The following is a 72,089-nucleotide window of genomic DNA, read 5'->3' on the forward strand; positions in this document are numbered from 1 at the left end:
CAGTCATATACCCTGAAAGGGCAGAATGATTTTAGCTATGAGACTGCAGGCTTTGACTCACTGGCTCCAGTGAGAGTTTTGCCTGAGTCAGAATGAGGAACCTCTTCTGGGTTTGGTCCTTTTCTATGTAGTTTTGTTGGAAATGTCTGGCATAGTCCCTCCTGAGCTCGCTGGAATGGACTCGCATTTGTGAAACAGGAAGGCAAAAAATAATCACAAAGGAAGTTTTATGATGTTTATTTTTGAGGCTAAGACACTTCATGCGAGGCTGACCCCGGCCCAGTAAGACACCAGCGTTTCAGGGTGGGGAGTATATTGTCTTGCGATTGCATCTACACAGACAGTCAAGCCAAGTGCGCTAGTCTGAGTGTCTAAACCATTCAGCAGCTGAGGGACGGGCATTGTGCAAGTCTATGAGAGAGCCAGGCAGCCCGTACCAGTGGGCGGAGCCTGCAGGGTGTGGGGTAGCAAAGGGTCCTGCTACAACATCCCAACAGGGTGAGCTGACCCCCGTTTGGGGACTAAATCTAGGCAGGGGAAATTCCCTCCGCTACAGGATTTCCTGGGTGACTTTTTATGGCCTGTGCGTCGTAGGAGGTCAGAGCAGACATGGACAGTGGCCCCTTCTTCTGCCTTAAAATCAATGCGTAATGATCATAATACCTAATTCTCCTATAGGGCTATTCATCAGCGGATCCCAGACCCTTCAATCACACCCCAGAGAAAATGATTCCCAGATAATTAGTGGAGGTAAAAATGAAAACATTTGCAATGACTATCGTTACAACGGTCTCCAGCCCTCACTCTTTGGGACCATGAGTGAGTAGTTTTACAGTGACTAAGGTTCACTTTGGGATGCAGTTTGGATGACGGTGAGGAGATGACCCTGGGATTTCTTGGGAAGGATTTCCTCTAATTTTAGAACCAGCTGGAAAGACCCCAAAGCTGAAGAAACGTGCAGGGAGGCGAATACGCCGTGTATGTCAGCAGGTCAGTCAGGTATCATCTTGAGGAAGTTGAGGTACAGATTTCCTGGTCTCCTCTGCCAGAATGAGTGAGATCAACGTTTCCATGGACACAGAGCTGAAAGAACCATTCCAGTCTATGTTTCTGGGTCTATAACCTCAGTACGAGAGAGAGGCTCCAACGTGGACATCTGAGAGAAAAAACATATATAGCCGTTAGATAGCCCATACTCACCCCTGAGCACTGAGCGTAAGATAGAGCCATCATCAGAACACTTTTGATTTTTATTTAGGGGATTAGGGTTTTTTAGGGACTGAGATGGGGATATTGTTCGTTTGAAGACTGGCTTCTTTTACGGGGAGAATGGTTGTCAATTTGCTGCTAGTATTTGAGTTGATGTTGGACTGTGTGTGATGAATTATTATGGCAAGGGAGCCTAGGGTTGGAACATCCTTCTGTCTTTTCTAAGCCAAAATGGAAATAAATAAAGGGGTCTGGCTGGTGGGTCTTGCCCACATGCTTAGGGTCTATCTGATTGCCATATTGGGGGTCGGGAAGGAATTTTCCTGAGGTCAGATTGGCAGAGACCCTGGAGGGGGGGTCACCTTCCTCTGCAGCATGGGGCACAGGTCACTTGTAGGTTTAAACTTGTGTAAATGGCAGATTATCAGTAACTTGAAGTCTTTAAACCATGATTTGAGGATGTCAGTAACTGAGCCGGAGGTCGGGGTCTATTGCCGGAGCGGGTGGGCCAGGTTCGGTGGCCTGCGATGTGCAGGAGGGCAGACTAGTTGATCATGATGGTCCCTTCAGGCCTTAAAATCTATGAGTCTCATTAATAAAAACTGGATTTACCCCACACGTTCCCTCATGTTCTTTGTTAACATCAACTCCTTTTCTAGAGAAAGAGAGAGAGAGAGCAGTTAGTGAAAACCACTGATTGCTAAAGGAGATCAGTTCACTTCAATACCTTGTACAGAAACTACCAACATGTTTAATCAAAAATCCCTGTAGATCCAATAGGGAAGGGATCTATCTGGTAGGGAATATTTGCCACCAACTACCCGCTGGTGCCAGCATCACTGAGCTATTAGTATTGGCCAAGTGGTGCTCATTCTCCTCCCCCCCCCCCCCCACGATAAAGCTGCCTCGTCTGTCTGAACTCGACGTGCTGGGATGTGTAGTCTGGCTCTTTTTGGAGAGTGCTCCCCGTCCCCTGTGAATTGAAGTGCTGTGAGGGGCCCTGGAAGGGTGTTGAGGGATGTGGGAGGATCGCAGAGGATAGTGAGAGGCTGCGATTCTAAGCAAAACTAGCCCATTATTCTCCTTCTTTGAGGAAAATGCTTCCAGCAAAGGATATTCGCAGCTCGGCCCTGAGGAGGGAGGTGTAGATACTTACGAGATTAGCCTACAGATCTCGCATTCATGCCAATAGGTGACACCATCCGTGCCGCAGACAAAGAGAACCACTTCTGGGCATAGTAACTCGCCATCGAACACAAACGGTTCTTGGTTGTACCGGGTGCAGTCAAGCTGCAGAAGTAATCAAATAAAATGAGTGTGGCCTTTATTGTAGGGAGTAATCATCCTGCCCCTACATTCCTCATCTGGACTCTTCTCTCTATGATAGAGGAGAAGTCACTTGGGGCCGACATCTGCACTCGTTGGCTGCAGTCCGAATGGGGAGGTGGTCAGCAGGAGTCTTCTCCCGTTCTCCGGGGCTGATGGGAAAGGACATTGCAGCAATAGTCAGGCATGGGACGCTCCCTTACAACCATTCCTTGCTGTGGTCAGCATCATGTCTTCAAGACGTCCCCTCCAGATTCCTGACCAGCAATTCAGGTCACCCGAAGGAGAGAGCCAGTGCTGAGAGAAGCCATCCCAGGTGTTTCACTGAGTCCAGTGCATGCTGGGAGCTGTGTCAGCGCTGTGTGAATTCTCACGCTGCCAGATGTGGCTGTTAAGTTCCACAGTTATGTGTCTTGCTATTAGAGCTGGTGGGAAATGCGAAGCGCTTCTGCAAAATACGTCCTTTTTTAGCATTCTTCTTTTGTATGGCAATAGTGGAACAGGGAAAGCAATGGTGTGGCTACAGTTGCCTCTTAAGGTCTCTTGTCCAGTCCAGAGCATGTGAATGGCTGAGACACCTCCAGGATGAGCATGGAGTGGGCAATCGTCCGTGATGTGTCCGGCAGTTAGCACTATGCCACAGTCGCAGTTCAGTGGCTCCCGCACTTTCCATCTATGGAGTGAGTATGGGCATCTTCCATGTCGGGTTCGATACGGTTTAGCGCTGCCCATGTGTGCCATGGGGAGGAGAAGCCCAGGACTTGCACAGATGGGTCGTTACATTGAAAAATTTCAACATTTTTCACCCTAGATCTATTCACTCCATAATACCACCAAGTAACCTGGGCCACAGCAGTCGTCAGGACAGAGATATCCCATACTGAGCATTAGAACTGCATCCTGAAGCGCTCAGAGCCCAACATCATTATGTGGCAATTTCCGGAGGGTTAAGTAGAGATGTGAGGTAGATACAGGGAGAGCCAACTGTGGCTGTGAAAGTACCCTCCGTTTCTGAATTCTAGGGTGTCTACATTTTTGGTATCATTTTCATTCCAACTCCCTATTTTCAGGTGTGTAATACATTTCTAAATAAAATACCTTTGGCAACTGACGTTTTCATGGCCGGTCTCACAGCAGAAAGGAATTGTTTAATTTCTGAAAGTTTCATAGAAACCTGTACAGTTAATTTGAGTTTTCAGAAGGTAAAAATAAGCATTTTTCAATAAGAAAATTTTCAGACACTTTATTTGCGCTTGGAAAACTCAACCCTCCTCATTTTAAAATTTCAAAGTTGCAAGAGACTCGCACCCCTCAGAGAGGACATATACTTTTGAGATGTCTGGAAATAAGGGCAGGTTTGAAATAATAGCGATGATTGTACGGCAGTACATCGCCAGCCTGCAATATTCCAATGTCAATATTGCTGACTGCGTCTAGACAATATGATCACAACGCAGTCAGCAAGTGATTTTAAAAGTGCTACACACCAGTGTACTTTGTAAACAAAATGCATTTCCTTTCCAGTACCTTACCGTGTAGCATTCGCTGCACAGTAGGTCACACTGCGCAGTGTTGCAAAATCAGCTCATGAAATGTGCTCTAGACATATGGACTAGGGGGAGAAGCTACCCTTGTCTTGGGAAACTTAACACAGGGCAGGTCTTCACTACGGGGGGGGGTCGATTTAAGATACGCAAATTCAGCTACGCGAATAGCGTAGCTGAATTCGACGTATCGCAGCCGACTTACCCCCCTGTGAGGACGGCGGCAAAATCGACCTCCGCGGCTCCCAGTCGATGGCGCTTACTCCCACCTCTGCTGGTGGAGTAAGCGCGTCGATTCGGGGATCGATTGTCGCGTCCCGACGAGACGCGATAATTCGATCCCCGAGAGATCGATTTCTACCCGCCGATTCAGGCGGGTAGTGTAGACCTAGCCTAAGACCATAGGGCACGTCAAAGCTGTTTTAATGCTGCACCGGCACACGTTTGCACAATATTTGTTCAGCGCAGTTTAGCTGCCCTGTTGCTCTCTGTATCTCACACAATCTAACCACAGATTATGCCACATCATGCAGCCACATCTGGAGTTGTTTAGTCTGACGGTCTGGAAACCAGGGGCCAGATCCTCAGCCAGTGTAATCAGCATGACTCAGTCTGAATCGCTGGGGTTTACTCGCTATGTGCTGTATTACTGAGGTGGCTCTGGTTTTTGATATGCCTGACTCTTAACCATAAGGGCTTGGGGCAATTTTCCTTTTGCCATTGATTTTATTGATTTTCCCAACACCTAGATCTTGGGAACAATGTGGTTAGGAACCATTTATCCATAATAAAGCATCAGAATAAAGTGACAAGAAATGAACAGAAAGAACTGGACTAACCTGATTCCTGTTTTGGCTAGCAATACCTGGAACCAAAACAGAAGCAGAAATGTAAAAGGGTGCAGAATGACTGAGATAATTACATATCATGTGCTAACTGGTTTGCAGAATAACTGAATGGAGTTTTCTAACCTGGGAAATATTAAGGAATGACAGACAAGCTACTATTGTGATGAGTGTGGCATAAAATGCCCAGACAGACAGAATATTTCCTGTACTAGTGGCCCTGGAGGGAGCTAAATTAGTGAATAGCAAAAGAACTTTTGATGATTTAGCATAGCAGATTTTCATAGATTCTAGGGCTGGAAGGGACCTTGAGAGGTCATCGAGTCCAGTCCCCTGCCCGCATGGCAGGACCAAATATGTCTAGACCATCCCTGATAGACATTTATCTAACCTATTCTTAAATATCTCCAGAGATGGAGATTCCACAACCTCCCTAGGCAATTTATTCCAGTGTTTAACCACCCTGACAGTTAGGAACTTTTTCCTAATGTCCAACCTAAACCTCCCTTGCTGCAGTATGAGCCCATTGCTTCTTGTTCTATCCTTAGAGACTAAGGTGAACAAGTTTTCTCCCTCCTCCTTATGACACCCTTTTAGATACCTGAAAACTGCTATCATGTCCCCGCTCAGTCTTCTCTTTTCCAAACTAAACAAACCCAATTCTTTCAGCCTTCCTTCATAGGTCATGTTCTCAAGACCTTTAATCATTCTTGTTGCTCTTCTCTGGACCCCCTCCAATTTCTCCACATCTTTCTTGAAATGCGGTGCCCAGAACTGGACACAATACTCCAGTTGAGGCCTAACCAGCGCAGAGTAGAGCGGAAGAATGACTTCTCATGTCTTGCTCACAACACACCTGTTAATACATCCCAGAATCATGTTTGCTTTTTTTGCAACAACATCACACTGTTGACTCATATTTAGCTTGTGGTCCACTATAACCCCTAGATCCCTTTCTGCCATACTCCTTCCTAGACATGGGTCTTATTGATCAGCAAACAAAATGCATTTCAAACAAGATGTTTCAAAATAGTATTGGCATGTCTGAAATCTGAGGAGCAGGTCACCCCTTTGTGGAAAAAACCTCCAGAGCCAGATTTTGCTCTCATTGACAGCTGGGTAACTGCACAGACCGCGGGACCAAAGAGCAGAATCCGGCCCCAGGAGTTTCCACTCACAGACTTTCATTCTGAATTGCCCCGTGCTTTGCCCTGCTCAGTGGAAAAGACATGGGGAGCCTGAGGTCTGTGCTGATCTTTGGATACTTGCAGAGTTCCAGCACCTCTGTCCTGCTTCCCCGGCCCTACAACTCCCCTGACAGCATGGCTTCAAGTGTCCTCCTCGCCCTGAAATACCCTGCCAGGGAGGTTTGGATCACGGAGAGGCCCCTTGAGCAGTGTAAGCTAACTGGGATGGCATTCCTTTACTCTGCCTACTCCATCGGGGGGCAGTGACTGTCAGAGCAGACAGACCCAGCACTGCCCCACAAGGCACCTGGGAGCCTACAGAGCCAGCACCATCCCCACTTCCTCCCATGGGGTAGCCCTCAGTCCCCTCCAATCATGGAAAGCTGCTTATGCTGCTGGAATTTCCTTTCAAAGTACAAGTACCAGAGTCTCCCCTCCACTAGGTCAATGGGCACAACTCAGGGACGTTACAATGCAGGGAGTCAACTGTCCAGGGTTGGCAGTAATATCTCTTAGGAAGAAATCGGCTCCCATTAGACTGAGCCGCTTCTCCAATTGTACAACTTCCCCATCCTTATAAAGGGACCAGATTGGTAACTACATTACATAAATAAATGGAGATATCCTATCTCCTAGAACTGGAAGGGACCTTGAAAGGTCATTGAGTCCAGCCCCCTGCCTTCACTAGCAGGACCAAGTACTGATTTTGCCCTAGATCCCTAAGTGGCCCCCTCAAGGATTGAACTCACAACGCTGGGTTTAGCAGGCCAATGTGCAAACCACTGAGCTATCCCTCCCCCCTTTTGCTACTCCAGTTAAGATTGGTAACTACTTGGTTCCCGGACCATGCCTTGCACAGCGCTGCCAAGACGTCAGTGATTGTTAATGAATGATATAATTGAATACCCTGGTGACACTGAGCCTTTCCCTTTATCAGTCGTGATTTCCAGTGTTCAGAGCGTTTTCTACCAGCTACAGTGAAAGCGACACACCTGAGAAGCAGCAGGGAAGTGCCAGAGTGAGGAGGACAAAGACACCTGTGATTTTCATGGTGGAGGCAGCTGGTTAGCCCGGCGTTCAGTCTGTTAGAGCTGCGTGTGCCTTAACAATGCACGCCAATGGAGCTCACGCACACACATATACACTGGCCACCGGGATTGTGAAAACACCCTCTGCTGTTGTTTTTGGAGCCGGGGAGCAGCAGTGGCTGGGGGTGGGGCTGCCCCGAGTGCTAAGGAATGCTTCCTGCTCAGTGACAGATGAGGAAATGTTTATCTGCAAACTAGTCCTGGCTCTTATTTCTATCTGCTAAGAACAATGGGCTAGGTGTGCAAATTGCTCCCTGGGGCTCGTGAGGAAAGGAGATGCGGGGGTTTATTGCCTGGCAGAGAGGGGGGATAGAATGAATATTTCTCTGGGCCCTGTTTTGAAAAGTTGACTAATGAGGAAGGAGGGTCTTGCAGTGAAAGCACAGGACTGGGCCTCAGGAGATGTAAGTTCTGTTTATAGAACATCCTATAAGTTATGGGCACACAGCATACTCTCTCCTTTTCTCCTGCGGGAGAGCAAGGAATGCTGCGCTGGGAGGAAGGCCCATTCCCTCAGACTGGTATTGTGTCTGAGACACCCAGACGCTATTGAAACTTACTAGATTGAAACCACAACTCAAAATCTAATGAGTTTTCCATTATTCTTCACTCTCCAGAGGGTTAAATGAGGCTGTGACGGGTTGGGTCACAGAGACCCCTTGGGACTGTCACCTGATGTGCTGAGACTACCTCTGAGCCCATTTTCCCTGCCAGCTTGGGACTTCAGAACTCTGCCTTGTTAAGCCAGACACGCTAGCCTGCTGCAACACAGACCCAGGTCCGAACCCCGGCCCCCAAAGCTGCAGACTAAACTGAAAACAGTTTAAGAAGTGTTCCTGTCTCCAGCACCCAGATAACCAGTTCCTGTCAGGGTGGTTAAGCACTGGAATAAATTGCCTAGAGAGGTTGTGGAATCTCCATCACTGGAAATTTTAAAGAGAAATTTAAACAATCACCTGTCAGGCAGGGCCGGCTCTAGGCACCAGCGTCCAAAGCATGTGCTTGGGGTGGCACTTTTCAAGGGGCGGCGTTCCGTCCTTTTTTTTTTTTTTGCTTGGGGCGGCAAAAAACCTGGAGCCGGCCCTGCTGTCAGGGATGGTCTAGATCAGTGGTTCCCAAACTTGTTCCACCACTTCTGCAGGGAAAGCCCCTGACGGGCCGGGCCGGTTTGTTTACCTGCCACATCCACAGGTTCGGCCAATCGGGGCTCCCAGTGGCTGCGGTTCACTGCTCCAGGCCAATGGGAGCTGCTGGAAGTGGCAGCCAGTACGTCCCTCGGCCCGCACCGCTTCCAGCAGCCCCATTGGCCTGGGGCAGCAAACCGCGGCCACTGGGAGCCGCAATCCACCGAACCTGCGTTGACGCAGCAGGTAAACAAACTGGCCCGGCCCGCCAGGTGCTTACCCTGCAGAAGCAGCGGAACAAGTTTGGGAACCACTGGTCTAGATAATACTTAGTCCTGCCAGGAGTGCAAAGGACTAGACTAGACGACCTCTGGAGGTCCCTTCCAGTCCGATGACTCTATGATTGTGCCCACAACTAATTATGGGTGTGGAACTGCACCTGCAGTTATTTGTACCCACAAAACTGAGGGTGCAAAAATAATAGCCCAATTTAAGTCTGTGTTGAAATTAAGAACATAAGAATGGCCCTACTGGGTCAGACCAAGGGTCCATCTAGCCCAGTAGCCTGTCTTCCAACAGTGGCCAATGCCAGGTGCCCCAGAGGGAATGAACAGAACAGGGAATCATCAAGTGATCCATCCCCTGTCACCCATTCCCAGCTTCTCGCAAACAGAGGCTAGGGACACCATTCCTGCCCATCCTGGCTAATAGCCATTGATGGACCTATCCTCTATGAATTTATCTAGTTCTTTTTTGAACCTTGTTATGGTCTTGGCCTTCACAACATCCTCTGGCAAGGAGTTCCACAGGTTGATTGTGCATTGTGTGAAGAAATACTTCCTTTTGTTTGTTTTAAACCTACTGCCTATTAATTTCATTTGGTGACTTCTAGTTCTTGTGTTATGAGATGTAGTAAACAATACTTCCTTATCTACTTTCTCTACACCAGTCATGATTTTATAGACCTCAAACATATCTCCCCTTAGCCATCTCTTTTCCAAGCTGAAAAGTCCCAGTCTTATTAATCTCTCCTCATACGGAAGCGATTCCATACCCCTAATAATTTTTGTTGCCCTTTTCTGAACCTTTTCCAATTCCAATATATCTTTTTTGAGATGGGGCGACCACATCTGCACATAGAATTCAAGGTGTGGGCATACCATGGATTTATATAGAGGCAACATGATATTTTCTGTCCTATTATCTATCCCTTTCTTAATTATTCCCAGCATTCTGTTTGCTTTTTTGACTGCCACTGGACATTGAGTGGATGTTTTCAGAGAACTCTCCACAATGACTCCAAGATCTCTTTCTTGAGTGGTAACAGCTAATTTAGACCCCTGTCATTTTATATGTATAGTTTGGATTATGTTTTCCAATGTGCATTACTTTGCATTTATCAACATTAAATTTCATCTGCCATTTTGTTGCCCAGTCACCCAGTTTTGTGAGATCCTTTTGTAGCTCTTCGCAGTCTGCCTGGGACTTAACTATCTTGAGTAATTTTGTATCATCTGCAAATTTTGCCACCTCACTGTTGACCCCTTTTTCCAGATCATTTATGAATATGTTGAATAGGACTGGGCCCAGAACAGACCCCGGGGGGACACCACTATTTACCTCTCTCCATTCTGAAAACTGACCATTTATTGCTCCCCTTTGTTTCCTATCTTTTAACCAGTTACCATGAGAGCACCTTCCCTCCTATCCCGTGGCACCTTACTTTGCATAAGAGCCTTTGGTGAGGGACCTTGTCAAAGGCTTTCTGGATGTCAAGTCTTCCCAGTGCCATCTTTCTGAGACAAAATAGCTTTTCACAGGGAGAGATTTTCCTCCACTTTGAGAACACTGTAATGTTTCTGAAGAGACCCGGGACTCGGCCCAAGTCGTCCAGAGGCAGCGAATGTCAGACACAGGGTTGGGCAATGCTGCAGGACGTACTCACCTGAGAAGCAGCAAAGTGCCAGAGTGAAAAGCACAAGGACACCTTGTCGCATTCATGGTGGAGGTGGTTGTTTGGTCTGTGGTGAGTCTGGTAGTGCTCAGCTCGGGAGTTGATCTTTTTGTGTTTCCCCACAGGTGCAACTCACACACATATATATACACACATGCAGGTGTGCAGCTCATCCAACCATATTATTGTGACGCTCTGTACCTCGGGGGAACACCCTACACCCACATGTTCATCTTTATAAAATGATTGTGTGTATCCAATGCAAAGTTTGTCATGTTGGGTGTCTTCGGAGCGTGGTTGTTATAGTGATGTTATAGTAACTGTTACAGTAATGTTATAGGTTATAATTTCATGTATATAGTTATGAGGCTGAAAACAGGGAAGATGTCAGGTGTCTGCATGAGCTCCCTACAACATTGTGATCCTGTTACCTTTGTAGATTGAGTTTAAATTCCATGTAAAATCATGAGACAATGTATTTGATGTGGCTACATTTTCCTGCTATCACCTATGACACTGATGGAAGGAAGATGCTGCCTCTCTGGGAGTTACTTCCTAGAGAAAGTAGAACGTCAAACAAACAATCCGTTTCTAGCACAGACATCACACTTTCTGTTCTCGCTGGCATCGTCACTCAACAAACCAGAAAGAAACTTGGTATGAGACACGGTGATAAAACAGGACAAAGAAATACTGATGAGTTTTGTTTAATTGAACAAGAAACTTAGGAGGAATCAAGAGCCCCCAGGGTGCTGGCTGCACTGAGGATGGGTCTTTATGAAGGATCTGCCAATGGGAAGTGAAGCAAAGGCGGGCTCTCTCTCAGGGCTCAGCACCCCTGAGGATTCAACATTCTCCAAAATGGTCCAAGGTGACAGCTCCCTTGGTTACCCTGGAGGGGGAGAGAGAAAGAAATGGATCAGAGACGGAGCATGCAGGATACTAATATATGTCTCTTCATTTGAGTAGCACAGGAAGTCTCTGATAAGGTCTTAGCACAGCATGGAAGACCATTCAAAGTAACAGAATCTCAACAATTACTTCCATCCATGATTAGCATTAAAAGAAAAGTGAAAGATTTCACTCCTTCATCAGGAACAAGAAGTGTTTGTGAAATATTTGTCATGACATACTGAAACTCTAGGCCAAATAGGTAAAGCTCATTGCAGGTGTGCAGTTTGTGACATCTGGAGATCCGCTTCCATCAAAATCAACACAACCACATACATAAGGAAACAGGCAAATGCAAAGTATGGGAACTTATTCATGCCTCTTACAGATAGATTGATTCATCACGATAATGATTTAGAAGAAGAGATTTAGTTCTGTACGTACGCGACTGCGTTGCAGAAGTGACATTTGTTGCTGTAGGTTGTGCCGTCAGAGCCACAATGGGCAATGTACTCCAGCGTGCAGAAGGGGCTGGGTTCAACATAATCACTGCAGTCAACCTGCACACAGAAGAGGAACAGCGTGTTTGTAAAGCGCGTAGCAACAGATGGGACTTTGGGTGCTACTGCAATATGAATCTATTCCTGCACTAAAAAAATTCACTTTGCCTTAGAAGAACCTGATAATAACGGACTTATCCGCTCGCCTCTCACTGCCGGGAGGAGTTACTATAAAAATAAAGGTTGTTTTCCTACCTTGCCCTAGGTAATATCAGCTGACCACATGTATGAGGAGAGCAGCAGGCATTTAGAATGCCCTCTCCACAGGGTACCCTGCTTGTGATCAGAACATATGGGATTTTCCAACTTGCCCAGTGTACTGTCTTGGAAAATCCCAGTATCCACAGAGGTCACTGCACTGATATATAGTGGGGTCCTGTGTCTCCCCTTCCCATGGTCCTAAATGAGGCTGCTCGGAGCTTAGCCTGATACTGTGAGAAGAGATGCTATGGGGACGTTCACATTTCTGCAGCCCTGGGGGGGCATTGCTGCTGCTAAACTCAGGTCCCAGTCCTCTCCTCTGTCCCCTCCTTTCCCCTGACCTCACAGTGCGGTTTATGGATAATGGCCATTTCGTGTCGTTAGCTGAAATTCATCCCTGGGAAGAAGACCCGCACGAGGTCAATGCGGATAGTGCCTGAACCATCTCTCACTGAAGTCAAGGGGAGCCTTTCCAATGCCATCCACGGAAGTAGGAATTGGCCTTTCTTTTGCATCCGGTTTCACTTACCTCTGCAGTTTCCTGTTTGCATTTCCCATCATGTTTCTTGGTAATACTGGTTCCACGTTCACTGGAAGAGGGAGAGACTGAAGTTAGGAGCTTAGGCTTACACGGTAGCTCACATATACTGTCTGGAATTCAGAAGGCATCTGACTGAGATCGTTTATCACCTGTGACAAGGCAGGATAAGCATCTCTTATCAGTATATTCCTATCTGTTACTAGACATGTGACTTCTCCTTTCAGTGTCTCATTTGAATAACATGCCAGCCCATTCTTTACTCTGCTCAATCACCACTCAGCCCCCCCCTTTCCCCCCCATTGAACTCTGGGGGTGGTAGTCTGTCTCCTCCATCATAGCTCAACTGCGCACATGCAAGGGGCGGGGGAGAAAACTCAGAATAGACTGGAGAGGCAAAGGAGAGGACCCGGGGCTAAGAGATCTGCAGAAATAGGTCTATGAAGAAATTCTGGTTTTTATTAAGGCTACTACCCGGAGCTCCGCCCACGGTGAGTTACTCAGAAGGAATGTTCTCTGCACAGTACTTACAAGTTATGGGCACACAGCCCACATTCGCTGGGGTAAGTGACGCCATCTGTGCCGCAGACCTCATCCAGGATAAGTGGGCAGGCTGTCAGAACGTTGCCATCCTTAGTAGCGACCCGGCGGTACTTACTACAATCCACCTGTAACAGCAATGTCAAGCAATCGCAGCGGTGCCCATGAGTCACCTCCCCGCTCTGAGCCGCCAGCTGTTGTAGCTTCTACTGAGTGACAAACTAGGGCTATACTTAAAGCTGCTGCTTCTTCCATTGAACGTGGTGTGAGTGGTTCTCTCCCCTTCTCTCATGCTGGAGAGTAAGGAATGCCCAGTTGGGAGAAAGGATCACTCACTCAGTCTCACACCCAGGCCCTGTTGAACCTAAATAGGAATCAGAAGTGCAGCTTTAAACCGAAGCCTCCAAAATCTAATGAGTTTCCATTTATGATCCATTTTCCAGAGGGTTAAATGCCCATGTAAAACAGGGACAGAGCAATATGCTACCCGACCTTGTTTCATTCTGTAAAATATAAAAAACCCTCAGGCAAGAGCCTCAGCTAGTGTAAATTGATGGAGCTCTGTGCACTTCACTGGGAGTCAGTTTATACCAATTAGCCCTGTGTTGTTATATTTTCCTAGTTTCTCCAACAAGGTGTCTGCCTGTTGCTCTGTGTATCTCACACCATCTAAGCACAGATTGTACCAGGGAAAAAAATTCCATCCATCTGACTGTATAGAAATGGTGTATCTGAATCCCAGGGTTTTACTCCTTCAAATATAAAGCCCTGGGGTTGTTTTGTTTCTTGATGGCCAAACTATTGCCATGTTTAGAGCTGGTCAGACATATACAAAATAAATCAGTCCAATCATTTTTTATTATTAGTGGTCATGTTCATCAAATGATTTCTGTATTTGTTCATCCCCCTGCATGTAGGATGCCCTGACAGTGATCAGAACACAGGGGCTTTTTCACCTGCCCAGTTTATTTTCTTGGAAATCCCAGTATCCAAAGAGAGGAATGCACTGATCTATACAGGGGACTTGTGTCTCCCCTTCCTGTAGTCCTAAAACTGGCCGCTCAGTGCTTTGCCTGGTACTGCGAGAAGTGACTGCTATGGGAATGGGATATCTGTTCATGTTTCCAGAGCACAGGGTCATTTCTGCTACTTGTTTCAAAGCCCATTCCTCTTGTATCCCTCTTTCTTTCTTCTGACAGTGTGGTGATGTATATAGACAATGGCCATTTCGTGTAGTTAGGGTGAATTCACCCCCTTGCAGAAGATCCCTACAAGCTCTAGGCACCACTTGAATCCATGCATATCATGTCTGAACCATCTCTCACTGAGGTTAGGAGGTGTCTTTCCACTGACGTTACTGGGAGTCGGGTTTGTCCCTTGTTCTGCATCAGGTTACACTTACCGGCACAACTTCCCGTTTGCATCTTCCATCGTGTTCTTTGCTGACATTGGTCCCTTGTTCTCTGGAAGAGAAAGAGACTGGAATTAGGGAGCTCAGTGGTAGAACGAACCAATCTCCCATATATTGTGGGGGGCACAGGAGGCATCTGATTGAATTAGTTTATCTACTTCTACAAGGCAGTCCCAGCAACACTGAATCCAGTATAATCCTGTTCCTTACCGGACAGGTGACGTCTCTTTATAGTGTATCATTTGGAGTAACATTCTGGACGGTTCTTTTCTTTGTTCAATCATCACTTAGCCCCCTGCTGCATTCTGGGGGTTGTAGTTTGGCTGTTCCACGTTTCCCCAGTGAGCCAATGCAGGGTCAGGGGAGAAAACTCAGGGCAGACTAAAGGGCAAAGAAGTAGGGCCAAGGGCTACGAGACCTCCAGAAACAGGCTCGGCCCTTTGTTAATTACTCAGAAGAAATGCTCTCTGTACAGTACTTACAGGTTATGGGCACACATCTCGCATTCATTGGCATAAGTGACACCATCTGTGCCACACACTGTTTGCAGGATCCTGGGGCAGACTACCAGTACTTTGCCGTTGTCAGTAGTAGTCCTGCGGTATGAAGTACACTCACGCTGTAAAAGTAACACAGCAATAGACTTTGTTGCATCCTTTAATCTATGAAATGGTGCCCATGAGTAACCCCCGGCTCTGTGTCTCCAGCCTTTCTGGTGTTTATCACAGGAGAAATTAGGGTTATGTTTTAAACTTATTCGTCCACAGAAAAAAGGGCCACTCAGTGCTACTGTAGTTTTCTCTCATTCTCTCACGCTGGAGGGGAAGGAATGCCCAATTGGGAGGAAGGATCCTTCACTCAGACCTGTATTCTGTGGGACACACCCATGCCCTATTGAAACTAAGTAGGTATTACAAGTGGTCAGGAGCACCGCCAGCTTTTCCGCCACCCTAGGCGGCAGAAGGTCCCGCCCCAAAATGCCGCCCCCCCCACAGAGGCGGCGGAAGGTCCCGCCGCGGAAATAGCGCTGCGGTCGCCGCCCCCCAAATCGCAGCGCCCGAGGCGACCGCCTAGGTCGCCTAATGGGTTGCACCGGCCCTGCAAGTGGTGCATTTAGTCAAAGCCTCAGAACTCAAAATCTAATGAGATTTCAGTTATGATCCAGTTTCCAGAGAATGAAATGATAAGAATTTGTTTCAGCTCATGAGAGAAATATGCTACCAGATTTCTTGCATCTGTATGATATAAGAAAACCTGGGGCAGATTCTCAGCTGCTGTAAATTGACCTAGCTCTGTTGACGACCGCGAAAGCTGATTTACAAGGGATGAGTATATGGCTCTTTGGTGGTAATTTTCATACTTTCTCCAGTGTGGTGTCGGCATGTTGCTCTATGTATCTCAGATGGTCTAAGCACAGATAGTAACAAAAAACAGAAAAGAAAGAATTTCCTTCATTCTGACTATGGAAACGGAGTGTCCGAATCCCAGAGTTTTACTCTTTCAAATAGCTAGAACTGCTCGTTTTTGCTTCTTGATGGCCAAACAATTCCCTCTGGTTTAGAGCTGGTCAAATAGGTAAAGAAATAATGATTTGGTCTGATTATTGCTCAAAAACAACAGTGAATGTTTTGAATCCCGCTGCATGTCGACTGCCCTGCCTGGTATCACAACACAAGGGTTTTTACTACCTGCCCAGCTCATTAGCTCAGAAAATCTCAGTATCCAACAAGGTGAATATAAACCAGGGGTCTTGTGTGCCCTCTTCTCATAGTCCCAAAACAGGCTGTCAACACGTCGCCTGATACTGTGAGAAGAGATTGTTGTGTGAACAGGGTTTGTTTTCACAGTTCCGCAGCACTAGGGCCTTTATGCTCCTTGATATGCAAACTAGATACCATCAATTTAGGCTTGAATAGAGACTGGGAATGGCTGAACCATTACACACATTGAATCTATTTCCCCATGTTAAGTATCCTCACACCTTCTTGTCAAACTGTCTGAAATGGGCCATCTTGATTATCACTACAAAAGTTTTTTTTTCCCTGCTGATAATTGCTCATCTTAATTAATTAGCCTCTTAGCCTCCCACCTTTTCATGTTCTCTGTATGTGTATATATATCTCCTTACTATATGTTCCATTCTATGCATCCGATGAAGTGGGCTGAAGCCCACAAAAGCTTATGCTCAAATAAATTTGTTAGTCTCTAAGGTGCCACAAGTACTCCTGTTCTTTTTATGCTCCTTGTCTCAGATCCTGTTCCCTTCTGTCTCCCTTTTTATATTGCAGGATATGGATAATGGCCATTTGGCGTTAGGATGAAATTGATCCCTAGATACTAGGGCAGCACGTGGTCTGTGCATCCCCTAAGTCCATGCACATAGTACGTGACCCTTCTCTCACTGAAGTAAATAGGTCGGAGTTGCTCCATTTATATGAATAGAAGGAGGTTCGGCCACTCATTGTGCAACAGGTTTCACTCACCACAGCTATTTTCTCTTTGCACTCGCCGTCGTGCTTTTTGCTAACACTGGTCCGGTGTTTCCTGGAAGAGGGAGAGACTGGCCTGAGGGAGCTCAGTGAAGGACTCTTCCCGTCACACTCAGGGCGCTGGTAAAATGAACCAAACTTCCATAGATTGGATGGGATCCAGGAAGTGTCTGATGGAGTTAGATTATCACCGGCTACAGGCAGTATCTGCATCTCTGACTAGTGTAATGCTATTGGTTAGCAGACACATGATGCCTCCTATTGGTGTATCATTTGGAATAATATTCTGGCCCATTCTTTCCTGAATGGCCAAGCCCCCGTCAGCCCGCTACTGAATTCTGGGGGTTGTGGTCTGGCTCTTCCATGATAGCCCCACTGAGCACAGACAGGGACAAGGGGAGGAAACTCAGATTACACTGGCTGGGCAGAGAGGAGGGTCCCAGTATAAGGGAATTATAGTACTACATCTATGGAGAAATGAGGATATTTATAAAGGCCACGATCAAGAGCTCTGCCCATTGTTAATTACTCAGAAAGAATGGGTGATGTACAGTACTCACAGGTTGTGGGCACACAGCATACAGTCATTGGGGTAAGTGACGCCATCGGTGCCACAGACCTCAGCCAGGATCCTGGGGCAGGGTATCAGGACTTTGCCGCGGTGGTACTCACTACAATTAAGCTGTAAAAGTAACACAGCAATAGTACTGGTGTGGCCTGTGTTATACGAAATAGTGCCCATGAGTAATCTCCCCACTCTGGGCCTCCAGGCCTCATAGCTTCTACCATAATACAAACTAGGGTTAAGTTGTGACGAAGTGGGACTGTTCTTAATGTTTCCTCTGAATACTGTGTGGGTGCCTCAGTTTCCCCTATGCATTTCATAGGTATCTAGTTGGGGGGATCAGGGTGTATAATTGTTGAAGAGCCCAAGAAGGTCCCTGTGATGCTGTCTGCACAGAGAATGGCTGGCGCCCTGTCTCCTGGCAACTAATGGCCTGGGCCCCTCCCCTGCAAAGGTGCCAACTGAAGGTGTTGGAGAACAAAGAGATCAGGTGACCTCCTGGCCTGGGAAAGAGACAAAGGCCAGAGAGGAGGAGGGGCTGAAGAGAGTCAGTTTGGAGCTGGCTGGGGACAAGGAGTGAAGTGCAGACGTGGGTGTCTGGCTCACTGCCCCCCAAAATGGACCCGGCTGAGGGATCCCGTTCTCTGTTCCTACAAGCTCTGTTTTAGACCGTGTTCCTGTCATCTAATAAACCTCTGTTTTACTGGCTGGCTCAGAGCCACGTCTGACTGCGAAGTGGGGGTGCAGGACCCTCTGGCTTTCCCAGGACCCCGCCTGGGCGGACTTGCTGTGGGAAGCGCACGGAGGGGCATATGCTGAATGCTCCAAGGCCAGACCCAGGAAGGTGAAGCCATGTGAGCTTCTTGCCCTGAAGACAGTCTGCTCACAGAGAGGAGACTTCACCAGAGTCCTGACTGGCTTTGTGGGGAGCAGTTCCAGAGCATCGCCCGGGGACTCCGTGACATAAATGTTAAATGTATTCTTCTATTGAAAATAGGGTGAGTCGGTTCTAGGTGTTTTCTCTCATTCTCTCATGCTGGAGAGGAAGGATCATTCCCTCAGACTCATATTCCGTGGGCGGCACCCACGCTCTATTGAACGTAACTAGGTATTAGAAGTGGATCCTTAAACCAATGTTCCAACACTCAAAATCTAAGGAGTTGTCATTTATGATCCAGTCTCCAGAGGGTTAAATGAGGCTAAGAATTTGTATCAATGCAAGCCAAACATGCAGAGACAAATAGGCTTCCAGATCTTGCTGTTCCAATCTGCACCATATGGAAACCCTCAGGCCAGTTCCGCCGCATGTGTAAATCGAAGTAGCTCTAGGGATGTCTTTGGAAATCGATTCACCCCAGCTGTCCCCTCTGTGTTATTTGTTCATGGTTTCTCCAACAAAGAGTCTGGCTGTTGCTCTGTGAACCACACACGGTCTAAGCACAGACTGTGTCAGATAACAGAAAAAATGAAATTCCATCCCTCTGACTGTAGGAAATTGGAAGAGCTGAATCCCAGGATTTTACTCTTTCAAATAAATGGCACGGGGGTCATTTTACTTCTTGATGGCCCAAACTAATCCCTTTGGTTTCGAGCTGGACAAATACATACAAGATAAGTGAACCCAATGATTTGGAATGATTATTGCTGCTATTCATCAAATTATTTTTATGGTTATGGACAACAGCCAGGGTGTTTGGAATCCCACTGCACACGGTGCCCTGCCTGGGAGCAGAAATCGGGGTGTTTTCCAACCTTCCCAGTGTATGATCTTGGAAAATCCCAGTATCCAAAGAGGTCAATGCACTGATATATACAGGGGTCTTGTGTCTCCCCTTCCCATGTTCCTAAATCAGGCTGCTCAGTGCTTAGCCTGCTATTGTGAGAAGAGACTTCTATGGGAACAGGTGTTATGTGCCCAATTCTGCAGCACTAGGATATTTCTGCTACTTGTCTCATATGTTGCTCCTCTTCAATCTCCTTTTGTTCTGAGGTCATATTGTAGTATATGGATAATGGCCATTTTGTGTATTTAGGATGAAATTCATCCCTGTGTATAAGGCAAGACACACCCCATGAGTCCATTCATATAATGCCTGAACCATCTCTCATTGAAGTCAACAGGATTCTGTCCATTGACATCAATGGGAGTAGGATCGGGCTGTTATTTTGCTTCAGGTTACACTTACCGGGACGATTTCATGTTTGCATTCTCCATCATGCTTTTTGTTAATGTTTTCCCCGCGTTCTCTGGAAGAGGGAGAAACTGGAGTTAGGGAGCTCAGTGAGTAACTGTCCCTGTTACACTCAAGAGTCAGTCAAATGGCGCAATCTCACATATATTGTACGGGATACAGGCAGGGTCTTACTGAGTTAATTTATCACCTTCTATGAGGTAGTATGAGCATCAACAACTAGTATCTTCCCAGACATGTGACTTCTCCTTATAGTGTAGGATACGGTCTTCCCTAAAAGGGTTAATTGTGACCAGATGCTTCACATAATCAATATGAACAAAAAGGGGAAAAGAACACAAGCCAGAATAGGGACAGCCCAGAATATTTAGATAAGTTAAATTTATTCATGTTGGCAGAGCCTGATGAAATTCACCCTTGTGTCCTTAAGGAACTAACTGAAGCAATCTCTGAACCCTTACTGATTACCTTCAAGAACTCATGGTGGAGGGCCAAGGTCCCAGAGGACTGAGAAGAGCAAACAGAATTCCTGTCTTTACAAATGGAAAGAAAGAGGACCTGGGGAATTATAGACCAGTTAGTCTAGCTTTGTAGTCTGCCTCTTCCATGATATCCCGGTGGGATATATGGTGGAAGTGGGGGTTAGTGGGAGTAGGGGGGAGCAGAGGAGAAAAATCAGAGTACACTGGAGGGGCAAAGAATGGGGCCAGGGCTAAAAGGCCTACAGAAATAGGCCTATGAAGAAATGATGGTGTCTATAAAGGCTGTTCTCAGGAGCTCTGCCCAGGAAGTACTCAGAAGGAATGTTCGGTGTATAGTACTCACAGGTTGTGGGCACACAGCATACATTCATTGGAGTAAGTGACGCCATCGGTGCCACAGACCTCAGCCAGGATCCTTGGGCAGCCTATCAGAACTTTGCCGTCCTCAGCTTTAGTCCTGAGGTACTGACTGCAATCGAGCTGTAAAAGCAACACAGAAATAGCGCCGGTGCCGCCGCTGTTGTATGAAATAGTGCTTCAGAGTGAGTCCCCCACCCATGGGCTTCACCCTCTGTCCCTTCAGCCATCAGCTGCACAAGGGCTCTATTTTAAACGTATTCTTCTCTCGGCGATGGGGGGAGTCCTTCTGCAGGAGTTTGCTTGTGTTCTCTCGTGCTGGGGGGAAGGAAGGCACGGATGGGAGGAAAAATCAGTTCCTCAGACTTGCAGGGCCGTGCAGAGGTTTTTGTAGGCCTGGGACAAAATGTGAAACCGAGGCCCACACCCTTCCAAAAAATGACCACGGGGGGAAGGGCCTGGAGAGCGAGCCCACCCACGCTCACTCTGCAGGAGTGTCGCCAGTCCTGGGGCTCTGGGCCTGGCTCAAGAGGTCTCAGCCCTGCTTTGGTCTGGCCCAGTCATCACTCCAGCATGATAGGGGGCAGCCGGGCCAAACCTGAGCAGCACTGTAACCCCTTGAGCCATGTGGCAAAGCCACACAGTCTGGGACCTTCTCAAATGGGGGACTCAAGGCACAGTGCCCCTTTGGCCTCCCCCTCTCAGCGGTCCTGCAGACGTGTATTCTTTGTGAGGCATCCATGCCCTGTTGAAACTAACTAGGTATTGCACGTGGAACCTTAAACCAATGCCTCCAAATCAAAATCTTTTCATTTCTGATCCAGTCTCCAGAGAGTTACATGATGCTAAGAATTTGTTTCAGCCCATGCCAAACATGTAGAAATAAATATTCTACCAGATCTTCTTGTTTTATTCTATAAAATATATTAAAAAAAACCCTCAGGCTAGATCCTCAGCGACTCTAATTAGACGGATTTCTATTCACTTCAGTTGAATGGGTGCTGTGCCTGGGATCAGAACATGGGGTGGTTGCAACCTGCCCAGTGTATTATCTAGGAAAATCTCAGTATCCAAAGAGATGAATGCACTGAAATATACAGGGGTCTCGTGCCTATCCTTCCCATAGTCCTGAAACTGGCCGCTCAGCGCTTTGCCTGATACTCGGAGAAGAGGCTGCTATGGGAAAGGAATTTATGTTGACGTTCCCAGAGAACGGGGGCATTTTTGCTCCTTGTCTCAAACCCTACTCCTTTTCTAGCCCTCTTTCTTTCTTCTGACGCTGTAGCATAGAATACGGATAATGGCCATTTCGTGTAGTTGGAGTGAAATTCAGTCCTTTGCAGAAGGCCAGTACAAAGTCTATGCTCCATTTAGGTCCAGGCATGTGGTGTCTGACCCATCTCTCACTGACAGCAAGAGGAGTCTTTCTGTTGGCATCAGTGGGATTAGAATTTGGCCCTTATTGTGCATCAGGTTTCACTTACCAGCACAATTTCCTGTTCACATTTTCCATTGTGTTTTTTGATAATGTTTTTCTGATGTTCACTGGAAGAGGGAGAGACGGGAGTTAGGGAGTTTGGTGAGTTACTCTCCCTTTAACCCTGAAGATGCTGGTAAAATTAACCAAACTCACACGTACAGTGTGGGATTGGGATACAGGAGGTGTCTGATTGAGTCAGCTGATCACATTTTAGGAGGCAGTCTCATCATCACTGATTAGCATAATCCTATTGGTTATCAGACAAGGGATGTCTCCGTATGGTGTATCATCTGGAATAACACTCTGGTCCATTCTTTCCTCTGTTCAGTCACCACTGAGCCCCCTGCTACAATTGGGTACTGTAGCCTGGCTCTTCTAGGCTATCTCAGCTAAGCACATATAGGGGCCTGGAGAGGAAAATCAGGGTAGACTATAGGGACAAAGAGGAGGGCAAGGGGTTTAGTGACCTACAGAAATAGGCCTATGAGGAAATAATGGTATTTTAAAGGCAGTTATCAGTGGCTCTGCCTATAGTTAAATGCTCAGAAGGAATGTTGTCTGACCAGTACTCACAGGTTATGGGCACACAGCGTACATTCATTGGGGTAAGTGACGCCATCTGTGCCACAGACCTCAGCCAGGATCCTAGGGCAGCGCATCTGGACTTTGCCATCCTCATCAATAAAGCTGGGCTGCTGACTGCAATCGAACTGTAACAAGCAACCCAGTCATAGTACCAGCACAGCATTTGTTATCCAAAACAGTGCTTCTGGCCAGCCACCCCGTACCGCGCTTCCAGCTTTTGTACAAAGGCTCTGTTTTAACCGTATCCTTCCATTGGAAATGGGGTGAGGCAGTTCTAACGGAGCTTTCTCTCATGCTGGAGAGGCAGAAATGCACACATGGGAGGAAGGATCACTCGCTCACACTTCTGTTCTGTGTGAGGTACCCAAGCCCTGTTGAGTCTAACGTGGTACTAGAGGTGGATACTTAAATCAAAGCCTCAAAATCAAAATCTAGTAAGTTATTTATTATGAGTCACAATTAAATGAGGCTCCAGACAGTTAAATGAGGCTGAGAATTTGTTGCAGCCCATGCAAAACATATAGAAACAGGCTTCCGGATCTTGTTGTTTCATTCTGTGTGTAAAATATAAAAAATCTGACCCTCTAGTCTCAGCTGCTGTAATTACTTGTACTTCTACTATATCGATGGAAGTCAATTTACTCTAGCTGAAGATACGCCCCCTCAGTTATTTTTGCATAGTTTCTCCAATGTTGTGCCTTCTGTATCTCACACAGGCTAAGCACAGATTGTATCAGGTAAATGGAAGACTGAATTTTATCAGGCTGACTGGATAGAAATGAAGCATCTGAATCCCAGGGTTTTACCTTCTCCAATATATGGCTCTGTGGTAGTTTTGCTTCTTGATAGCCCAAACTATTCCCATTGGTTTAGAGCTAGTCAAATATGCAAAAAACTAAATTAACCAAATAACATGTCTGCTTATGGCTCATATTCATGAAATTATTTCCGAGTTTGGGGAGAGAAGTAAGGGTATTTTGAATGCCCCGCCTGTGCTCAGAAAATGGGGTGTTTTCCAGCCTTCCCAATGTATGATCTTGGAAAATCCCAGTATCCAAAGAAGTCAATGCACTGATATATACAGGAGTCTGGTGTCTCCCCTTCCTATAGCCCTAAATCAGGTGGCTCAGTGCTTCTCCTGATACTGTGAGAAGAGACAGCTATGGGAACAGGAATTATGTGCACAATTCTGCAACACTGGGATATTTCTGCTTCTTGTCTCATGCCCTATTCCTCTTCCCTCGCCCTTTCTTATGATGTTAGAGTGTAATAGATGGAAAATGGCCATTTTGTGTATTTAGGTTGAAGATCACCCCTATGAAAAAGGACAGAACATGGTCTAGGTACCATTTAAGTCCATCTATTTAGTGCCCAAACCATCTCTCATTGACTGAGGGCAAAAGGAGTCTTTCCGTTGACATTACTGGGAGTAGGATCTGGCCCCTACTGTACATCAGGTTACACTTACCGGCACAATGTTCTGTTGACATTTTCCATCATGCTTTTTGCTAAGGTTGGTCCCATGCTCACTGGAAGAGGGAGATTAGGGTTAAGGAGCTCCATAAGTAACTCTCCACATTACAGTCAAGGTGCTGGTAAAACAAACCAGATTCACATGTATTGTGTGGGATAGAGGAGGTGTCTATTTGAACTAATTTATCACCTTCTACAGGGCAGTATCAGCATCACTGGCGAGCGTAGTTCTAGAGACAAGGTGGGTGAGGCAATATCGTTTAGTGGAACAACTTCCGTTGGTGAGAGAGACAAGCTTTCGCACTACACTGAGCTGCTCTCCAGGTCTGCAGAAGAAGAAGTTCTCTGTATAAGCTCAAAAGCTTGTCTCACTCACTCACCAGAGAAGTTGGTCCAATAGAAGATATGACCTCACCCACCTTGTCTCTCTAATGTCCTGGGACCGACACGGTTACAACACCACCACACCGTATCATTCTTTTAGTTACCAGACATGTGACATCTCCTTATAGTGTATCATTTAGCGTAACACCACGGCCCATTCTTTCCTCTGCTCCATCACCACACAGCTTCCTTGGGATGCTGTAGTCTGGCTCTTCCATGATCCCCCAGCTGAGCACATATAGGGGGAAGGAGAGGAAACTCAGGGTAGTCTAGCAGGGCAAAAAAATAGGGACAGGGCCTAAGAGACTTACAGGAACAGGCCTGAAGAAATAATGGTATTTCTAAAGGCTGTCATCAGACCCTCTGTCCAGTGTTAGTTACTCGGAAGAACGTTCTCTGTGCAGTACTTACGAATTGTGTGCGCACAGTCCACATTCGCTGGGGTAAGTGACACCATCTGTGCCACAGACTTCCTCCAGGATGAATGGGCAGGCTGTCAGTACTTTGCCATCCTCCGCAGTACCCCGGGGGTACTTACTACAATCTACCTGTAACAGCAATGTCAAGCAATAGAAGTGGCACAGCCGTTTCAGTATGAAATAGTGCCCTTGAATAATTTCCCTGCTCTGTGCCTCCAGCCTTATTAGCTTCTGCCATAAGGCAAAGTAGGGTTATATTTTAACCTTATTCTTCCATTGAAACTGGGATGAGTCTGTTCTGCGGTAGCTTTCGATCACGCTGGAGAAAGGAATGCACAGCTGGATGAAGAATCATTCACTCAGACCTGTATTCTGTGGGAAGCAACCATGCCCTACTGAAACTAAGGCGTTATTACAAACGAAGCCTTAAACTGAAGCTTCAAAATCTAATGACTTTTTGAAATACGCTCTCCAGAGGGTTAAATGAGGCTAGAAATTTGTTTCAGTGCCTGCAACATGTGCAGAGAGAGATGCTACCAGATCTTATTGTTCCAATGTGTGCAATATAAACAAACCACCTTAGGCCAGCTCCCCTGCAGATGTAAATCGATGTCGCTGTAACAACATCAATAGACATCAGTGTACTGAAGATCTGGTCCCTCGTTGTGTTTTTTTCATCGTTTCTCCAATGCTGCGGCTATGTGTTGTTCTAAGTACCTCACAAGGTCTAAGCAGAGGTTGTAGCAGGTAAAATAATAAAAATAAGAATAAAATTCCATCAGTCTGACTGTTTGGAAACAGAATCTCTGACTCTCAAGGTTTTACTCCTCCAGATATAAAGCATTGGGATAACTATGCAGCTTGATGAACCACCCAATTATTCTCACTCTTACGGCGCTGGTCAAGTACCTAGAACACTTCTCTCACTAACTTACATGTCTATTGCTTAGATTCATCACATTTAACATATCGTTCAGTTCTAGAATTGTCTGGGGATGACAAAAATATTTGTTGAAATTATCTGATAAAAAGACAATAATCCCCCAGTAATGTCTTTGGTGACCATTATACAATCAGCTGCAGGTAGCAGTGGTTTTCGTTCACTCGGCCACAGTGTGGTCACCAGCCATTTATCTTGGGTCAGAGATCGGGAGACGGTGACAGAGAATAAATAGAAAGATCTGCCACTCACCTCACTGCCCAGGGCAACAGCTGAAAGAAAACCACAGATAGAAACATGAAACAAAGCCAAATCATTGACAGGAACAGATTTTAAGTGTGCGAATCTCTTTTGTGGAATAATTCCATGCAGTTTCTAACCGGGTGACTGTCTGTGAACAGATTCTTAAACTAAACAAACCATGTGTGAAGTTTGGGTACCATGCTGGTAACTGAGGATAAGGAATCTTGTTTTTAATGTAACCCTGTTTTGTTGGAATTTTCTTTTCTTTTTTACATGCTGTGTTTTGTGATCCAAACGGAGAGCTACAGGATATCACAGCAAATGTACTTCAGTATACATAGTAGATGTCTTAACAGCTGATTGTGCCCTCGTATCAGGCCCTTATACATTGAATGTCCTTCATTGTGCCCACAACTAATTACGGGTGTGGAACTGAACCTGCAGTTACTTCTACCCACAAAACGGAGGGTGCAGAAATAGCCCATTTAAGGCTGTACTGACATTAGGCCCTGGAGGTCAAGTCTTTTCAGTGCCATCTTTTGAAGAGAAAATAGCTCTTCTAAGAATGAGACTGTGTTCCACTTTGAAGACACCTTAATATTTTTGAAGCTGGCCAGGTCTCTGACTGCGACATAGGGCTTGATGCAGTACGGCAAAGAATTACTCACCTGAAAAGCACCATGTTGCTAGAGTAAGGAGCACAAAAACACCTGTCATGTTCCTGGTGGAGGGGAGGTGGTGGTTTAATCTGTGTCAAATCTGTGAGTGCTCAGCTGAGGCGATGATCTCTTAGTGCTCCCCACGGATGGTGATCATGTACCATGTGTACGTTTATATCTACATATATATACACTCGTGCAGGAGACCAGCCTATCCAACTTGATTACGAAACAACCCTCCAGTTCTGTCACTAGTACAGTAGGCCTGCCAATATTTACTCAGGTCTTGACTTTCAGCTAATGATTCACTTTTACTAGCTAATTGATTTTGGCTGGTCCTTTGGTTAGTTGCTTGAGACAGGTTTTCCTGTATCAGAAAAAAAAATCCTAGAGAAAGAAAATAGAATGTAAGAGGTGTCCGTGAGTAGCCTTGAACATTAAGAGAAAGCTGTGATTATTCCACAGAGAAGAATGAAGTCTCTGTTTGTGGTGCAAACTGACCCGATGGGCTGTTGGTTTGGAGGTAAAGCATGGGGGAGGGGGAGAGGTTGCGCCAATTTGTTTTCACCTCTTTTCTGAGATAAGACCCCAGCTCTGCATGTTAGATATCATCAAAGTCCAGACCGGAAGAAGAGCTCGAAAGCGTGTCTCTCTCACCAGCACAAGTGGGTCCAGTAAGATATTACCTGCCTCACCTTGTACTCAGCTGCTCAGCACTTGGCTTTGGAGAACCAATGTGCAAACTGAGACTCTAATGGCATGGAGTGCAGATGGAGTCACAGAGTTTAGGCTGGAAGGGACCACCAGATCGCTTGTCTGACTCCTGTCCAGCACAGGCCACCCAGCCCCCACACACTAAACCCAACAGCCGACATGAGCCCAGAGCGTTACGGCCAACAGGAGACTCGACTGCCGCAGAGAACAGGAGGGACTGAGGTGCCCCAGTGCCCGAGGCCCCGCGATGGCCAGGCAATGATGAAGGGAGAAATAGCAGTGGCGGGTGGCAGCGGAGGGGCTCAGGTTGGCCCCACGCAGGTGGACAGCTTGGGCTGGCCCTGTGTAGGCGGGTGGCAGGGGTGGCTCAGGCTGGCCCCGTGTGGGCAGGCAGCAGGGAGTCTCGGGAACTCCCATTGGGCAGCTGTTCCAGAACCTCACTCCTCTGATGATTACAAACCTTCTTCTAATTTACAACCTGAATTTGTTCATGGCCAGTTCATATCCATTTATTCTGGTGCCAACATTGTCCTTTAGCTTACACAGCTCTTCACCCTCCCTGGTGTTTACACTCCTGATGTATTTATAGGGAGCAATCAGATCCCCTCTCAGCCTTCTTTTTGCTAGACCAAAACAAGCCAAACTCTTCCAGTCTCCTCTCAGAAGACAGGCCCTCAATTTCCCTGATCATCCTAGTAGCTCTTCTCTGCACCTGTTCCTGTTTAAATTCATCTTTCTTGAACATGGGTGATCAGAACTGTACACAGTGTTACAGATGAGGTCTCACCTATGTCTTGTACAATGGCATTAATACTTCACTGTCTCTTTTGGAAATGTCTTGCCTGATACATACTGGGATCACATTTTCCTTTTTCCCAGCCACATTACATTGGTGGTGTATAGTCATCCTGTGATTGGCCGGTACACCCAGGTCTTTCTCCTCCTCTGTTGTTTCCAACTGATAAATCCCCAGCTTGAAACAGAAATTCTTACCCTTAGATCCTAAGTGTATGATCTTGCACTTTGTACTATTGAATTCCATCCCATTTCTGTTACTCCAGCCTTCAAAGTCATCCAGATCTTCCTGTGTAATGTTCTGATCCTTCTCTGTATTGACGATGCCTGACAACTTTGTATCATCAGACAGTTTCATTAGCACACACCTACTGTTTGTGCCAAGGTATTAATAAAAATATTGAATAAGATTGGTCCCAAACTGATCCTTGAGGAACTCCACTAGTAACCTCCATCCAGTCTGATAATTCACCTTTCAGCACAACCCGTTGTCTTCTCCCCTTTAGCCAGTTCCTTATCCACTTTATATTGCTTGTACTGATCTCCATTTTCCTTAACTGAACTAATAATTTCCCGTGTTGTACCGTGTAAAATGGTTTACTGAAGTCCAAGTACATTAGAAATACTGCATTTCCCTTATCTAAAAAAATCAGTTACGTTCTCAAAGGAGGAAATCAGGTTAGTCTGGCATGATCTTTGGTAAACCCATGTTGTATTACATCCCTTTTACCATCTGCCTCTACACGTTTAATTATTCTTTCCTCTACAATTTGCTCTTTAACTTTGCATACGACTGAGGTCAGACTAACTGGTCTGTAATTGCCTGGATCATTTTTTCCTCTTTCTTAAATATAGGAACAATGTTAGCGATTCTCCCGTCATATGGTATTAGCCCTGAATAGGTAGATTTATTACAAATCTTTGCTACTGGGCTAGCAATCTCATGTGCCAGTTCTTTCAGCATTCTGGGATGGACGTTATCTGGTTTCTGAGATTTGAGCGCATTAAGCTCTTTACGTTTTTCTTCTACCTCAAATGTGATAATTTCCATTTCTAGACACTCATTTCCATCAGCCGTCCTGCCTTCGTGCACAGGTTCCATATTATCATCCTCATTGAAAACCAAGGCAAAATATTCATTTCGTTTTGGGGCCAGGCCCAGATTATCTTCAATCTCCTTCCTGTCCACACTGCAGAGCAGTCCAACCTCATCCTTCATTATTCTCTTTTTATTTATATAACTAAAAAACCCCTTATTATTTATTGTAATTTCCCTGGCAAGAGCTAATCCAGCCTGACTTTCAGCACTTTCTCCCTTTATTCCTACGTTTGCTAACCTCCACGATGTCGCTTTCTTGGCTGATCAGCCCCTTTTTCCATTCCCTGTACGCTCTCTGCTTACCCCTAATAACCTTTTCGAGGCAGTGATTCATCCAGCTGGGTCTGGAGCCTTTCCCTGCACGTTTTTTCCCCTCACCTGGGTTGCAAATTTCAAATTGTTTTTGGACTGTGGATCTGCTGGAAGAAAGGGGCTCTTGAAAACTTTATTGCTGAGGTCTGTAGAAACCAACTAGAGACGCTGGGCTCAAGTAAAAGTCAGCCAAAGTCTACAGAAATGTCCCGTGCTCCGTATCAGTCAGGAGAGATTATTTACAGACCAAGGCGGAGTTAAAATATAGCAAGTCAGCATATTCTGCCAAGAGAGCTCGAGAGTAAATTGCAATGAAGTTGTATAAACAAAGGGAATATTTGCATTAGGAGGCAGCTGTACGGGAAAGCCCAGCAGGCACCTGGCTGGTACAGATAACCCAGAACATGGCTCACCAGCCATAGACGGGAGTTATCAAGATTGTATTCCTTGATCCCTACCATGCCTAGAGGCCTGGCCCATGTAACACGCCCCGTGCTAAAGGAGCCTGAGAAATTGGAACAGTCACCGTGCTAAACTACCCCGAGTGACTTGGGTCACTCTCTGGTAAACCTCACTGTGGAGGGCAGAAGGGAAGGGAATAGCTGTGGTCTCGGAGAAATCCCTTCATCCCTAAACAGGTCAGTTGCACCCTAGACTTTGTTGAGAAGAGGTAGTGCTTCTCTTCCGGTGGATTGATGGATGGGCTCCCTCCTCCATCCTCCCCGCAGGCCATACCCCCACACAATGACTACCGCCGGGCCGAGAGCTTCAAGGTGTCACAGGATGGCTGGCTCTTTCAGGGGAGCTAGGCTCAGCGACCTCCCAGCTGAGACTGAGCAGCGAGGGATCAGGGGTGATAAAACCAGCAAATGGCCCGGATGGGGTGGGGAGGGATACAGGAAGCAGGCTGGCTCCTGTGGCAGGCGAACTCCCAGGCAAGTGTCTGGAGCAGGCCTGGGAGAAGAGCTGCCAGGAAGGCCCCGGGTCAGCGGGTGTATGGGGATCAGTGATCCCTCCGTGCTTAAGGTGCCCGCAAGGGCTGCACGTCACTCTGTGTCCACTTCCTGCTGACGGGGATAACACCACCGTGAGCCGCAGAGCCCCGCCCAGATGCTGTGCCGGGGAAGTTCAGCCCTTAAAGGCACAGCCCCATATACCACCACGGGCAAAGAGCCCAATTCGTGGCTGACTCTTAGGCAAGTGGCCTGGACAGAGGAAACCTTCAGGGAATGGTTGGCCCCTGCAGAAGACCCTGGCTTATGGGGCAGGGACAATTGTGCTGAATTTGTATTATTTGAAGGAAATAAAGCTGAAGCCCTGAGAAATGGGGACTGTACCAGACTCTGGGCATGGTACCAATCCCTCGTGGGCTGGGAGACAGGCCAGCAGCCAATAGGAGATCGGTGGCATGTGATGCAGTAACTCCAGTATCATTATAGGTGAAAGGAAAGGACTCAGCAGAACTGTGATATTGTAGGGTTAGAGTCCAGCTCCTCTTATTTCTTTTTCTCATCTGTGGTTCCTGCACGTCCCCAGTCCCTGTGGGATCTGAGCATCTCCCAGATGCATGAAGTATGCACCTAGCAATATGTGTTTGTCTCGCTTTCTCTCCAGATAGCAGGGACTTGACTTAGTTTTTCTTTTAATGTGCTGTGACTGGAGGAGGGTTGGTGGAAGTAGAAGTGGGTTATTCCCTTTACTCTAAAGGCCAAAGGGCTTGAGGGTCGGCATTTTTTATTGGGCACAATCAACACTGTACTGATTTCGGAAGAAAACGGAATCCCTGCCCGAAGGAACTTGCAGCCTAGAGCAAGGGAGAAGGTTTGCCAGAGATACTGCGGCTGATGTTAATCATTCAGTATTTCTTGGTTTGTTATCGCTGCTGTGTGGGTGTTTTGTTTGCTCAAGTATCTTCTATGGAAAATAGATGGTACAATAAGTTACAAAAATAATGCAACTCATTCACCTTGCATAGACTAAGGTCATTTCACCTTTCAAGCGGCTGCATATGTTCTTTGCATGTCTCTCTACCTGCAATCCCCCAGGAACCACATGGAAATAAGACATGGAATCCCTTGAATTTATTTCATCGAGCAGAATTATAATAACTACAACCACCCCATGCATGGCACTGGTATTACATGCTGTGGTCTCTGGAACCAAGGTGCCATCATTCTTCTCAATGAACTGCAAAGAGCCCAATGAGCCCCCGGAGAGTGTTCTCTCTTCCTTGGAGCTATACTCCAAGACAAGGAATTCTGCTGAATTTACTGTATTGTCAAAGCAAAGAGTCACCAAAGCAATGAAGGGCCTTTGGAGCACAAGAAAAGAGGAGAATGTGTACCTACGTGAGGATCTACACAGGAACTTCTAACAGGAAATTGCTAGTGGAAAATGAGCGCAAAGACTGGTTTTCCACACTCACTATGATAATGAGCAATTTCCTCTTGTATTGGCTTAAATACATAAATGAATCTGCTCCAGCCATACCTGCCTCCTTTTGTGTATGCATCCCAGGTGAAAGCACGAAGTAGGATCGACGCAGAGTCCTTCTGCTGGCCCTCTGAGCTGGGTGGCTTTCACCCTGCATGACCATCGGGGACAATCAAGATAGTGAATTTTTAAGTCAGAAGTGGGAGTCTTTGCTCCTTTCACAAGTAGCAGGATGCAGTGCTAGCAATTACTGTGCCAGGGACCGTGGGGATAGTACAGAATTACAGTGCAGTAAATGACACGCACTTGGCCCCTACCCAGTCTCCACTCCAACCCAATGGCCCAACCCAGACTCCACTGGCATTTAGTGCAGATGTGCTAGAAGAAAGGGGCTCCTGAAACTTGATTGCTAAGGTCTGTAAAAGGCAATGGACCAACCTAGAGGAATTGGGGTCAGACAAAATTGTGAAATTCAGTCAAGGTCTACGGCAACGTCACGTGAACCTTGTCAGAGGGGAGAGGTTATTTACCAAGGCACGGTCAAACTGCATCAAATGGTGTTCTGCCAGGTGTTCTGGAGATGAATTGCAATGAAGTTCTATAAACAAAGGGGGATATTAGCTTTAGGACACTGCTACCAGGGAAAGCACAGTAGGTGCGCGCCCCCTACAAACTGTCCAGGGGGCACACAGGATGGAGTTCCCAAGGTGACTGCCAGTGGGCCTGGGGCCTTTAAGACACACCAACTTAAACGAGCACAGGAGACTGAGTCACTCTCTGACACACGGTCATATCCTAACATGATCAGGAAGGGCTATACTGCAGTGCCAGCTGCCCCCTCCTAGAGACCGATGATCCTAGAATCATAGAATTACCTAGGTAGGAATATGGCAGGAAACAGACTAAGGCAGAACATCGACTGAGGGCAGACCCTGGCCTCTAGTGTGCAAACTTCCTGGATGCAAGCCCAGGCCCCATGTAGGGTATGTACTGTAACGTGTTACATTTTCAAACAAGTTCCTTGGTGCTGTCTCCCTCTCCTGCTTGGGAGGAGCTCCCGGTAACTATCTGCCAAGCAACCTCACTATCCACCTTCAAATCCCTTATGCAAATCTTGGCATTGGGTAGGCTGCTAGTACACAGAGACCACCGCCAATGACGCTGACCAGAACTGATTAATTGTTTCCTTGTGCTTCCCCATCAGTCAGTCTCTAGCCCCCGGGTGTTCCAGACATTCCAGGGACTGGCATTTTGTTCTCGGTTTGTACAGCGCCATGCCCAACAGGGTCCTGCTCCACGAATGGGGCTCACGGGTGCTACTGCAATACAACTAATTCTAATAATACGGCTCTGTTTTCAAAGAATTCATTTGGAGACCAGGGTCTAATCCTACATCCTCAGTGACGTCTCTGCAACCTCGCTGAAGGCTGATATTTCTAAGGGCAGACAGTCTCTAGTGTGCGCGGATAAAACAGACTGTGTTTCCCTCTGACAGCATCACTTGCACCGTGGCTTAGCTAAGGTTATATCAATTCACTACATGATTTTACAAAAATCAGACAGGAGGAAAACACCTACAGTGTCAGACCTCATTTCCCATCCCCGACCAATGCAGGATTTATCCCTATGGTGCATGAGCCTGTACTTTGTCCAGTTCAAGCTTCATTGACTCAAGCAATGGGTCTGTGACCTCCTCCCATTATTCCATGCACCCAGACTTGGCCCAACAGACAGCCTGAGTGTCCACTGGCCAGGAGTTGGAGAGCTTCTATTAATTTGCATTAAACAGATGGAATGAATTGTAGCCACCTCATCTTTAAATATGGAGGGCGCAGCCTACTGAGACTACATGTCCCCGCATGAAGAGATCCAGCTGGAGTTGAGTGGCTTGACGGCTTGTATCAAGTGATAATATTGCATGCTGGGACTTATAGTCTCTGTGGGCTGCGTCTCTGTGTTAAAGGTGAGGGCAACCAGAGGATGAACCACTGAATTCTATAAGCAGCACTTATTTTTCAGAGGTTATTCCCCCAGCCACAGAACTACGTCCTGGGCTGAAACTTGGCTATGTGCCGTGCACTACTTTCCATCCCTACTCACACTGTGTACGCTATCGGTGTTTGCAGCGTCGGTCTAACCATGCTGGTCCCAGGATATGAAAGGGACAAGGTCGGGTATAAAAGAAATTACCTCCCCTACCGTATCTCTTACACCATGGAGGTCATTGCTTTGACTGTTGAACATGTCTAGAGAACCCCTGTGGGCATGTTGGGGCTACAGGAGGACTCCCTATGGCTGGCTTATGTTAGACCCCTGCATACCATTGAAATGGGAGCTTGGCGCATAGCTCCTTTGCGAGTCACAGCCCATAGAGGCAAGCCACAGAGGGAGCCCCCGGCATGCCCCACCGCACTGAACTTGGACGTTTGCTTTCACAATGACAAGAGCTTGTGCGGCAGGAGATGCACAAAGGCCCGTCTCTCAAATGAGGAGAGTGCAGACCCACACCCTGGCATTGTGCTGTGACCCCTCCTCTTGGACTTTGCTGTGACAGCCGGATCGCGCCGTTTGGGGCTCCAGGCCCCAGGAACAATTTTGCATCAAGTTTTAATAGCGCTGAGGGCCTGATCCTGCTAGGGACTGAGCATTCCCTGTGCAGTACAGAGCACCCTTCAGCTTGGCAAGGAATTATGATTATTTGTTGTACCATAGCTCCTAGCAGCCCATGACATATGCCAGGACCCCATTGTGCTAGGCACATTACACCCTACACAGCTGACACCCCTGGAAAACCATCCATTTAAAGGCACCCCAGCTCTTTTATCCTGTTTTTCTCTCACACACCCACTTTATACTCAGAGCCATATGCATGAAAGCAGGACCAGCATGAAAATGTCCCGTCACTCTACAACCCAACAGCCCATGGAAAATGCAGCTCGCTGGACAATCACAGTAAGAAACAGCTTTCCCGATACTCGCTGGCATGGTCTGTGCACTCCCACGGGAGCACCAGCGCAGCCAGAGCCTCCACATGTCCTACTGCTGGCCTCCTGCCCCATGTGCTGAACAGCAAGGTGCAAGCTAGAGCATGCGAAAGGGACAAACTATAGCCCAGTCAGGTGGGGGAGGAAAGGGAAAGAATGTGAAAGAGAACAAGGAGGAGAGACTGAGAGAAGAAGGAACAGGATGGAGAAAGGAAAGCAGGGGAGGGTGAAATGATAGAGAACCTCCCTTCTGAAGGAGAGGAATTGTGTGCATTTATCTGTTGCCAAAGATAAGAGAGCAAGGGCTGAGCTCTACTCGAGTTGATTGAGAAACGCCAGTTCTTTAAAAAAACATATTTCCTGCACATTTTTCTCAGTTTTTCGATGTAAAACCAAAGCTGAAACCCACTTCTGGTCAAATATTTTAGTTTTTAGTAAAAATGTTCAGTTCCAGATTTTTGATCATTGCTGAAAAACTAGAAAGTTACAATGAAACTGATGTCTTTGGAAATGTTTCATTTTGCTCAAAAAGCCATTTTTCATTGAACCAAAAAAAAAAAATAAAAAAATCCAGCCGGCTCTAATCCCTATTTTCTGGTCCCTTCCCTGGTCTTTATTCTGCAAGTTTCCCCTTCCTCTCAGCTTTGCTTTCTGTCTTTTTCTGCTTTGAGGGGCTGGAGGAGCTGGGACCCTTCACTCCCAAACCGATGCATGTTGGACTTTTCCAGCAGCCCTCTCATTGCAAAGAAAGTGGGGGGAATTATGCAGTGGAAAAATATCTTTCAATAATCTGAGCAGTTCAGTACATTCCTACCTGACCTAGAATTAACCTTCATTCAGATAACGAAACTCTCCAGTAGTTTCTTCTCTTAGGGCTAGGAACTGGGTGCCTTGGTCTTGTACAGCTCTTGCAAATGGAGCACTAAGGGAGTCAATTCCCAGCCTGGCAGCTGGAGACTTCAATGCGAATCCTGATTTCGGGCCAATGTGACAGGATCTTGGTCTCAGTGTGGTCCCCCAGAAGGCCTGCGGGAATGCAATGCAATGTCAGTGTTGTGTTCAGCCAGGGCTGAGGCTAGAGTAGCTGGGAGCCCCTCAGGACAGCCTTGAGGTACATGGGCAGAGTGTGGAGGGAGGAGGAATGGGTTCCCTAGGGAGGTGATGGAATCTCCTTCCCTAGAGGTTTTTAAGGTCAGGCTTGAGGAAGCCCTGGCTGGGATGATTTAGTTGGGAATTGGTCCTGCTTTGAGCAGGGGGTTGGACTAGATGACCTCCTGAGGTCCCTTCCAACCCTGAGATTCTATGATTCTATGAGGGCCTCAGACTGGGGAGTCATTTACATATATTATTCCCTGTCCTGGCTGCTCCAACAAGGTTGGAGCCAGTTAAAAATGTCTCACCTTCTATCTAAAAACTGGCCAGCGGCTGGACTCCACCAACCCCACAGACCTCATCTCTTCCTGTTGTCCCATCTCCTCCCTTCATTCTAGCACCAGGCCTCTCACTGTCCTGTCACATCTTACCACTGCTGATACGGGAGCTCTCTTCCCCAACAGCTTCTGCCCTATGAAGAAGCCTGCTTGTCTCTGTCCAGGTCTCTTCCAATGTCATTTCAACGCTCCCCTTCCCTTGCCTGCACCTCTTCATTTCTCTATTATTGGTCTTAGGACGTAGTGCTTGAAGTCCTTCCCCATGTGCATTTACATCACTTCTGCCCTTTACACCTTGCACTGTCTGCTGTCCAGTAGTATCTGCCATTGTGAGTACTGCTGGGGGAGAGTTTGCCAGGACGATGCAAAAAGGAAGCTGTATTTTCATATTCCAATCAGCTCTTAGATGATGAATCCCTAGTGAGATGGACTCTGATTCAGCACGCATTGACCACAGCCAGAAACGTCGGATGGTTGCAATGGCCCTACCTAGTGCAACACATTTCAGCCTGGCTGCCCCAGAAGACGAGATCCAAAGGCACCCTGGGCCACCCTGCAGCGAAGCCAGCAGCTGTCCGCTTGCTAGTGTTCTTCATGCTTCTGAATTCCATCCAAAATCAGGGCCTCTCAACCCCATGTCTGGATGAGAATAGAAGCTCCCACAATGGCCAGAGGACAGACTGCAGGGAAGAGTGGGGGAGCAGTCTGGTTGCTACGGCAACAATAAAAGAATCATTCTCATCCTAAGATTAACACACGCTGCGTTTTATAGTGGCCAGTCCCCGGCAGACCTCAAAGTGCTTTACAGACACGCCAGGGAAGCCTCACAACAGCCCTGTGAGGTAGGGAAGTATTTTATTAATCTCCTTTTTGCAGACGTGGGAAACAGAGTCACAGAGGGGCGAAGTCACTTACCAAAGGCCGCGCAACGAGTCAGTGCAGAGCCCCGAGCCCCTGACTCCCAGGCCCATGCTGTAACCACTAGACCATGCTTCCTCCCTTTTGGTGTGGCATCATCACAGGTTACTTACAGTAACTGGGAGTCCCATGTGTGTATTTATTCTCACCCGGACTCTTCATGTGACCCACCAGAGTAATATCTAGGGGCAAAGCTAGGTCCAGCTACCCATCCAGAGAGAGGGCTATCCACTACCCTAATCTGCTACTTCTGTGGAGGGTACAGATCAAGTGCTGATTAAACAAGTCCCTCAAAGGAGGCCTGGTGGAGAAAAGTAACAGGTTTCTGCTGAGTTTACTTTATTGAAGCAGCACAGTGAGATATAGTGATGTGAGGAGAGCGGAGAATGGGACTCCCTGGAGGGACCACAGAATCAGAGGAGCTAGGGAAAAGACTGACTGGGCCATCTAATGCCATCTCCCTACACCTGAGCCAGTGCCGGACTGTCCCCTAGAGAGTGTAGGAGGAGGACGAAGGCAGGTTTTGCAGCACTGAGGATTAGAGCAACTTCCTTGATGCTTAACATCAATTCTTCCATGACTTGCCCTGGAGAGAGAGGGAGACAGAGCGCTTAGTGTCATCGTCCTGGAGGGCAAAACCTCTCTAAAGAAACCAAACAGTGCCCAACTCGCTGCCCTCCTGGGGGAATCTAGCCCCACAGGCATGGCCCTGTATTGCGAGGGGCCAGGGAGCAACACACTGCAAAGCAGGCAGCCTGCGCCTCCCTTCCCCAGGGCAGCTCGGCTTGAGAAGGCTTGCACTGCGGCTGCAGGCGCTGGGATGGTTCGTCGGGGGGTTCTCCCCAGGACCCATGCACACCTGGGCGCTCCCACAGGCCCAGCCGCAAGCCGCCCTGGTTACCTGTACTGGGGAGGGATTCCCTCCATCCCCATTTAAATCCCATCACCGCCCCCAAAGAAACGGCATCGCAGGGCCCCTCTCTTTGGGTGCAGAGGGGTGGGTAAGGCTCCCTGCAGAGCCTACCAGCCAAGCTCCAGAGACCATGCAGGATTTGGGCTGCAAACCCTTGTTCTGGGGCTGTGCTCTGACCATAATGAACAAAGCAAAGATCTGGGCTTTCTGCAGAATCCCCGGGTGAAATTCAGTGTGGTTTGTGTTCTGCAGGAGGCCAGCCTAGATCATTGCCAAGGTCCCTTCTGGCTTAGAAATGTACGAGTCTATGAATCTGGACATATCTATCTAGGTGCTTTTATGGCCCCTCGTCACAGCAGCAGGAGCTGAGCATCTTTGTCTGTACCTTTGTCACGCTTCTGCTTTGATACTTGCTGGTGGTCTGAACTCCTTTACTTCTGGGAAGAGAGAGACAGAGCAAGAGGTGACCCTATCTGACTGCGTGAGCCTTGTTATGTTAAATAGGCATGTGGTCTTATGCTTTATGCATTCATTTGTTGTGTGTTAACAATGTGCACTCGGTGTTGTACATTGAAACAACATTGTGGGTCACAAAAACAGGGTCAAGAAAACTGGGAACCTGCCAGCTAGAGGAAGTACCCACAACTTCAGCCTGAAGCTAACAACAATCGTTACTCACTTACGACTGGAGCACCTATTTTTTTCACTTCTTCTGTCTTCTCTTTTTTCCTACATTATCAGTCTGTCTTTGGTTGGGAAAATTGACTTGACAAAGCTAACAGCTTTGTAAGAGAGCTGAGAATGTCTGGGTGCAACCCTGTAAACATTTCCAGCATGTAAAAAAAGGGTTAAGAAAGAAAAACTGGGTTTGCGAGTTTTTTTTCTGATGGGTTGTATAAAATAGAGAATGTGAAGCACCATGAGTGTGGTTTTTAAGTAGTGAATGCCTTACGACAAGAGAAAGAATCCTGGAGTTTTCAGTACTAGGAGAGAGATGCGCTGTAACAATTTATTAATCCACGTGGGATTACAGCACCATTGACTCCAAAAGCAAACTACTCATTGGTTGGCGTCAGGTCCAAACCAAGAACCCAGAGAGGCGCTCGTCTGGGACAAGGCAGAGCACAAAACCCAGCGTGAAGCATGTGAGAGCTAGGCACAAAGCATTCTCCATTTGGGGTATCTGGCTGTGCAACAATCTTCAGAAGAGATCAGGTGAATCCAGGGTCTGGCCATTTAGAAATGTTGCAAAGCCTTGCTCTGTCAGAAAGCCTTTCCACCAGAAGTGACGCTCGCAATCTCTGAACCCCCTTTTATTCCCAAATCCCTGCCGACCCCCTTCTCCCCAAAACACCCTACTCCAAGCAGAGTTTTGACATCGAAAAGGGAGATATTCCAGAGACTCCTTGAAGTCCACTAGGGTCTTCTCCATCGCTATTGATTTTACGTGGAAAGCACCCAGATACTATGGTGATGAGTGGTAGTATAAAACCCTAAAACAGTCTGAACCTCAGCCTAAATGTAATCCAGATCTAAACCCCGTTTCCTTGCTCTGTCTCTAATTCTTTCCTGTCTCTCTCCCCGTAGTTTTAGGGCCTTAGCAGCAGATAGACACCACAGTTGCCAACTTTCACGTGGTAAATTAGCTCCCCGACTTTCATAATAAGCCAAAAATCAAGCTAATCCCATTTCAAAACAAGGCCAAAACAAGCCAATCCCTAAGAATCCCAACACTCTATGTGACTAGTTCCCCCGGCGTGCAGTCTGGGACTGTGGTGGGCCCGCTGTGCACCCCTGACTCTCCCCCCCTTACCCCTGTTGCCCCTTGCCCCTGCTTGCCGGTAGCCAATAAAAAAAACAAGCTACAAGCTACAAGCCAAAAACTAGCCAACAAGCAACTCACAAGCCAATTAAGCCAAAAACAAGCCCAATTTCTGTGTTTTTTTCGCAGGTTTGGCATGTCTGGTAGACACGTGTCTTATCATTGTTATGTTACCAATGTGAATTATTTGCACAGCGGTAGTGCCAACGGGCCCTAGTCATGCACTGGGTCGGTATCATGCCAGGCGCTGTACAAACACAGAACAAAACGATGGCACTTGACCCAGAGAACCTGCACTGTTTTTGCATCTGGCCTCACTTGAATTAATAAGTAAAAGAGCTGGACAAACCTGAGCGCACGCTCCTATATGCTTTATACCAATCTCAGATCTCGTTTTCCTGGGGAAATAAAAGTCAGAGGAAGAGATTAGACAAGATGAATGCTCACTTTCCTCTAGGGAGTCACAGCTCTCCAGAAGTCACCACCACATTAGCTAATTTCAGACTCCAACAGATGGGATTTATTACAATTTCCTTGGGACAATGGCTGAGCTCTCCCCAACTTGAGGAGGATTCATTCTCTCTATCTGTACATCTCTGTATTTCCATTGGGCCCATCACCGTGGCTTCTGACACCCTCTCTGATACTGGAAGGTACCATTAGCAACTTTCCCCTACATTTTCATAGCAAATGTTAAATCCCTATTTTCGCTTCCAAAGAAGGAAGGGTTCCTTACGCTGCAAGCTATGATCAATTGCAGTAGTTGTCATGCACCGCTGAGACCCTGACCCAAATGGCTCCCAATTAGGAAATAAGAGAGGCCATAAGAGGGTTTCCAGGAAGTTGAGGTTATATAAAAGCGCTGGTCATGTGCCACAGAGCACAGCGAGCAGCACCAAGGTGAGCAACCAAGCACTCAATGTGCCAACTTTCCTGTGCTTGCAAGAGCTAATGTACTTTTCCCATGGGTTCATTTGAACTCTCCTAGGTATGTTTGTAACAAGACAAGGTCATAGGAGGCTGATCTGATTTTCAATACATGGGAGATTGCTCTGTTTGGGGACATTTGTTTGCTGTGACAAGTCAGTTCAAATAAACCAAGCCAGCCACAATGCACTATGATTCACCTAAGGGCTCTGCTCTCTTCCCTTCAGCTGCTCCTGGTCAATCTAATCTCACTTCTGGCCTCTCCTGCCCTGGAGACTCTACGCATACAACTGAGAGGAGATTTTAAAATGTCCCCCTTTTCCGTATACAGGTGTTGCGCCCCTCGGCATCACGTGCTCCTGGCTCTGCTGAGTCCACAGCTCTTTGCTGCTGAGGAAAGCTCGTCGGAACGTTCCACTTTCAAGGAATTAAAAAGAAAGGGAAGCCAGTCATGTGATTAAAACACAAGACTGGTGCCTGGATCCTCAAAGGCATTTAGGTGCCTAACTCCCATTAACATGTGGACGTGGGAGTCTGTTCCCTGCTCAGCTGCAGGCCCCCGGAATGACCATGGCCACGTTGCTGCTCTCTCTATGCAAACAGAGGAATAACTGTGCTCCCATATTTCACAGGGGCGTGTTGTGCAGTGTAACTCATTCACGTTTGGGGATCCTGCCACTGGAGGCGTGAGGGCAAAGGAGAACCAGGGTATTTGTATTTTCAGTAAATCTGGCACAGTTCCCTAGGAGAGACTGAGCAGCTGGGACAGTGCCTAGGTAGGGCCTGCAGCATGACCCACCCAAGCATTCAGAGAGTGCCGTTCCCGTTGGAAATGTCCCAGAATTTCTCATTTGGGGAACTGTTTCAATAGCTGCTCCGAGCCAGAGCAGAAACTAAAACATCAGCATGTCCCATGGGATGAAAAACCCACTTTCCATAGGGTTCAAGACCCTACAAGTGCCAAGGTCACCAGTGGGGAAAGCGCTCAAGCCAACCAACGTCCACTCTGGGCAGCTGCCACTAGATAGCATCAATCCCACACGCTTAGCTGGTGCTTTACCGAATACAGAAATAACGATTTTGGCAGAGAAGGAAAACTGAGATCACCTGCACTGAATCGTTCTACGAAACAAGTCAGGAAAATTAACTCTTCTCCTGCCACCATGCAGCTTGGGGGATTACCTGATTCATTAGAGCTCCCTTTCTAGAGCAGCTCTGAAGAACATTTGATGAGTCACTTATTCAACAATTTTCACACGAATTACCCAAGGAATCGTTTTTTCATTATTTACCCAGCTGGCTTCCTCTCAACTCAAATGACTTTACTAAAGTCACAAGGGAGGTACAGGTCATCCAGCTGTCCAGGAGTCAGGGGAGCAGAATTCTATTCCTGGCTCTGCCACTGATCCCCTGCGTGACCTTGGGGAAGTCATTTAGCCTCACCGTTCCTCATTTTCCCAATCTGTGAAATGGGGAGAATATCACTTTGAGATCCACCTATGAGAAGAGCTCTATATAAGAGCTAGCTATCTATATTATAATAAAAAGGCAGGGAGAGCAGCCTTGCCCAGAGGAGTAGATGCTTCAAAGAGGGTATTAGTGTACTCACAGGATTCGGTCGCACAGCATACACTCGCTGCTGTGTGTCACACCATCTGTTCCACACACCATCTGGGAGCTCCGGGTACACAGTACTCTCCCTTTGGTTTGAGGGTACTGACTGCAGTTGGCCTGTTGATATGACACAACAGAATACTGGGGTGAGCGGTCACCCTGGGAGAACACCCCTGCCCTGCTATCTTTGTGGGTTTGAGAATGGAAGGAAAGTCAGCGGGTGCCAGGTTTGGGAGATGTCCACGTAAATATTCAGCTTGAAGAAGAATATGTCTGGTTTTCTCTCTTGGGGTGGAAGACTGGGCTTGTCTACACTTACCGGTGGATCGATGCGCAGCGATCGGTGCATCGGCGGAGACCCGCTAAATTGACCGCAGATCGCTCTCCCATCGACTCCTGTACCCCACTGGATCGAGAAGAGTAAGGGGAGTCGACAGGAGAGCGACACCGCATAGTGTGAACCCCACGGTAAGTAGCTCTAAGCTACGTTGACTTGAGTTACGCTATTCACGTAACTCAAATTGCATAGCTTAGATCACATTTCCCCTGTAGTGTAGACCAGGCCTTAGACAGTATAAGAAGGAGGGGTCTGCAGTCCAGTTCTAAACGTGAGTCACAACTGGGCCCTTTGTGGATAAAACGGCCTGACGGGAATCCAGCTAGTCAAAGCCACTCTGGGCCTGTTGGACGAAGAGTCAGCAGTCGCAGGACAAGTTCTGAGCTACCCAGGATGGGGCAGAGATGGAGATTATGTTTGCGGTCTCAGCTCTGCAGGGATGGCTAGGCGGGGCAGCGGTGACTACCCATTACCGTCCACATGCTGTTGTTTTATGCTACCACTCCTTTCAGGGGCAGGGACTACCCTTCATCTTCATGTCTGTACAGCACCTCGTACAGCGGGGCCCTGATCCCTGCTGGGGCCGTGAGGCCCCACCGCAACCCGAATAATACTATCTTCTGTCCGGGACAACGAGAAGCATTGAGCAGTCCCTGGCGTTGTGTATGAAATGCAGCCTCACCTTTGCTGGAGCAGCGTTGGCACATTCCCCCTCAGACCTTACTGTAATGCCGTTTCCAGTTCTCCTGCAGAAGGGAGAAAGGGTACAGAATGACATGCAGGTACAGTGCCACCGCCCTCTCCCGGGAGCATAGCCGGGGTGAGTCCTTGGCACATTCACCGCACTGGGCTGGGGCTTCCAAGTCTACCAGGACTTTTAAAATCACATTTTACTGGGGCAGGAGGGGCCATGGATGCTTGTTGCATCTTAATTGACTGTCATCGTTTTAATCTTCCGCTCTTGCCTCTTCTGCTCTGTTTGTTTCATGGCAAGGCACCAAGGACCACGCACTGCCAGCCATGAGAGAAGTAGGACTACTCCATTACACTTGTAAAAGGAGAAAGGCAAGGTATTGGAAGCCGCTGCTCATACTCACGTCATCTCCACACACAAGACGCATCTGTTGCTGTATGTTTTTCCGTCAGTGCCACAAATGGGTTCCCAGGAATTTCTGCAGAGAATTGCTTCACCCTTTATTCCATGCAGAATTCGCCTGCAGTCCACCTAAAAAGAGGGTGAAATAATATCTGATGTTTCTTTGCATCCTTATCCAGTTAGACGGTTTTTTGCAATTTAACAGAACTTGAGACCTATCCTCCCAGAAGGATTAAAATCATAGCATCTTCATTTACAACTACACTCCTCAGTAGCAGAGAACCACTAGGGTACAATGTTGCATACAACAAACACACACGCCACAGCTCCTCTGATCTTTATTGAGGCCACGTTTCAGTGTGTTAGGTCCCTCTCAGGGTCCGATTCACATAAGAAGATAACAGCCTACTTCTGCTACCTGCTAACAGAGTTATTCCTTTATTAGAGTAGCAAAAGCCATACAATTAGTGCTGATTGTATCAGGTTTCATCTTTGCTGACATCCCATGTCGGGGGATTGTTGCATATACATTTACTGTAGAAGAAACGGCTGGGTGTTTTCTATACTGACATCTTATGATGTTTGGTGGCTGCCTACCTACAAGGGATCAGGACTTTGATATCTGTCTCATCCGACAGACAGCACCCACCAGATGGCAAAAAGGAAAACTGATGAGAGCTTGTCAAATAACACTAAAAACGATCGAAAAATAGGTATTGTGAGTTCACATTGTTGTTATTCGTGGGGCCATATTGGCCTTTGTGTGTGAGTATTCAAACCAATGCTGGTTAATTTGTAAAAACATCCAGGAATCCTGAAAGTTTCAGGGACTGTAGCCTGAATATTGACTGGTCAGGAATTCAGACCAGGAGGCTGAGAGTCATTCTTATTTAAAAAATTTCAGACATCCATTCAGAGAGCAGGAACAAGATCATGTGACCAGGCAACCAAACAAAATAAAGAATGTCAAGTGGACCAACTTGGCTTGCAAACAAGGCTGAAATTTGTTCCTATCAGCTGCTTGCAACTCAAATATACATTGGTTCAGGTTCATTTTGTGAATGATTTATGAGCATTAAGATGGGCCAAGCTCATCACATAGTTGATTGAAAGAGCTCAAACTGGCACAACGTAAGCGGATCCAAGCCCCAGGCAGCAGTGTTGCAGGCACACGCCCACACGGCCTTTGACCCTTACCAAGCTGAGGTATGTGAACATGCACTAATAATTGTGAGCGATTAACAGGAGCAGTTACATGTGTCCCTCTTCTTTCCTTGCATCCATAAAGACAGGAGCATTTAGATAAAGTCAACCCTGCCATCAGGTTACCATGTACATGCATCATGGTGAGGGGAAACACTCATGGCAAACAAAAAAACCAAAGCCATTTCTCTAAACTCTTTCATCTCAAAGGATCCCAAAAGGTTTCCGATTCTTAGGCCCAATCCTGAAAACACTTGCACACCTGCAAACCCTTAAGTAGACATGTATCAGAGGGGTAGCCGTGTTAGTCTGAATCTGTAAAAAGCAACAGAGGGTCCTGTGGCACCTTTAAGACTAACAGAAGTATTGGGAGCATAAGCTTTCGTGGGTAAGAACCTCACTTCTTCAGACGCAAGTAATGGAAATCTCCAGAGGTAGGTATAAATCAGTATGGAGATAACGAGGTTAGTTCAATCAGGGAGGGTGAGGTGCTCTGCTAGCAGTAGAGGTGTGAACACCAAGGGAGGAGAAACTGCTGCCCCCTAATGGAATTTGCTCCTTTTGCTCATGAGGCAGGGCCCATGCTTTTGGATCCGGAGTTCCTGGGTTCTAACCCTGCTGATGACCCACGAAAAACTAGGTGGTTGCTTTTACTCTCCAAACCAATTCCAGTTATTCAATAAAGTCCTGTTTTATGACAAGCCGCTCCATGTCCTTCACACTTCCATTCTGGAATTCTGTTAGAAAATATAACCAAGCTGTCGCTAACATGGTTTGTTCATTATAACCCAGAGCTTGTCATAGAACATAGGAGCATAGGAACTGCCAGATTTGAACAGACGCCGGGTCCATATACTCCAGTATTCTGTCTCTGACAGTGGCTAGCACCAGATGCTTCAGAGGAAGATCTATGAATCCAACAGCAGGCAGATAGGGGCAGTCTGTCCCCCGCATTAGCCCTCATCCTAGTCCCTCATAGCTAAAGATTAGTGTAACCATGAAGTTTTACATCTCTTCCAAAATTTTTGTTAGCATTAGTGATAACGCTGGATATTCTTGTAATCCACATAAAGGTCCAATCTCTTTGAATCTTGCTAGATGCTTGGCCTCAATGATTTCCTGTGGCAATGAATTCCACTGTCTAATTATGCATTGTGTGAAAAAGTGTTTCCTTTTTGAATTTGCCACCTTTTCATTTCAATGAATGTGTCTTTGTTCTTGTGTGGAGGACAGGGAAAACAGAAGCTCTAATCTACCTTCTCTAAACCATTCATTAGTTTAGAGACTTTTCTCATGTCCCCTGTTCTCCATCTCCTTTTTAAGGTAACAATCCCAATCTTTTCAATCTTTCTTCATGAGTGTTTAGCCAGGCTCCTCATCAGCCTGACAGCCCTGCTCTGAACCAGGGCTGATGGCTCGCTACTCCAGTGCTAGCTAGACACTTAGAGATTGCTCCTTTGTTCCTGGATTTTGCTAGAGAGTGAAGTTAGATTTACCGGAATGATAATGCCGTTGCCAACACCTTGGTTCTCTCTTTCGTTGCTGCCAGACTGTGTTCCACAGTCTCCACCGTACTGAGCTGTGCCTTGCTGCATGCTGGAAGGAAGGGAGAGGTAGAGCATGAGCTTCTTGTAGTGTAGCCCTGGCACGTAAAGCCTCTAACAAGGGTGAACGCACAGACGTCAGCTTCCTGCCTGTTCTTATTATATGAGATTTCTCTAATACACTTTCAGGGTCCAATTTCCAGGTCACCTACCTGCTTGGCACTAAAACGAAGCTTTCTATGGAGCTGTTCCCATCCATTCTCATTGTGTTTTCCTCCCTCTGTCTGGTCTTTTTAAGGGGTAGGGGACTGGGCAAATGACTTTGGTCCCTCATTGGAAAAGAAAGCCTAATATGGATTATCTCCATTAAGGTTACGTTGAAACAGGAGAATGGCTGCCATCAGGCAGAGGCAACTCATGGGTGGGGTGGGGGACGACATGCTGGGTCACATGCTTCCCCACCCCCCAGATTTGCTGCTTGGCTTGTACTGAGCATGATCACAGAGACTGAGCATGGTCAGTAACACTGTGGAAGCTGGCTGCCCTCCCTCTGCCCCTCCCCACCCCTACTATCAGCAGGCATGGGTCATTTCTTCCATCAGGGGAATCTTTGATCCAAAGACAATCACAGACCGAGTGGAAGTCAGTGGATGTGCCCAGTATTCTTTCAGACTCGATGGAAGGAGCAATTAAACTTGTTTACGGAGTAGAGATAGGTACAAACAATGAAAGGACTGCCCAAGGCACATGGCAGGTTAGAGCTAAATCAGGGCCGGCTCCAGGCACCAGCCCACCAAGCATGTGCTTGGGGCGGCGCCTGGAGGGGGGCGGCGCGGCGGGGCGCTCCGGCCCGAGGGGGGGGGCGCTCTGGCCCGAGAGCGGGGCCGCGACTGGGCTCGCCGCCCTCCCCGCGGCGCTCCGGCCGCCGGGGAGAGTGGGGCCCCGGTCGGGCTCGCTGCCCTCCCCCTGGCGCTCTGGCTGGTCGGGGAGAGCGGAGAGCTCCGGCCAGGCTCGCCGCCCTGCTCCCAGCGCTCTGGCCGCCGGGGGCTCTCCGCCCTCCCCTCGACGCTCTGGCCACCGGGGAGAGCGGAGAGCCCCAGCTGGGCTCTCCGCCCTGCTCCCGGCGCTCCGGCCGGTCGGGGATTGCGGGCCCGCGGCCGGGCTCGGCACCCTCCCCTGCCGCAATGGGGGGGGGGGGGCGGCCGGTGGCTTTTTTGCCTAGGGCGGCAAAAAAGCCAGAGCCGGCCCTGAGCTAAATCATGTGTGTGGAGGGGTTTCCCTGATTACAAATACGGTGGCTAGCAGATTGGTTGCAGGCTTTGTGTGCTGAAGGCAGAAAGCCAGGAGGAGGAGGAGGAGGGAGTTGTGAACATGACCCTGAAAAGAGAAGGCAGAAAGACAAAGCTTCTTGGGCACAGAGCCCCTTGAACTGGCAGACTAGGGGATTTTGGAGCGAGGAAACAGCCTGCTATAGTATGTCCTGTGGTCAGGGCAACAGGACAGTGGGGACATGTCTGCAAGAAACAAGACTGCACCACGAGTAAACCTGACTCTTATCATCAATGTCTCTTCCTGGTGGAAACAGCCCTGCAAGGCCTCGCATATTGGCTAAGTGCTCAGGCCAAAGGGGCAACAATACTCTAGTCTCTGATGTCACTCACTGCAATGAGCACACCTGTCTGAACGCCTAGCACCCACCCAGGTAGGAACGCAGGGACCCTGTGCTCTACATGCTGCTGTTTGATGGAGCGATCACAGAACAGCATGAGCCTGGCTCTCGGAAGGAAGAGACCACTGCAGGGGACAGCTAGCATCAGTGAAATTGGAGCCCAGTTCTGTCTGCCTTACCCAGTGAGCGGTGGCAACACGGCTCCTTGGCGTAGGGTGGGCATGGTGGTGGAGAGACACAGTGCATTTAAAAGTTGCTACAATATTCGACGGAGTGCAAACCACTGTAGCTTAGGTTAGTGTTATTCCATTATTATCTGGGGATCGTTACTGTTGGCTAACATCAAAAACATTTCTCTGGGAGGACAGACAGATCAGATATGGGGGGGGGGGGGGTCAGAAGCTGGAAGTATTTCTCTCCACTAAGAGTTAGTGCCATAACTTGTAACTTAGCCTGATTTCAGGCTGTTACCGTAGGTGGGGGCTAGACTGGGACAGCAGCTCGAACCATTGCTTGGGTCATTCAGAAGTAGCTATGTGTTTCCATACTCACCCTCCACACCCGCCGTTTAGTCCGCTATTGCCCTGAGCAGCCTGGCCATTGGCAGAGCAGGGAGAGGTCCCACCAGACTGGCTGCAGCTGTTCTGTGAAAGGGACAGAAGCACATTGGATGTGGGGTTTCCTCTGGGCTCTTCTATAATCTATGAGATCTTTCTGCCACTCCAACCACCCTCGCATCAGCAGTGAAACTCCTGGCTGGGACTAGGAGCAGCACATCTGATATTCTGTTCCGGTCAGGCTCTGATACGCACCAGAACCTGTGGCGTGACCAGAGGTAAGACTTCTGTGAGCCCTAATCCACCATTGCCTTGCTCCTTGTGTCATTGTTCCCACCAGTGCAGAGTGTGTGTGGGGAGTGTGCGGGTGAGAAACACTATCCAATCTGAATGCACCCACTTTGCACTGGTGTCAATGGTGCAGGTTACTGGTGAAGTGGGCCTTACATTCAGTGCTTCCCAGTGTGACCTGCTACGTTAGCATTATCAGGAGTGGGACCCAGAGCAGCTTGCACATGGGGTTGGTTTAGAGCAGCGGTGAAGTTCCCTCTATCTGTAAACTCCTTAAGCAGGCAACTCCGTGCACAGCCAGCCTGAGCACAACGATAACAATGCACAAAGCAAATATCCCCCAGCCGTAGCGCACGGTCACGGTGCAGTAATAAGCAACACAACAAAAGCCAAATGTAACCAGCCCAAACCCCCGGTGTGAAAGCCCAGAACAGGAGAGGGGATTGGGGCGGAACAAACAGGGACTGCTCACTGCTCTCGGGAGCACAGCAAACGGGCCTGCATTGTGGCAACTCCTGGAATGAATAGGGACCAGGAGTGACAACGCTGCTGTGAACTTGCTGAAGGTGAGAGCTTTACGGGAATGGGCTCAAAGATAAATACACCTGCAGGACGAGCGGAAAGAGGAGGACACCAGATACACATATAATGCAGATGTAAGATCACTAGAGAAAAGTCTTCCCATGGAAAAGCGTTGCTACAATCAATGCAGGGACACAAAAATCCATGGGAAAGATCCAAAACCAATTGCAGGCCCCAAACATCAGAGCGCCAGGAAAATTCCTGTCCCCTGGGAACACAGGACCCTTAAAGCAGTGGGACTATCATGGGGAGGTAGAGTCTACATGCCCTGGAGCAGTCCTGGGTGTCACCATGGAGGCAGGCCCACTGGATTTACCTCCACCCAGAACTACCGGCTACAATTCCTCCAGGAGGCAGAATGAAGGCCAACAGTGAGACTTGTGCAACCTTCAGGCTGCACAAAACTTTTGTTGTAAAAACGCAGCAGATGGCTCACCAGCCTGGCCTGAAAAGCAGTTTGTTTCTGTTCGCTGCATTCTAAAAACCACATAACCGGAATATAAGGGAGGTGGGGAGGAAAACTGGCTGAATCCACAGACAACACTAAATTATTACAAGGATATCTCAAAAAAGAAATCCAAGCTGAAGGGCCATTTTCATGACCCAGAGTGTGTCAGCACAAGACTGCACTGAACGAGGAGTTTCTCTCATCCTGAACACAGCAACAGCCTTGTTTGTTTCCAGGCTGGGTCCCCCTCTGCTCAAACCACAGAAACCACTTTCCTTGGTGAGACAGGGCACTGTGCCGCACCCTGTGTAGCCAGCAGGAGTTGTGCCATTGACTTCAATGGAGGCGGAATCAGGCTCAGAGTGAGTAACCGCCTTCTTTCATCTGATTAAAACTCTTTTCTCCTTGCCCTTCCCCACCACCTCTGTGCAGCCTTCAACGGTGCAGGTCACTCCATCATCAGGAACCACCTCCATAGCTACGCAGGCCTGTCCGATCCCCTCCCTCCCGGCTTTGCTCCGACGGTGCCTATCATGCCATTCACAAGATAGAAACTACGACCGGCATCAGGAAGCTACATGAACGTTGCTCTCCCAAATATTGTGAAGGGCATTATGTCTTATGTCCTCCTGCTGAACTCCCAGCCTGGTGAGAACTACAGTCCTTGGCTATGACCTGCACTTTGATCTCCTACCAAAGCAGCAAGAAAATAAATAATAAAATTAAATACCAGGCCACTAGGCATTCGAAGGAGAATCTGGGTTTCCTTCCACACAGTAGTGAAGTACACAGGGACTGCGCCACTGTCCAGAGATCATCAATATATGTCTGTTATCTTAGTGTAAAGGGAAAACGCTCCTGGGCAGGTAGCAATCTGCACAAAGCTGAGCCTCACCTGATACGTGCTCTTCCCATCAAGGCTGTTCCCAGTTGGTTGTTGGGTATTTCTACCAAACTGGATGCCTCTTTGAACTTCTTGTTTGCTGGAAGAAAGGGACAGGGAGAGAAGGTGAGCCCAGGACTGGCTGACGCCCACTTGCAGCTGAATCCTGTTTGTTCCAAAGCTCAACTGAAGCCTGAACAAAAATTCACTAGAAAACCAGGGCAGAAAACAGCAGAACAGAGTGAAATACGCAACCAAACAAGTCAACTGAAAAACAGGAGCGGGGAGGGAGGGCGGGAAGGGGGGTAAAATTTGAATGGAAACTAGATAGCCTATATGCTGTGTACTGCCCGCTTTGGGGGGAGGAGGTGTTCTAACCTTCATACATGACACAGGCTGCATGAACAACGTGAGTGGATGATTGAATTAAATGACCCTACAAAAAAACCACGGATTCCAGTTATGGCATTACAGGGATATGGTTCATACCAAGTCAAAGGAGCTTTGAGACCCCTCTGCCACATCAAAGCAGGCTGAGAATTTCCCAAATCTGCAACTTCCCTCACCCAGGAGGTTTGCCCACCCTCAGTGAGCATGGCAGGTGTGTGCTGGGGAAACACCTCTGTTGAGCTACATGTAGAAACACTGCTTCGGGGCATAACAGAATTCAGATAGAGCGCCTAATACAATTTTGAGCCCCTCTCCATATTCCCTGTACACCCATCAAAATGTCCATGCTACCACACACCACCGTCTCCTAATTAAACCCACAAGTTCCTGGTGGCTCTGTGCTACTCTCTGAATTTCTCTTCCCTGTTCCCACTGCATGCTACATCCCAACTGAGATGGTGCCTTCATATCAGTGCTGCAATTGCAGATGCACCAAGGAAGCTGAGTCGGGGACATCTGGACGGCACAGGAGATGAGTGGAAGACTTCACAGGAGCTGCCAATAGCAGAGAGAACTTCCCCTCTAGCAGGGGTGGTGACTTTCGATCTTTACCCACATCTCCTGGGCTTTTGCTTCTGCTCTGCTGCTTCTCACCTGGCCCCGGGGCCTTCACACCAAACAGAAGGAGGAAGAGGGGCAGGTGCTGGAGACTTACACAGTAGCACCTCATGTGGGGCCACTTGGATTCAGGGATCTCAAAAGCACAGCATGGGTGGGGACTCTATACCGGTGAGTTGCTCCGACTTGGAGCACGTGGTTCCACCTTTTGCTTGAGTTACTTGGAGGAAAGTTTCTGTACTCACAACTTCTCTGCACACATAAGACACTTGTTGCTGTGCTGCCGGCCAGAAGAGTCACGCACAGGGTCATTCTCTTTTGTGCAAGGGAGGTCTCCGTTAGCGTCGACTTGTGATCGATATTCACTGCAGTCATCCTGCAGAAGGGAGTAGAACATTTCATGCAAGGTGTCTCCCGTGTTCTACTGGCTGAGTTTTTGGAAACATTGGCTTTCTCGCCAGGAAAGTATTACAGCACAACAAATGCAAGTATTCTAGCACTTTTCCCAAAACTCTTAACATACAGAGGGAGCAGTGATAATAATTTAACTTACAAACAGCTCCAAAGCAGCCCTGATTCTGCACATATCATTAAAATGGATTAAGAAGCAGTTAAATCTAAAAGCACAATGCAACACACCAAACAAAACATGTAAAAGCCCAACAGCAGAAGTGGAAGGTGGCTTGGAGGAGGGTGGGTAAATCTGGTCACTGGTCTGAAACACTATTTTGTTGACATATCCAATGAATCCTAGTAGATTAGCGAGGCATGATTTTTCCTCTACAGAAGCCACGCTGATTGGTCCCTGTCAGATCACACTGATGTGTTGTATAATTCTATTTTTAATCATCATTTCAGTCATTGTAGCTGGTACTGAACTAAGATTCACTGGTCTGTAATTCCCAGGATCTCCTCCCCTGCCTTTTAAAAAGATGTGTAACATTTGCTACGCTCCAACCATCTGATATATTTTTAACAGTTCAGTCATTTCATTCTTAGGTTCCTTCACAACTCTTGGATGTATTCCCATTGCTCCTGGTGACTTGCTGCTCTTTATCAATTTGTTCCTGCACCTTTATTCTATCAGCTATCATTTATAAACTTGGTTTCAAACAGGGGTGTGGGCAAGACCCTCTGTCCTAACCATAAAACCCAAAATTTTTGAATAGGTTCTAAATTAGGAAAATAGTTCTCCCGACCTTCACAAGTGAACACACTGATAAAGAGCTGAAACTGCAGGTAACAAAAACATCATTACAGGCTCACATGACTATGGGGCAGTCATTTAACCTCCTGTATCCTGTGACTTTATGAATGAAAGCACAAAGCCACTCTCTCTCTCTCTCCAGCAACTTCTGCAGAACAATCTGCTCGAACACTTTCAGTCTGGATTTTGCTCTCCTCCGGTTTATTAATGATCTCCATATATAATTCACAACACTCCAGTAGGGTTACACTACAGACTGTTCACAACTTTCCAGGATCTATCAGGTACTTATCTAGCCCCCTTTATCATAACCTCTGAGTGCCTCATGATTGTTAATGTATTTATCCCCCCAACACTGCTGTGAAGTAGGGAACAGACAGGGAACTCAGGCACAGAGAGACTAAGTGACTTGCCCAAGATCACACAGGAAGCCTGTGGCAGAGCAGGGATTTGACCCTGGGTCTGCTGAGCCTCAGGCAAGCACCACTGAACCATCCTTCCTCTCTCTGGATCGCACTTGACTAAGCTCGGGGGAGTTTAGATTAGATTTCTCATGGAACAGCTTTCCCCATCTCCCTTGTGGATTTTTAAAGTAGCCTGGACTCTCTAGGGTTAAAAGTTTTCACCATTTATTCAGAGAAAGAGTGAAGTGGGGACGGTACCCATCTGATCTGACCCCCTCTGACCCAAACCACTCCACTTATGGACATAAAAAAAGGAAAGGGGGAAAAGGACCAAAAGACGCACTGCCTAGCAAACCAGCCACGTGAGAAAAGGGCTGGCCGTGGAAGTCATCGAGATAAACGAGACACAATAAGGGCTGACTCGCTCCCACGCCCTGCCCTAGTCAGAGCTTCCACGCAGCGTTATTGCTATTAATTGTTTCTCAAGTGCCGGCAGCATGCTTGGAGCTTTACGAACAAGGCACCATCCCTGCACTGAGAGCTTACGCTCTAGATCAGACGCAGGCTGTACATTGCAGGCTGGCATGTATCTGAGAGGGACCATGAGCAGAATTACGTATCGCTTTGAATTCTGGTTTGCCAAACGCTGCTCTGACCTGGTGTTCTGCCTGCATGGTAACAACAACAGACTTTGGCCCTCATCCTGTGGGCAAATGGGCTGTTATGGCCCTTTACTCGCAGATTAACTGAGCTTGGGTTTCCCATCATAGCAGTTAAGGTAACCAACACAAGGCCACTGGGCCAGAGACATTAATCTAACCTCTTCCTTTGGGTGCACACAGAAACCCTTCATGCTTTGGTAGCAATCAGGATAACCTTTAGCCTCACCGTTATTGTTGGGCTTCTGTTCACATTTCCTCCTTGACCCGTTAGTCCATTATTTACTTGACTTGCCCTGAAAGAAGGGGAGGCAGTGAGTGACAAGGAGTTGCACAAACCTCAGCTGGAAAACCAAAATAGCTAACGACTACGGGCCTCATCCCGCAAACCTGTCCTAACTCCCGCAATGCCAGGCAACGGGACACAACTCAGGCTCTGAGTTAGCGACACCTGCACAAATTGCTTGGCCTCTCCCCATTTGCGGCTGCTCATCATTCTCTCTCTTTTCCCCCCAGACATTTCTGCCATGCGTGTTCCATATCAAATTTCCCTTAAATGGCACATTTGCAAAACCAGAAGCTAAGAACATGCACTGATTTTTTTCTGGACATGTCCACTGTTATTTCCTGCCATTGCATTGTTGGCTTCAAAGGGTAACGGGATTCCTGGTGGGGAAGTGAAGGTTTTGGGGAGTCAGAAACTAACCTCTCTGAACTGGGGGTCAGAGCTTGCAGTATATCCCTCAGCCAAGGGGTTATGCCATACAGATGGAATTAAGTCCCACGAGAGTAGGACTGAATCTGGAGGAGGAGAGGAGACATGGAAAACAACCAGTCTAGCAGCATGAGCTGTTGCTTTAGCTACTCTGATGCAATTGTTTATTTCTCATACTCACATCATCTTTCTACACATGACGCATTTGTTGGTGTGTGTTTCGCCATCGGGGCCACGGACGGGGTTGTTATCTCTATTGCAATAAAAATGCCCACTGCGTAAGAGCGGCCAAAATTCCATGCACTCATCCTGCAAAAGCTAAAAGAGAGCATTCCATGGAGAGCTTCCTCCCTTACTGTGTGTGTGTGCGGGGGGAGTTTAAGAACTGTTATCAGAGCTTGACATTTTTCTGAACGGAGTGGTTAAAATTTCAGGACCTTTGCCCTTTCGAGGCAATAACCCATTCTTGTTGTGTCTTAGCATCCAGTCCTCATTGTCCATTATCCTGTCTTTAGCGCTTTCCACAACTTATTTAATATGGAGAACCACACAGCGGGGTCCAAAGAACTGGGTTTACTAACTACATGCAACATGCATAGCCTAACTACATACATACACTGCTGCTCCAGCAGGGCTGTGCTGGCTTCTGAAACATAGTGAGGGCCACTAGAAGGCTGTCTCACCAACTATTTAAAGGCATACGACCCAGTTCCTATATGCTACAACCTTGGAGAGGAGAGTGTACGTGGTTATAACCCAAACGACTCACCCTCCTGGAAATTCTCATGCCTGGCAGTGGAATGAGCTAAAAGCAGCCAGTGAAGAGGAGGGAACGCAACCCTAAAAGGGGCCGCTCAGTGCAGATATGGTGATTCTAGCCGAGCAGAGCAACCAGCATGTGATTCAGTTACGAGAGATGAACTTCAACAAAGCATTAAGCTCTCAGCAAGCCGAATATTACGCTCTCTACCAGAACATCAGCCAACGCCCTCCCAGGCGGACGGCTGGAAATGTAAACGGCGCAGAATTAATGTTCCAGCTAGTTATTGGTTTGGATTGCTCCTTATGGAAGTGGGCTTTTACTGGGGATAAGCAAACGGGTCTGCATAAAATAAGAACTGAGCTGACTCAGCTCAAATATTGAATCAAATCATTTTTTGGAGATTCAAAAAAGTGGGTTTCAATTGCCTGGGTTTGAATTGTCACCAGCGCGGGGTGCCCGTTGGATGAGAAACAAACGCTGTAAAATACCGAGAGAAAAGCATCTCTCACACTATCTCTCACCTGCATCTCATGAGATCTCTGGGCCAAATATATTCAGATAAGCATCCCAAAGCCTGGCTGCGAGCTACACCCATTATCAATGATGGAAGTTACGTCTCTGAGAGATTGACAGTCTCAGTTCTACACCCGGGGGGGAGGGGGGGAGAATTCTGATCTTCTTTGAAAGTCGACCAGCCCTCTCATGTTATTTTTATGTGCATTAACAAGCTAGTTTTGGAAACGTATCTAGCAGAAAGAGGTGGACTAACCTTATTCATATCTTTGCTGGCAACACCTGCGACAAAAACACAAACACAGACACAAACCATGAAATGTTATGAAGCCTAAGGAAAATGTAAGATAAAAGTATTCCCTTCAGAAACTCAAATAATGGGAAAGATTGGATGAAAGCTAATCTAATGCACAAATGGGCCCAACAGATGTAACTTGTTAGCTAGTAATAGATCAGATTTTTCATGGCATGTAGAATTTGCCATTCCAGACCCACACTTCTGTACATTCCCCCTGTTTTCTCTCTCTCCTTTGCTGTGCTATTTTTCATGTTCTTAAAACCAAAGACTTGAAGACACTTCAGTTACTGCTTCTCCGCGCTAGACTCTAAATGCTTTGCTCCACCGCCTTGCCAGGGGCGCCAACCTCTATCAGATTTGGCTGTTTCTCCCACAAACCTCTTTGTCTTTTCTTCCACACCTCCACTTACACCTGGAACACCTGAGCTAACCCACACTACTTCTCCCTCTAAATTCCTCCTCAAGCCCCACTTTGACTGCAATGCCTGAAAGAAATTAGTCAACTAATAATGGCTCAGCAGAGGGGCAATTAGGGAGAGCTGATATAAGTATCCCTCTGCTAAATCATTACAAGCTGTAGATAGTTTTATCTTTCTCCCTGGTGTCACAGTGAACCCACAAGGAACTCGCCAGTACATCCCTTTCACAACGAATGGGTGCATGGTAGAAAAGGGAGCCCCACAGCATCAGCCTTTTACTTAACATTTCAGTGTAGGTTCCTGGGAAAATACATTCAGTGCTAACAGAGCTGGTGAAAAATTCCCATTTTCAGGAATTCACAAAACCAGTTTACATTTTTGGTTCTGGCCTTGACTTCCATGTGCAAAAATTCAATTACCGTGTTTTTTTCTTTTCTTTTTTGTAATCTGGACAGCAAATTGTCCAATCTCCACAAACAAAGTATTTCGACGGCAGAATTACATTTTTTCCCATCACAATGAGTGAAAGTGGATGCTCTCACACTGCTGGTGGAATTCCATCCTTTTCATTTACCGGAGAAAAGGCCAGTCACCAATGGCAAAGTCATGCATAGTGCCAATTTCACAAATACTCATCAAAAAGCCAGTTTTGTTACAAATGCTAAGAACGCAAAAATGTTGGAGCTTTTGCCTAATACTGCTCTGGTTCTCTTTAGAACAAGCCACTTCTCCAGCTGGATGACATTTTAATCCCCTTAAGGATGCACCCTATCCTTCGTCGAAGCTTCCTACGATTTGAAGTGTCATTTATACGATCCTGAGCAGATTACAGCAAAAGTTACTCACCTGAGAAGCAGCAGAAAGATGCCAGAGCAAGGAACACAAAGGTACCTGCTGTCTTCATAGTAAGGACAGTGGCTGTTGGCCTGTGTCTAGTTTGTATTGCGTGGTAAAATCCCAGTGAGAGAGTTTGGATCATATATTTATAGGTGGCCAGATACTCCGCCTTGATTGTAACTTTCCCAAGAACCATCATTAGCTGTGAAACCAGTTTGCTGAGGGGAGTTTCAGATTCTAATGATTCCATCAACACCATTAATTTCCACAGGGATGGAACATGTTTGAGTCATGCCCTGGATCTTGTCAAAGTAAGGAATTTACAAATGGATCAGGACAATTTCGAACACAACCAGAGGAGTCTCACCATGGGACACTCTGCAGGGTGACTAGTGAAATCAAAGTGCTTATCTAGGTGCCTCGTATTTTACATCCTATATTTGCAGGCAATAGCTGCTAGGGGTTCTGTTTTAATGGCCTGGTTCCAATGATGTCAACAGGAGCTGGGGGGTTCTCAGAGCCTCTGAAAATCAGGCCGCTTTGATTTTGGGGCCTAGGAATGAATGTAAGTGCCTAGCTAGCTCTAGGCATCCAAGTTTGAAAATGCTGGACTTGGTGCCCAGTTGAACGCAGCCAAGCCCTTTCAGACAGCTCCTAGAGTTCGCACAGCAGCAACACTACGGAAAACACTCTGCAGCTCACAGGGATCCAGGATCCTTATCTCCTTCCAGCCGCTCCACGGCTTTGGACATGCTTCAAAAGACAGGACACTAGCACTGCTCATGTCACGCGTTAGATCCCACACGGGCACTGCTCCTCAGAAAGAAGAGTAGCGTCTTTGTAAGGGTGATGTTGTCCATTGTATAAAGCAGGAGAGGCGAAATCTCATGAGGCTCCTAAGGACCCTTATGTGCCAAGCTGGGGCCTGTCTAGCAGAAAGAAGGTCCTAGAGAGGGAACAGAAAATGGCACGAAAGACAATGCCTACGCTCAAGAATGTGAGTCCTGCAGAAAGGAACAGGGAGCTGGTCTTGTTCTCAGTGGAAGAGAAGAATTTGTGGTGACAATGCCATTTCCCCAAATCAGGAAAGAGATGGCTAAAACTAAGAAACAAATAGACCACAGTAATTAAAGACTCAACGGTTGAAGGGCAGAGAAGTCCTGAGTGCCAGGAGGAGAAGCAGGTTTGGTGACCTGGACCTGTTCCAAGCAAAGAAGAGGAATCGCCTTCTCTGGAAGGGTCCCACTTTGTGCGTGGCAGGGAAGAGGGCAAGGGGACAGCCAGTTATTTCTGGCCTGGAGACCCTCTGGATGAAATGCCACTTACAGGTAAGGAATTATCTGTGACCTGTGTCCAGGCACAACTAGCCACCACAGCTCCATTTCAATATGAATATTTAAAATAAATTGCTCTGGAACAATCTGCAGACTGAAGATCCAATTGCCAGAAACATTTGTTAATATTCTTTCTGGCTGGATCCAAAGCCCCATTGAAAGACTTCCCTGGGCTTTGAGTCAGGTCCCTCTAGCACTTTTCATGTGTAGCCCTCAAAGTGAAGGTGAGTAACATCTCCCATCCATTTTGCAGGTGGAGAATTTGAGACACAGAGAAGCAAAGTGACTTTCCCAAGGTCACACCGAAGTTTATTGGCAGAGCTGGAGAACCAGTCCCCTCTTCCCATTCCAGGGTCCTATCCACTACACCAGTCTGCTTCCGAATCACTTCAAGCAACATATAAATGTGAGACAATCATATGCTGTTCAGGGACATTTTGTTAATAGAAATAAAGGGATATGTAATGCCAAGTTTCAGAAAAGGAAAGAAAAGTGACCTCAGCAATCATCATCCCATAATTCTAACTGCCAAATAAAATCATGGAAGAGAAGAAAAATCCTAAACAACGATTGGGGATAAAGGTCTGGCCCCCTTCACCACTAATTCCAATGGGAGCAAGATCAGCCCCTAGGAGAACAATGAGGAATAGGTAGCATGAGTTTATACAATGTAAATATTGCCCGAAACACTTGGTTGCTTTTATAGACCGCTTTACCAGATTCAATCCGAGTCCTGCAATGAGATGCAATGTAGCCACATTGACTTCAATGGGGCTCTGCCCAGTTAGAGCGGAGTGCAGGAGCAGAGCCCAAGGGCACAAGGGGTACACTGGATTTGAGTAACGGATTTGGCAGTATCTTGTGAAATATGTATTCAATGATGTCACATAGATGTGTGAGCTGAACACCGGCATGAGGATTACAAATTGGCTAAAAGACTATGAAAGCAAAGGACGAGGATAAACGGCTATGTATCAGCTCGGGGGCGGTGTCGAATGGGAACTACAAGGAGTGGTGTTAGAAATACCAGTCGTAGTCAACATCACCATTCATGGCCTGGAAGACAAAGTAAACAGCACACGACCGATGCTGAACAGGGTGGAGCCGCACACCCCAATGAGGCCTGGTGCCAAGAGAACTCGAGGCATTAGAAAAGGAGGTTGAAACCAATCAGTGAGAATCAGGATGAAGACATGCAGGCTCCTACTTGTGTGGGAAGTAATCTGAAATGCACACGTGCTGGGTGGGAAGCAGCAATGCTGAGAGAGACCTCGGTGAGGCAAGGCGAGGTAGCTGTTGATAAAAACCCCAGTGTACATTTGGGCTGTATATGGAAAGCATCAAGTCTCAAAGCCAGAAGCTAACAGTGTCTGTGTCTAGCTCTGTCTGGTGCACCCACACCTGGAAGAATACTCTTTCTTCTGGACACCGCATTGCCAGAGAGATAGTATCAACCTGAGGGAAGTTCAGAGAACAATAAAACGGACAGTGACCAAACTAGCTATAAACTCTCAACAACGCCATCATCCTCTCTTTCCTCTCAGTCCTTCCATCACCTCATCTCCACCCTGCCCCCCACTACTCTCTTTCATCCTTGCACAGATTTTAAGGTCAGAACGGTCCACCATGATAATCTAGGCTGACCTCCTGCGTAACACAGGCCAGAGAATTTCTACCCAACAATTCTTGCCCCCATTATTGCCTCATTGTTTCCTTGCTCCTCACATCTGTCTCTGTCCACCAGTTGTCTCTGGGGGCAGGGATCATGTTTGGTTCTGGGTTTGTACAGAGCCAACCACAAGGGGGTCCTGGTCCGTGACTGGGGCTCTTAGGGGCTCTGGTACTCCAAATAAATAATAATGGTAACAACAATGATCAGTGTCTTGTGCCTGAACTAGAGCATGGACCTTATTTTCATACCTGTCTCCTTTGTAATACATGCCCTTTCCGTCAGGCACGCTGCAGATTGCGCTCTGAACAAGGCTTTCTGCAGGGTTGATTTGTGATAGGGGAATTTCGCAAGGCTGGGTTCAGGTTCATTTGGGATGATAATAGTAATAAAGCTTCACGCGTCCCATCTTCAAAGCACTAATAAATCCCTGCAAATCCCTTAAGTATTGTTATCCGCATTTGACAGATGGATCAGATAGCCAAAGCTGGGTTACACCTATCCTGGTCTATTCATCCAGGTTGTTATGTTGGCGTCCATCACCATGGTGTCCGAGATCCTCCCAAGCGTCACACCAGCAACGCTCGGTCTCCCTTCAAGTTGGGTGACTCTTTCTAGAAGAGATTAGCTAGCTCAGCCAGAAGCTACAGGGTTGATGCAGGAATCACTGGCTGGAATTCTATGGCCTGTGCTCTGCAGGAGATCAGACTGCACCTCCCCAATGCTCCCTACTGGCCTTAAAAATCGATGAATCTCTAAGACTTCCTTCCCTGACTCCAGGCTTGAATACCAAGTCCGAGGAGGAGGGTACTAATGTGGGCAAAGGTGAGTTGCATTTAGCTGTGGAGGCAGACTGGTTAGGGGTCGTTCCCATTCCACCAGGCACATAGTCTTGGACCTGCTCATACTCCCAGTCATGGGTGTCCCCTGTTGGGCAAGAACTTTTGCTCCAGAAGAATGTAGTTGGTGTAGGAGGCTGTGGTTAGAGAGAGCGAGAGACACTCACGAAGCTGCAACCAAAGCCCTGTGGGGCTTTGAAAATCAGAACACTGCCCTTGACCTGGACAACGGGGAGCCAGCGTAGAGCGCGGGGTACCAGAGCAACAGTGTTCCCCATGAGTTCTGTGGGAAATTTCACACTGCTCTAACGGCCACACCTGCACAGACATGATCTGCCCCCTTACAAACTGTCACACTGGAGCAAGGGGCTTGGGTTTGCACATGTCCCTGCAGGAAAAGCGATCATATGGGGCAAAATCAACACAGCCCCTCGCTGAACCACAGGACTCTCTGACCCAGGAAGTGACCAAGTCCAATGCTCTGACTGTGTTTGCAAGAGCTGGTTTGCCGGTTGGAGAGGAGTCATCAAAATCTCATAATTCAGGGCATAAACTGATCACCTGCAAGGCTTAGAAAGGAACGTTATTTTCTTGTGCAGCGTTACACAACCAGACAGGTGCATTGGGGTATTTTATGCCTTCCACCGAGAATCAGGCATAGGCCACTGCTGGAAGCTAAATATTGCATGCTAGTGCGCCTGAAGCTGTATGCAAACCCTGTGTCCCAACGTAAAATCCTGTTTTGACTGGTTCAGGACAAAGCAGAAAGTTTCTCATTGTAGCTTTGAATTTCCTATGGAAATAAAAAGCGTTCCCTTCCCCACCCCAGGGAGAAAACTTTTTCTGTGCTGCCAATATGGCCGATTTCCATCCACCCAGAGGGAGGATATTGCTTGGAAACATTTGCATTGGCCAACAGGAACAGGAACATTTCACTCTGGATCCAATCTGCAGTGGCGTGCAAGTAAATCTGTTTTCATGCACAAACGTTGGTTGTGGAGCAGAAATTGGTCAGTTGAAACTGGGCAGCTTTTTTTGCCCCAAAATTCAAGCCCTAACTCGGAAACTTGACTGACAGTCGGCCCCCAAAGTAAGAAGTGGCCTGTTCTCCCCAGACATTCCAAACCTAAGTGATGCCAGGTGGGACCCCTCCAGCCCTGCAGGATGAAGGGAAATTACCTGCACTAGCAGGAGGAGGCCAAGAGATGCAGAGTCTGGCTGTCCATGGCTCTTGGCGTTTAGTATCACCATGCCTGGCCTGTGGGATTGCTTAATTGCACTGTCAGAGCTTTAGAATATCCCACTGCAAACTAGAGAGCAATCGCCTTTCAAGTGTGCGCCTGATGCAACTGCCACCATCGGTGGCCATTCATCTTGGGGGATTTGGGGAAGAGACTCACCATCTAGACCCAGCCAGTAGCTAGAAAATCCCTCTTAGTAACTGTTCTCTAATTGCTCTCCCTGGAAAGGGTTAAAGAGTCTCACTGCGATGCATAGGTAAAAGGAAGTGAGTGGGCAGCTGGCCAAAAGAGCCAATGGGAAGGCTAGAACTTTTTAAAATTGAAACAAGACTCCCCTTTTGTCTGGCTGTTATTGTTCTCTGGGGAGAGGCGGACAGGACAGAGCTATGCTGTAAGAAGCTTGGGGCCAGGTATGAAAAATCAGCAGTATCATACCTAGAAACTACTCATTTGAAACCCCAGATATGTAAGTAGATCAGGAAATGTCTAGGAAGATGCGATTAGGTTTATCCCTTTTATTTCTTTATGGCTTGTGGACTCCTCTGTGCTAAACCCAGGTGCTTTTGTTTTGCTTGTAACCTTTAAGCTGGATCTCAAGAAGCTATTCTTGATGCTTAATCCTTGGGGTTGTTTTTTTTTAAATCTAGCAAAAGCCTAAATTCCCAGATGTATTTTCTTTTTTTTTTTTTTTTTATTAATAAAATTTACCTTTTTTAAGAACAGGATTGGATTTTTGTGCCAAGAGGTTTCTGCACATGTTGTTTAATTAACTGGTGGCAACAGCTGATTTCTGTTTTTTCCCCCTTTCTCAGCTCTTCCCCGGGAGGGGGGGGGTGAAAGGGCTTGAGGGTACCCCACAGGAAGGAATTCCCAAGTGCTCCTTCCTGGGCTCTCAAAGGGGTTCTGCACTTGGGTGGTGGCAGCATCTGCCAATCCAAGGTCAGAGAAAAGCTGTAACCTTGGGAGTTTAATACAAGCCTGGAGTGGCTAGTACTAATTTTTAGAGACCTTGAGGCCCCCCGCCTTCTGCACTCAAAGTGCCAGAGTGGGGAAACAGCCCTGACACCATCCAATGGGGGCAAGGGAGGCTGGGAGATTTCTGTGCAGAAGGGGTGAAGAGCTGAAGAAAAGAGGAGGATATGGGAATTATGGGAAGGGAAGTGTGTGCTCAAAAGTAGCTTTTCTAGAACTGGTTAGAAATGTGTGGTTTTGTTTCCATGGAAAATTTCGGTATCTGAAAAAAAAAAAGAATACTGCAACTTTTTTGGTTTTCGACAACTGAAAAACAAAAATTTCAAGCCAAAAACTGCTGCAAATTGAAAACTCCAGTTTTCCAACAAGAACCTGAACATTTTCAAGGCAAGCGGGTACGTTCCACAGAACTGTTCATTTAGTAGAAAGCCCAATTTGGCCTTAATAAAGGTTTTGATGGACATTTTCAACCAACCCTAATCTTTACATTTAACCCGCTGTGCTCCTGAAAGCCTCCCTGTGCCAGCCTTCCCACAACGTGATGCTTACATCTCGGTGTCCCCGGCATGGCAGGGTTATAGTGGTGTGACATGGACACCTGAGACATTGAAGACATTAAACTTCTGTTAGAAGGGGAATGGAAAATCTGATGGATTAAGTATCATTCTAATCCCTATTAACCACTGTCAGCTCAGTTATTGGGTCTAGGAAACTAGGATTCGCCTCACCAGATCCATCCGTTGGTGTTGCACTTTCCTGACACTCGATGAAACCTGTCTCAATGCACGTAGCCAGTCGTGCAAAGGGGAAGTCCGTCTTGACTCTTGCAGAAGATCATCTTGTGCCCTGGAGAAGGAGGTTGGGTTATCCAGCAGAACGTGCTCAAAGGGTTTATCCAGCGCAGGTGGATGAAGGTGGGGCATTGATAGGCAATGTCTGTTTCCACAGTGATTTCCTGGAAGTGGTGAATCTCCCCATGCCCTGGGTCCCTTAATGGTCAGACTAGTAGTTAGCACAGATCCACTGCCCACGAGGTTCTGTCCCAGTGTCTGAGTCATTGAGGGTATGCCTAAAGTGCAGTTAGACTCCCTTGGCTGTCCCATGCCAGCTGACCCGGCTCATGGGGCTTGGGCAAAGGGGCTGTTTAATTGCGGTGTAGACATTCGGGCTTGGGCTGGAGCCCGGGCTCTGGTACACTCCCACATCAGGGTCCCCAAACCGCAGATGTGTACACCACAATTAAACAGCCCCTCAGCCTGAGCCCCGCCAGCTGGAGTCAGCTGGCACGGGCCACACGCGGGTTTTTAATTGTCGTGCAGACATACTCTGGAATGCAATACTCCAGATGGAATCCAAAAAGTCAGCTCCAAGTTTGCATTTTTCGATGTTCCTCTCTCTCTCTCTCTCTCTCTGCCTGCGAGCAGGCCTGGGATTCATAGCTCTGACAACCCGAGTCCTCCATACCCACCACACAGGCACAGCTCCGGGACGGGGAAGGAGTCTCCATGGCCCACCCTGGCACTTGCCTCTTTGTCAGGTTTGCCAAGGAGGGGGCCAATTGCGATTGTCATTATAGTGATGTGGACATTTGTGTAACCTTCTCTCCCCCCTTCCGCTGCCCCTGCTTGGATCCGCCGGCTTTGCCTGGAGTGCTGGGCGGTGCGGATCCCCCACCCCCAGCCCCGGAGCACAGGCCGGCCCCCATTGGCCCCAGCCATGGAGGGAAGAGCCCCCCGCAGCACAGCGCCCGGAAGCAGGAAGGGGGCTGGGGGCGGAGCGTGGGCAGGGCCACGCAAGGCTGTTTGGGGAGGCTCAGCCTTCCCCGGCCTTCGATACCCACCACCCATGCAGACAGGCCCCCACCCCGGAAGGGCCGTTCCCCGGAGTCTGGCTGCAGATTCGGTCAGGGCTGGAGTCAGTGTTGGGGCTAAGCAGCTGCAGTTGCTGTGTTCCAGTGCCCCCTTGGCGTCTCATGCCCTGGCATGCCTGCTCCTCGGGCTATTTGCCTTTCGTGCTGGCTTTAGGGACCAAGCTTTGCCATACTAATAGCCTTGGCTGGTGACATCATGGCTTCTGCTTTCGGAGATGCAGGGCAGATGTACGCTTATGATGTGGTAGCATTAATTAGTACTGGATTAAATATGAATCAGGGACATTTAATTGGACTGTCAAACCCGCAGCTGGATTCAGACCCCCAATTCATTTCATATAGGCTACAGGGTGGGGTAACATTAAGGCCCTTCCGTCCCTAGAAAGAGATCCACTGATGATTTGGAAGGGTAAGTCCCAATTGCCCCTCACTACTTATGCAACAGTCTCTCTCCACACATCCCCTGCATTCCCACTCTGCTAGAGACCCTGCCACCCGCTGTTCTCACCACAGCTCCGGGCTGTTTTCCACACCTACCCATGGAACACCCTTCCTGAGCTCCTCAGCAAGGCCATTATTACGCATTCCGGTCCCACCCTGGGAACCTGTCTCTGCCAGCCCACTTGCCAAAGGAAGGACTTGAATGTACTGACTTATTTTTAGTATGTGTCATTTAAAAAACCCTTTGCTGCACTATGATGTGCACTAGGTCTTACTGAGTAAGCAGCCACCCCACCTTATAGTTGTGTGATCCCTAAATCGCATGATCAGACTGCAAATTCCTCGGGGCCAGGACCACACCTACAAGGTGCCTTGTATGCTTTTGGATTTGGAAATTTAACAAACAATATTCATAAACCTGAGATATTGGCTGAAAGGCCTGGGAAGTGTTCTGCTTCCTTAATTCCACTATCTGAAATAGGAAAAGCATTCTGCACTGATTGTCACCTGGTTGGCATGACTGCTGCTGCTGTGATATGAATTCTCCTGCCTCCTAGAGCCTGGCTGAATCCACTCCGTGATGATGCAGATTGCTGAAGGAATAGAAAGTGTTCACACAGTTTCAATGGGGAAGTTTATAGAACCCAAAGAATCAACAGCCCTGTGAAAAGAGCCAAACTCTCATGAAAACAAGATAAATGAGGCCAGGATATTTACATTGGAACAAGCCAACACCCAAATGGATTAAGTGTCCAGCCAAGACACTCAAACAATTTGCAGTGACAGCTTTTAAACAAACACATGGTGTGCCAAAGGACCCTAATAAAATTACAGAGAAATACAATGGATCCTTTGTTCCTTATCAGCGGCGCATCTGTTGGGAATCATTTTCCAACCTTTACTGGGATAGCTGCTTCCTTTGGATCATTAGCTAATGGGACACGGCATTTTACAGCCCGGACTCAGGTTGGCATCCCTATTCAGAATGAGTGCTTAAGTGTTTACCTGACTAGGGATGGATTTAAGCATGTATTTATGTGCATTCCTGAACTGGGTCCAATATGAGTAATGGGTGTGGATTAAGTTCTCTCAGAGGCTAATTGCGGAGATGCTTAATAATTTATTAGACTATCCCTTGGATTTTCTAGGGTATTTTTATTATGTCACTGAATGATGTTTTAATCTGCATAATACCTGCACAAATGTTAACAAGCTTCTGTATGAGTATAGTGGGTTACTGGTACCTCTAAAATTAGCACCTTTACTTTCCAGACTTTTTGAATTGAAAACTTCATTACAGACCTTCGTTTCTCAGTTGTGTTTGTTGCAGGGACTAGTCACTTTTGGGTATCTATGTCTGTGGTGTCATTTGATTGTGTTGTACAACCAGATCCTGTCTGAGGTACGATACTTTCTATTTTTTGGGAACTTTAAAAAAATACTTACACATCAAAAGGAAAAAAGATTAAAGTGTGTTGCATACACAGAGCAGCGCTGAAAAATAAACATTCTAGTGTATAATTTACTGGAGGCTGAAAATGAAACAGGAGACTCAGAACTTAAGTTAAGAGTGATGGTTGATAAAGCACTGGGGTGGTATTCAGGAGATTTGGGCTTAATTCCCAGCTTTGCCATAGACTTCCCATGTGACCTTGGCCAGTTTCTCATCTGTAAACAGGGATACGATGCTTCTCTTTCTGCCACCATCATCTTGTCAATATAGACTGGCAGGGAACGTCTCTTGCTTTATGTTTGTACCGCACCTAGTACAGCAGAGCCCTGATGCAGGCTAGGGTCTCTAGGCATTATTGGATGCAACTTCTGAATACTAGCAGACACAAGAGATATTAGGGTTACACAGGACACAGTAAAGAGGTACAATGGTTTAAAATGAAACTATGGTGTGGCTTTAATTTAGGAACCTGCACTTTTCCTACAAAGACGCCTTCAACTTAAAAAGGGGTTTTTCAGTCTCACTTGATAATAAATTTAGAGGCATTAACATTTTGCAAAACCTTCTCCAACACAGACAGAACTGATGCTGGGCACAGATGGGTGGAATGTAATTATAGTCAGCCAACTAAAAAGGAAGGAATTCGTTATTAGTAACTATGAATAATGTGACTTAATGGGGTGAACTGGAATATGTCAAGCCGATTTTGCAAGTCAGTAGGGTCTGGGAATGGGTGACAGATACATTAAATGGTTTGAACAGGAACATGAAAGCAGAACCTTTTCTTACGTCATTTCAGATTGACGTCAGACAGAAGGCACATGGTAACAGCGCCAATGGGTGTATGGTACTAAAGTTCATCCCATGGAGAGATCGTCATGTATAGGTGCAAAGCAATACTACCAGGAGCAGAGACAGAGGCTTTGTTGGAGGTGGGCTGAGGAGAATACGGTCTGGTTTACATTTGTATTGGAAGCTGCATTAGAGCTAATGTTTGGGGGTGAGTTTGGATTTCAAGCCATGGATATCTCATGAGCTGTTCTCACAAGATGTCAGCCCAAGGAGATCAATCTGGTTTTACAAGATTTGGGCCAGATTAGGAGTAGAACAGGCCAGGGTTTCAATATGGGGGCATGGCCCAGAAGCAACATTGCAAGCATGCCTCTGGATCCAATTATTTGAATCTGACCCCCTGCGTTCAAAGGTCCAAGTCCTGGGTTAGTCTGATCTCTAGTTTGACTGGGTTTGCTGCTGGGTTTTAGGAGCTTTTCAAAATAGGAGCAAGATGGAACATGGGAGGAATTAGTAGCATGAATGACCCCTGAGATTATCTGCCCATTAAGGGAAACAGAAGAACATCTTTCATTGGATGTCACGACTTATGCACCGGGCAGCATTTCCCCTTCTATCCCCTTAACAATTCTAACCACAACAAAAGCCATAAGCATCTCCTGGCTCCAGATGTTGTGAAACTCGTTAGTTTCATTGATACAAACCAATGAGGAGGCTTTGGTAGCTGTCAGGTGGCCAGGACAGGACACTCCTGCCCTATTCTCTGCAACAACAAGCATGGGGTGGAATGGTACGTGGAAGAACTTGTGCATTCTAATGACAATGATTGCTCCACATAAACCACTTTAACAGGCCTCACTCAATCCCTTTGAACTCCACACCACGTAGCACCAGCCCTGCCCTCTGGCAGCTTGGCAGTGAACCTTCAGTGGAAACAGAAGCCTCCTCTCTGGAATGAACGTCTCCCCCAGGAGGTGTTGGAGGTGCCCTGCCCATTTACCCAGGTGGATTCCTAGAAATATCAGTTTCTATTGATTTTCTCACTCGCTGTCCTGCTGGTATAAAGCTCCTGATTGTGCATCCATGAGACGGGGGAGCTCTTTATGCCCTAGAACAGACAGCGAAAGGTTTTCTCCTTCCTCCCTAAATCCCATGTCAATGTTCCTGCAGGATCCGCAGTCACGACACAGGCTGCAGGGCAAGTTGCACTTCCAATCATAGTTCTCTTTGCTAAGCCTGCCAACAGAAGTGTTCAAGTCAGGGCTGAAGGCGCTGGGGGTTGTTCTGAGTGATAAGAAAACTCCCATCCCTGGAACTTGGCTGGGAACTGCCTTCCAGACTCCCAGAGTTTGCAGTCGATAGACTCATACTTTGGAGTCCAATTGGAACCCGTGATCCCGAGATGAAAGGCTCCTTCTCCCGCTCCATCTCCAGAGCCAGGCAGTGCCACACAGCTATCCGCATTCTTGATCTTTTCAGCAGAGCCTTACCCGGACGATGTGCCACCCCCTGCAGCTCTGTGCCAGATGACAGAGGCAGATAAACAAATCCTGATTTGGAATCCTGACAAATAGCTCCTGGCCAGGTCCTTGGCAAGGCGGAGACTATTGTTGGGTTTGTCTAATTCATCCAGAAGCTGCTGCTCCCTCCTCCCGGAGGGATCCTGTTCTCCCTCCATATCCGCCTGTCTTATAAACTGACACAGAAACGAGAGGCCCAAATGGACCCTGAGCAGTGGCTAATGCAAACACACCACACAAGGAAGCCAATGCTGACTGAGAACGTGGATTCTTCTCTCTGCCTGGCAGCCCTGCAGTTACGACTGGGTAACCGCACCAGTCGTAAAGCCTTAGCCAAACCATATATAATAGGAATAGGCCTAATCTGAAACAGCCTGAGCAGCAAGGGTGGGGAATGAGCTGCTACAGAAGGGGGAGGGGAGAATAAAGCAAGCAAAAGTGTTTGGGGAACTTCACCAGCAGCTTTTTGGGTGGTTGGTTAATTTTGGTCAGCGAGGGACGAAGTGGAATTTGACCGAAGAGGCTGGGAGGCCTGATTCTTCTCACCGGTGCTGGGCAGGGGAAGTGGAGAGATCAATGAAGGTTGCTTTAAAAAGCGTCACATCACAGAGTAACAGATTCTTTAAAAAAAAATCACTAGAAGATGAGTCAAAAGTCCCCAGGCCCAACCCTTTTCCCTACAGGTTTTTCCATGCCCTGCACTGAAAGGCAGCTGGCAGGATCCATCCTCCTTGCCTGTCACTCTGGCCACGTCACTCCCTCTATGAATCCTTCCACTGGCTCCCTTTTCCGCCTCCTCAAACTCAAGTGTCTTGTCCTCGCCGCCAAGACCCCTGCACAGCTCTGCCCTTCCTGACTCATCCACTCTCCTCTCCCCTCATGCCGCCACCTCCAGCCCCACCCTCTCCGCTCCAGCAGTCCTGCCAGTCTGGGACACCCGTTTTGCCCACAAACATCTCTGTAAAAAGAACAGGAGACTAAGGTGCCACAAGGACTCCTGTTCTTTTTGTGGATACAGACTAACACAGCTGCTACTCTGAAACATCTCTGTGCTTCCCTTGATGCATCAGGACCCGTCTCTGAACTAACCTGACAGGCCTCTGCCCTCCTTCCCTTCAGATCCTGTATTAAAACCCACTTCTGAGTGATGCCTGCCAGTCCCAGAAGCAGACACGATCACTGATAACGTTTGCTGATGACACCAGAATTGGGGGAGTGGTAAATAACGAAGCGGACGGGTCACTGAAACAGAGCGAGCTGGGTGGCTGGGAAACTGGGTGCAAGGAAACGATATGCATTTTGATATGACTAAATTTCTCCCTCCGTCTCCACCCCCGCTCTGAGAAAAGGTCTCGCTTTGGGCCTACCTGTCCTGGTAGCCAAAAAGGGCCTGGTTTGGCTCCCTGCCACACTACAGTGCAGGCCTGAAGAGTGACTCCTTGTGGCCCGTCCCCAAACGGCGTCGGGCACCATTTCCATAGCATAGCTGGCCTCAAAACCAAAGACCAGTCCTGCCTGGGCCTCCATCTTGGATCTCTCGAGTGGGGCTGCTTTGTCCTGCCAGGCTGCTTTGCCAAGCTGGGCCCAGAATAGACATTTTTCTCTCGTCCAGGAGCCTTTCAAAGAGCTGGCCAGGAAGAGACACTGGTGAGCAGAGTCGCAAGGTGGGTGAGGTAATATCTTTTACTGGACCAACTTCTGTTGGTGGGAGAGACAAGCTTTCGAGCGTCACAGAGCTCTGCTTCAGGTCTGGTGAGCAGGGCACAGGGGACAGGACGGAGGTGTGTGGGTTACACTGTCACATTGGGACAGGACAATCCCTAATTTCAAGCAACTTGATTTTGCTCCTTTGCCCAAACTTCACCTAACTGACATTCA

At 47.5% G+C, this 72,089-nt stretch overlaps 1 protein-coding gene across 1 annotated transcript; it reads right to left on the minus strand.

The window, feature by feature from the left end:
* Positions 1-11,123: 11,123 nt before the first annotated feature.
* Positions 11,124-26,744, minus strand: LOC135882526 (ovoinhibitor-like). Its single transcript, XM_065409459.1, has 16 exons — positions 26,696-26,744; positions 26,037-26,056; positions 24,837-24,973; positions 24,037-24,097; positions 22,557-22,693; positions 21,988-22,048; positions 20,490-20,626; positions 19,659-19,719; positions 17,468-17,589; positions 16,902-16,962; positions 14,901-15,037; positions 14,410-14,470; positions 12,999-13,135; positions 12,459-12,519; positions 11,613-11,728; positions 11,124-11,169 (listed from the first exon to the last, which is right to left on the minus strand). Exons 1-16 carry the CDS (start codon positions 26,742-26,744, stop codon positions 11,124-11,126), a joined length of 1,404 nt encoding a protein of 467 aa, XP_065265531.1.
* Positions 26,745-72,089: the final 45,345 nt, after the last annotated feature.

The sequence above is a fragment of the Emys orbicularis genome, chromosome 8, assembly GCF_028017835.1.
Source record: "Emys orbicularis isolate rEmyOrb1 chromosome 8, rEmyOrb1.hap1, whole genome shotgun sequence".
Classification (NCBI taxonomy): Eukaryota; Metazoa; Chordata; order Testudines; family Emydidae; genus Emys; species Emys orbicularis.

Coding starts and splice junctions, on each gene's coding strand:
- LOC135882526 (XM_065409459.1), bottom strand. CDS start 26,744: ATGACAGGTGTTTTTGTGCTCCTTACTCTAGCAACATGGTGCTTTTCA. Junction 20,627..21,987: donor GTGAACAGGAAATTGTGCTG/GTAAGTGAAACC, acceptor TTGCTTTTACAG/CTCGATTGCAGTCAGTACCT. Junction 16,963..17,467: donor ATGCTGTGTGCCCACAACCT/GTGAGTACTGTA, acceptor TCCCTCTTCCAG/GAAACACCGGACCAGTGTTA.